We start from the raw sequence: 68,407 nt of genomic DNA, 5'->3' as shown, positions 1-68,407 counted from the left end.
AAGGGATGGCTCAGTGCTGGGATGGCTGGGGACCAGGAATGTCACCTCAGAGCCCTGGGCTCACACATGAAGGCACACAAGGTCACATTAAGTCTGCCCACACTGGTCCTGATCCACATGCATCTAGTCTGTTCCTAGAAACTTCCAACAATGAATAAATTCCCTTTTCGTCACCAAGGTGTCTCTGTACTTACCTCTCCCTGCTTCTGGGAGGGCTTTCTTTGGTGTACAGCCTCAGTCCCTCTACCTCCTCTTTCCCTCTGTCCCCTCAGGCACTGAGAAGGATGTGTTCCTAGGGTCACAGGATAATTCAAGTTGGAAGGGAGCTCAGGAGGTCTCTAAGTCTAACCTCTTGCCCAAAGCAGGATCACCTCTGAGGTCAGATCAGGTTGTTCAGGGCTTTGTCCACTCAGATCTTAAAATCCTCCAAGGACAGAGACTGCACAGCCCTCTGGGCACCTGTCCCACTGCTTGACTGTCCTTACGGGAAAAACTTGTGCCATATAAGGAGGATATATATAACCAGTGCGAACCTCTCTTGTTCCAGATGATGTCCATTGCTGCTCATTCTCCCACTATGCTCCACTGTGAAGAGCCTGACTTTGACTTCTCCACAACTTCCTTGCAAAAGCCTCCTGAGCACGTTCATAGCTGTCCGCACCGCCCACACAGCCCTCCCTTCCTCTCTGGCAGGCGATGGGCCCATCTGCTCGACACCCTCAAGACCAGCTGTTTTTTTCCATGGTTTCTTCAGATGCTGTTTCTCAGCCCATTTCTGCTCAGGAGGGAGAAAAAGATCACAGAGAAGTTGGTGGCATTACTTTTATGATGTTCCCCTCCCCAGCTGACCCAGCTGAGCAGGGAAAACTCTCTGGGAGACAGCCTGGCAATTAGCTCCAATAGGCCTCTGCACATCTGATTGATTTCCCTTTGCTTTCATGCCTGACACTTCGAACACCAGGGATGGCAAGGCAGGGGGAGGATTTGGCTAATGGAATGAAACAAAGACTCCAAAAAAATATATAGCTGCCTCATCTGGAAAGCAGAGCGTGTCTCAGCCTCCCCGCTGCACTCAGCCTCCAGGTTATCGCCTGCACACCCAGGCTTAACAGAACAGACAGTAATCATTCGTAAATAATTAATTGTGAGAGTGGCAGAGGCAGCACCCATGTTGCTCGCTGAAAGCCAGCATAGGATGTGACCTCAGAAGGTGAAATCCACTCTTGGAGGCTCCTGTTGTGTGTGGAGAGGGACCTGACACCTCTGCCACTGACCCCAGGCAGGTCCTTCGACTGGTTTGTGCCTCAGTTTCCCCACCTGTCCCTCTTATCCTACCCATGTTTCGACTGGGAATGGCTCCCACTATGTAGAAGGACAGTATCCAGCACAACACCCCCTTGATCTCACCCAGCTACCCAAATAAAATAGGCCTGGTTCTGGTCACTGGCAGGTGGCCAGTGTCTAGCCAAAAGCTCTTCTCCTCAGAGCCAGGTGGCTTGATCCATATTGCCATATGGGAAAAGGTCCTGGCCTGCCTGTCCCCACAGCTATGCCCAGTCACTGGCCAGAAGGGTATTAACTCGCATGGACAAAAGCAGTGCTAGGGAGCATGCTAACAATGACAGAGGATGAACCAGTGTGGGACAGTGCCCTGGCTCTCTTAGGTACTAGTGTAGACATGGCCACCTTGGCCTCTCTAGGGCAATCTCTACCCTGTGGAGATACAAGCAGACCCACACAACCCGTTCCTTTCTGTCCACGCTCTTTCACTGTAGCGCAGGTTGCAGGTGTCCAACTTGTGTTTAGGAAGAGCTGAGTTGAAGGCACCTCCCAGGGAACTGGTTTCAGCAGCCCTATGTTCAGCCTTCCCCAAACCACCTGCAGAGCTCGCTGGTCATCTCTGTGGAGTGGTGGCTGCTCTCTGTGGGGTGGTGACTGCTCTCTGAGGGAATTCCTGCTCTCACAGGGTATAGGTTTCTGCCTACAAGAAGACAGCTGCTGCTAGGGCAGAGCCATGCACACCCACATGCTGGCTGAATAATGAAAACAAAAATGCCTCACTCCCTCTGGATGCTGTTTTATTGCCTGGCTTGTGGTTGCTGCCACGTGACTCGCTTCCAGGGGAGGCCACCTAGCACTTCTGTTGCAAAAAGGAGAAATGATTGCAGAGCCTGAGCTGCTGTGCAGTTGGTAAAGCAGATCAATACATGTTCAGCAGATCAATCACTGTCTTGGGCAAGGGAATTCTAGCTGGAAAAAGTCTCCTGCATCTGTTGGGTCATTAGTAGAGCCCCCTATTCTAAATCAGGGCCTCCATCTAACAACGGTGCTGTACTTGATTAATGCTGATTAGCCCTGCTTTGCTTGGTACGTTGATTAAAAAGCAAGGTTCATTTCCCAGGTTTCCTTCCCAATCATATTCCCTAATTTCTTTTGGCACCTCCACAGCCTCTTAATTCTTCAGTCCTCCAAGAAGCTCATCAGACAAGGACAATGCTGAGGCACTAACAAACATCGGTCAGATGTGAATTATATTCAAAGGGATGCTCTCTCCTGTGCTGTGTTACTCTATATGGTAGACTGGCTAGTGGTGTCTTCACCTTAAAAAGTTGCTCATGGACAACTTCAAGATAAAAACTCATCATCACTCACAATTTCCCTACATATCAGCAGAGCTCTGGGCCTTCTCAGTTACATCTGCTTTATTCTCATCAATTGTAGACCCGTATTGCCTCTTCTCTAAATTATTGGCTAAATTGCCATAGGAATGGCTTGATGGCTTTAGGCCAATGGCCCACACAGCTTGTTCAGTGGCTGTAGCAGATGCATACAAATCAACGGAAACAGGGCACGTACAAAGTGGCCTTGACTCAGTCTTCCCACCTTTGGTGATCTGTGGTTCAAGGGTCTTCATCAGCTAAAAGCCATACTCGGCCCACAGGATTTAATATCCACCACACTTTGTTGAATCCCTCCCTGAACTCATGCCAGCCTCCACAACACCCTGTGACAAACAGGATGGGCAGTGCAGTTGCACTTCATGTGAAAAAGGACTTGCTTGTGTCTGTATCAAGTCTACTGCTCGCTTGCTTTCAGAAACACCTAGTTATGAGGAAAAGGCAGCAATCCTTCCCTTCCAGCTCTGTACTGTCCATGATATGATAGGTCTCTGTCATTGCCCCTTTACATGCCTCTTGTTCTAGCCAGGGAGTCCTACCTTCAAATAGAAACATTTTTGCAGCTTATTGGAAGTTGTTTCAATAAAACAACCAGGGCTCAAGAAAACGAAGATCCCATTACTGCCTCTGTTTCACAATAAGAAAGTGGAAATTCAGAGTATCTTTAAAACACAGCCAAGTAAATAACAATTTGGCACCATGAACAATGAGTTAATCTGACATCTGAATATTCACTGCTATTAAATAAGATGAAGACTTGCCTCCTTCAGCTCTTATGTAAATAGAACTCATCTGCGATGCAGATTTTATTAATTAACTAGCAAATCGAGAAAACCCCAATAGGCTGTAATTGAACTTCACGTTGATGATAGATGAGGAGACACTTACAGGCCATCCGCTGTGTCTGCACAGTCACTCCTGGAGCTGCTATCATCCCCACCCATCCTCATGGCAGAGAGACTGCCCCATCCTGAGCAAAATCAAGAAGATCTGAGGGCAGACGCCCGGAGCTGACGGGATACCTGGCACATTTGCCTCCTGAAGCACCCTCTGGCTGGTCACGCTGCTTTGCAGGGCATCGCCTGTCTGCAGCTCCCAGACTGTCACAGGAGCCAGGCACTTGCTGCTGAACCTTTAACAGAAGTGAGGATGCTCATAGCTTTGAGGGGACTTTCTACCTAATTACCTCTAACATGGAGAAGGGACACTTGTTAGCACCGTGGAGGGCTGGGTGGCTCAGATGTGCATGGGGGTCCTGGGTAACCTCAGAAATGTAAGATTTCCAGATAACTGGGGATGGTATACCCTGGTGATGCTATACCCTATGGAAACACACCCAAAACCAAGACCTAAGGCAAAGCACAGACTGGTCAGATTTATCTGGGTCCCAGCAGTGACTCCCTGCTGAGCGACACAGACGGTGACAGGGCAGCCCACGTGGGGAGAAGACAGCCCTAAAGCCCCACGGCAGCACCATGCTGCCCTTCTCCAGCAAGGCGGCACGTGGCAGAGCCCAGTGGGAAGCAGATTAAGGCATTATTGATGTAGGGGAAGAAGGGATGAACAAAACAACCCCCTGCATGGATGCTTTGCAGTTCTTGGTGGGGAACTAATTTTGCTTTTATTTTGCTAGAGAAACAGCAAGACAGCAGCAAGGCGCCTGCCCTTGGAGCTGCTGAAGCCTGGGTTCGTCTCAGCACAGGAAGAGGAAATGGCATTTGAAACTCTGAGACGTGAAAAGAGTTTCATTATTGCTGTGGATGGCCCCTTCATTAGAGGAAAACACAGTATTTAATGAAGGGGAAAGAAAACAGGAGCTCCCTGCTGCATACAGAAAGGTGTCTCTTTTCAGCTTTGCTTCATTCCCCTTATTTATGGGAGGGAGGGAGGCTGGACCTATGCATCCCTGTAGCACCACATCCCTGTGTCTCATGAGGGGTGCTCCAAGGCCACCCCAAACCAATATCTCCCTGCAGACAGCAACCACTTGACCCCTCAGCTTTGGGATACCTCCCTGTGACCATACTCAGGTGGCCAGAGACTGGCCTGGTGTGCAGGCATGGGGGGGTACCAAGGTCTACACCCTCTCCAACCACACACACCCCAGGTGCTACACACCCAGCAATCCGGTGCTATTCCATTGTTAGCAAGGAGCACGAGAGATGTGTTATCCACACTTGGCATCAAGTGTGAAGAACATGTTTGATTAAAGGGCACAGGGAACATTCTCCCCATGGCTTCCTTGCAAAGTGCCCTCAGATTACCAGGGAAGGACTTGGTTTCTCATGACTGGCTTAACAAACCCAACACAGGATTCACACATCAAGCTAATCCTTCCCAGCTGGCACCAATTATTTGCCAAGGTAGATTTGCTCTCTCAGTTACACCCCACAAAGTTTTTGGCATGGAAAGGCAGAATCTCTTTTTTTTCCCTTCCTCTTCTCCTAATAATTGGGGGTTTTTTTAGCAACATGTCAACAGACTTCAGGAGTAGAACCAGCTCACATTCCCTTTGCTGGGACAACTCTAGCTCTGCTAGGAATTGAGATGAAAGGAAACTTGCTTTCATCCCAGCATAAGCAGGCAAGAAGTGGAGCACGAACAGAGAGAAGACAAGCAGAGAAGCAAGCACTATGATTTTATTCTGGGTCCCTGCACCTAAAGCTGTCCTTAATCACCACTCATGACTCATAGCCATTTCTTTCACTGGGAGCTCCAGACAGGGTAATTTAGTTTCAGAGACTCACAGGCATGTTGCCTGGAAGGGACCTCTGGATGTCTCCAGTCCAGCCACTCATAATTTTCTCCCAGAATTTGCTCAGGATGCCTTGTGACCTGTCCTGTTCCCAATGTGAGGGACTTTGAAATCTTCCTGAGGTGAGAGAGCATCCTGCAGTGGAGAACATGTTGGAGGAAGAAGAGTAGTTTCAACGGTTGCCTACTCTCTTTGCTGCTCTGAAAAACTCCCCAGCCCACCTTCAGTAAGCCAGCTGTACCAGGACATGAACTCTGGGACCTGCGTGGGCCAGGGTTTGAGGAGAACAGCAGGAGGACAGGATCCACAGGATCTCAGGAGACTGATTAAAACGAAAGGACAGGGGACATTGCTTGCAGAAAGCAGTGAGGTTCAAGCTAAGGTCAGGAGCTGGAGAAGAGCTGTGTGTGTGAAGCGTGGATAACCACAGACTCAGACCATCAAACCCAGCCATCATCTGACTTTAATTTTTTCCTGCTTGATTCTCAGCTGCAGCCAGAAGCTGGACTGAGTTTTGCCAGGAGCCAGGATCTGAATCTGCTGTGAGACCCTTTGCGTGTTCTGGCTGCTCCACTCTGAGAGCCAAGTGCCTTCATCCTGAGCCTTCATGCATTATTTACAAGACTGCAGAGACCACAGCCCCTTCTCAACCCCATCGCTAGGACTTTCCAGTGACTTCCAAGCGAAGGAGCAGGTTTCCTGTAAATTACATTTCCGGCAAGCATCTCTGCTAATTAAAGATTAAGAAATGAATTTACTGCTGCTTCAATTAAAATCCATTCACAGCTAATACCTTTCTCTTTTCCAAAGTTATTTATTTATTGAGGGTGGGGAGGGAAGGAGCTGCACTTGAAGCCTCCAGAAGTTCTCTGGATTTGGAATAGACTCAGCTCTGCCTCATTACATGGAATAGGTCCCTGGAGAATGCAGGCTGATTGCAATCTAATTTATGGCATTCATCAACATATGAATTAATGCTGGGGTCTCAGATATGAGATCTCTCTGTTTCCCCCTCCCTCCTCGCACAGGCTCAGCAGCTTGGCTCCACTGCCACACTTCCTTCCCTCCCAGTACTGCTTCTTTCCTTCATTAAAGAAACAGCCTTGTTTTTGGTTAAGAAAGCTTGTTTATGGTGAATGAACTGGGCATCTCACCTGGCTTTCTGTGACTTAAAGTCAATTGAAACCAAGGGGGATCTAGTTACTGTTTTGAATAAGTCTGGGATCTGGTGCTCAGCGGCTGGGTGCCTCAGCTTCCCCGGCTGTGGCACAGGGATGCTGTTCCCAGCTTCCCTCTGAAAGCCACAGGGAGAATAAAAATACACTTGTGCTTTGGAGCCCTGCGGGGAAGTTTGCAGAGGGCTTTTATGTGTTTTAGTATTGCTCCTCCGTATTTCTCTCGGCTTTGACCTTGGACTGAGTTGGCCAAAAGAACAATCAAACAAAGCCACTTATATTTCTGGTGCATGTTGGACACTTGTTAAAGAAAGCCTAAAACCGCAAAGTCTTCTGGTAGCAGCCGTTAACCCATACGGTGACAAGGTTATAAATCATCAGCAGTGGTGGCTGAAGGGCTGCTTGTCTGCTGTCTGCCTAGAGGCTGGCGTGAGCAAAACACGACAGCAAAACAAATCTAAGGCCAGAAAGTCGGTGTGCAGCATGCCTCGGGGCAGGGAAGGCAGGTCTGGGAACGGGATGAGATGCGCAGAAGAGCAGAGGGCATTCGGCTATTTAAAGGGGAGACTTTTGCTTTGTTGACATGAAGAGGCAATCGTTGCATAGGGTAACAGTGAAGACATGTATAACCTAGGACAGGAACTATAGACCAGCGATGTCTGACTGCTAGGGTCAGGCTTCCTTTCCTTGGGCGTAGCTCCACAGCCAGAACTGGTTTTGAGACAGAAATCTCAGTGTCTGTGCTCTCTCACTGGTCGCCTTCAGCAGGGACCCATTCTGGAGAAAAGGTCTGTGTGCAGTTTCATTGAAGCTCCACCACAAATGGAGGGGCTGCTGCTCCCTGTCTCACCTGTTCTTCTGTGGTTAACAGCCTATGCATCAAAATCATGCCCTGCTCATTATGAATTTCATCTTTAGTCTTAATTCAGCCTTCACCTGGGATTTCAGCTCCTAGAAGGGAACATTTCCCTGGCTGAATTACTCTTTGGCAGCATCAGGCAGGCAGATTGGACAATGCAACATGCAGCACTTTCATCACAAAATAAAAAGATGGAAGGGGTGCAATCACACCTCTGGTTGCAGGTGGGTTAAAAATTGTTTCCATACTTGTTAAATACTTATTTTTGACTTTTGCTGGTTCTGCTGCTGAGTTTATCCTATCCCAAAGCAATCAAGCGTTTTGCTGCCACTGCCAATCACAACTATCTGCTGCTGACAAGAGAAGCATTGCCACTAGAGGAGGAGCACCACAGGGTGCTCGAGGCAAAGTCCCTGCTGAGATGCAACAGAGCTCAGTCCGGGCTGGAGCTTCTTCATGCCGCTGTCACTCAGTCCGGGGCTGCTGCAGTTCACGAGGAGTTAGCTGATCTTGCCTGACCTGAATGGGGAAATGGGGTGCTACCATCCAATTTCACTCTTCAGTCCAGAAGGGTTGTGCCCACATCTTCCTCCATTCCAGCACCCACGTACCTATAGCAGCTGGATGTTCTCGTCCATGATCCACCATTTGCACACATTGCTTTGGAGCACAAGAAAGGGAGCTCCTTTAATGTGAGCATGTCTGGCATGGCAGAACCGGCCAGGACATGGCCCCAGGGGGTGTGTTCCCACCTGTGAGTACCAGAGCAGTCTGCAGCCACAGGTACAACCCAAGCAGGCAATGCATGGATCAGGCATGCAATGCACTGTGTGATGCTGAGCTGAACAGGTGCCTGGGAAATAGCAGGTAAGGGTTATGAGAGGTGGTGGGGAAAGGGCACGGCTGGAGCACAATCTGCAATGCAGAACAGAGCACAGCATCGCTTCTCGGATGCAGTGGCAGATTAATCAGGAGTCACAGAGTGGATTTGTAACCTGCCTGGCAACCCAGCTGCATTTCACACACTCAACCCTAGTCAGCTCTTCCTCCACACCTGAAATACCAGCATGACTTTACAGTTCCCATGTTAGGAGCAGGTCCTGCTCTGGGAGAAGAAAGCACAGGAGCAAAGACTTTGCAAGGGACAGACAGCAGAGCTACATAGTCCTATGTGTGTGTCTGTAGGGGACTGAGACCCAGCAGCTGGGGAGGTCTCTATTTCTGTACCTCTAGCTGCCATGGGGGAAGTATTTCAGGGAAGCAGGTAAGTTTTCCTATTTGCCTTGCTAAATTTCTGCATCTCTACCTTACCTGCTCCTATTGTTGACATTTAAAGTCTCCTCCTGGAGCTCACATGTTAGCAGGTGGATGGACACCTCAGTCCTGCCCTTTCAAACTCTCTGAAGACTCAAACAGGGTTTGCATCCCTGTAGTTTCTGCTGCATTTTGCTTGAAAGAAACAGCTGGTGACTTTTTTCTTTTAGCTCTACATATCCAGCTTAGACGGTGAAGACAGAAAATGTAGAGACTTCCAGCATCTCCCTCCAGATCCCTTTGAGAGGCTTTGGGAGGTGTTGGATACCAACAGCCTGGCTCACCTTCTCGCTGGGTTTCAAGATAGTGAAGCTGTGAGTGGAGAGGGACGTGGAAAAAACAGTACTTTCCCGCCTGTTGTGATGAAGCCCTACTGTTCTGTTTGGCCCATAGGTATCAGATTTACCCATAGATAAGCCCTGCAAATAATTTTCAGCTATTTTTACCTGTTCTGTGGCCAAGCAGTGCTTTCTAGGATGGAAAGAGAACACATAATTCACTCTTCCCACCTTGCTTCCACTGCAACTACTCCCGTTGGCCTGGGCTTGTTTACTGGGGAAATGCTCTCCTTTCTTTCACAAAGCAAGCTTTTCATGCTGGATGTTTTTGTGCCTGCCTTCAGCCTCTCAAATCCACTGACATTTTTTAAGGTGGGGAAGTGAAGTTGAATAAGCCAAGCTGTCCGTGAGATGGTGCCACACGCAGAATTAAAACCCCACTTTGTTTACCAGAGACAGCAGATAGGGAAGAGTCCTCCTAGGTATTGCACTTAATATGGCATGTTCTTGATGTCATTTATTATTACAATCTAGATTTGTTCAGCTTTGGGAGCATGAATAATACAGCATTAAAAAAAAAACATATTCTTTTAAAAGGTGTTTTTATATACAGATAAAAATAGCTCATTCTGATTCATCTGCTAAAAACTGCTGCTGTTCCTTGTTTGTTTGTCTTTTTCGAGCAGAAATCGCTGGGCAAGAGGAATGTCAGGAGTGGAAATCCAGGATAAGCCTATATTTCACAACTTCTTGTCACACAGGAAGGTTGCTGACAAAACTTTGAAACAGGTCTGAAATCTGCTTGAAAATGAAGTTGCTGCTCCATGGTGTAGTGCAGCAGCCGTGCACAGCCACGGCAGGGAGGCAGGGAAGAGCATCCGACCCATCCAGGGGTAGATGAAGGTCAACATGCCTCATCCGTGCGAAGGCTGCAGAGACTGGGACACAAGCTGCTCAGCCCCCATGGGCTAGCGTCTGGGTATGAATGTGGATGTCACCCTGCATAGCTAACACTGGAATGGTTTGAAGAAGTCCTGTGAAGACTGTTTTTACCTTGTGCCAAATGAGGGTGTAAATCTTTGTGCTTCTTATTCTGCGGAAGAGGCGCGGTGGCATTTTGGTGGGGATCGGGATATGTTGTTGGCAGCCAGCGCAGAAGAGAGACACAAAAAGACCTTAAGACTGAAAAATTATCCTTGGGTAGATGAATGTCTCTCTCAAAAGTACGGATGGACATATTGCTGCTGGAGCTGCGCCTCCTGATTATATTCTCAGCCAACTTCTCTCAGCCAGGGCAAGACACAAAACCTTCCTATATCATGACACACTTCGTGGCAATGAAGTCCTACACTGCTCTCCACCCCTACAGCTCACTTTGCACCTGACTGTTGTCACCACATCCACAGCCTGTTGCCTCCACATCCCTTAGGTGCTGTAAAGGAGGCCAGGCAGCCGGCAGCGGAGATGGGAGCAGAGGCAGATCTCCGGCCATGGTGTAGCGCCCAGGCTGTAGGACTACCTTAGGCTTCACCTTCTGTAGAAACCCTGGGATCTGGTCCCAGTCACAGACAAGAAACCAGACTGTCAGCTCAGGGCATCACTCACAACCTGTCAGAGTGGTATTTTTCAGCTCTGCGTGGACACCAGCATTACCAAAGACATGTCCCAGTAGTCAGTTTGATCCTGCCTGTATGGAAATAAAACACCAGTGCTGTGACTGGAGTTACATAGAGAGTAAGCCATAAAATAAAAATACTAAGGAAGTCACTGAAACAAACACTAAACATCCATCATGAGGGACAAGATCTTTCTTGACCTGCTAAAACATTAGTTGTTCTTGTTCCCAAGGGCCAAAATGCTGCTCTTCTACATGATATGTGTGTGATTGGGTATGTGTGTATCCCTAAATTTAATTTGTCCAATTGCTTTAGAACAAGCAGCTAATTCTGAAATTCATTTTGCTCCCATAATCAACCCCCCTGCCAAATGGCATTTGGGTGGAATTGTGGAGATTCTGATTTTTGTTTAAAGTGATTTATCAAAATCATTAGCAATGTTCCCTAAGTGGAATCCATGGCAATCCTTTTAATCTTCCCCTCATCACAGCAAATGCAAACATTTTTTAATAGCAGAGAGTTTGAAATATAAGGTTATTAAAATCCACACTCTTATATTTCTCCATGCTCTCTCCCTCTGTAATGGGATAGAAACCATAATCGTGGAAATAAAACCTCCCTTTCAGACGAGAGATGCAGAGGGTGTATAATAAACAATTAAGCATCTTTTTAGTCACTTTGAATTTATATGGGTGTTAATGAAAATAAAAGAGGTCAACTTCACTTTCACTGCAGGGAAATGCAAAAGGTGGAGGAGGGTTGTTTTTCTGGTATTACCCTAAGCCCCTGTAATGAATTCAGCGCCTGGAGCAGACCTCAGAGCTCCCCCAAGCGCTTTTCCGGCCCCTTCCCAGAAGTGCTCAGTGGAGCTCTAGGAAACCGAGGGGGCTGCCCTGGGTCCCGCTGGAGCGAGGTCCGGGCTGCTGTCACCAGTTGTCCGCAGGCAAGCAGAGAGCCACCAGCTGATGGTTTACTTCATCCTCTGACGTGCTGATTCACAGCCACGCGTTTCCCAGAGAGCCTGGTGTGAGGCGTGGGAGATGGGGCTGTGCCAGCTGTGCCAGCTGTGCCAGCTGTGCTGTGAACCCCCGGCCATGGGGAGCAGGACAGTGACCACCAGCATCCACGCTGCCGAGTCACTGGGCAGTCCGGTCAGGCTGTGTGAGGGGTCTCCGTGAGTCCCAGCTTTCAAGGGTGCCCAAAGGCAGTGAACCCCTGACAGCTCCAGCTCAGCGGGGTGCACAGGCTCAGAGATGGCCAAGCACCGCAGCTCCTCCGGCCAGCACTTGCAAAGCAGTGGGGAAGGCAAGGTGTCGGCCAGGTCTCAGTACGTTCTCCCTTTGGTTTTAAATGAGAAAAAAACAGCTGGCTGATGGTACAGCAGGAAGGAAAGGGCTGTTTTCATCCCAGGTTGACCCATATCACACAGGGCAGAGACCCTGACCCAGCTCCCCAGGGACTCCAACCCAGGTCTGATTAAAGCACTTGAAGGTGGTGAGGACCTGAAGACCTCCAGAGCCAGAGCATCCCCTTTTGCCCTCAGTTCCTCTGATTAATCCTCCCCATGCACACACACTTTTGCAAATACTTTGCCCCAAATAGCTCAGCTCCATCCCCTCCTGGGAATAAAGGGACACAGTGTGGTGGGAGCCTGCCTGGGATGGTCAGACCCAGAGCCGGCCACAGGGATGGCTCAGCCTGGACCAGACGCTTTCCCTTTCCGTCTGGTTGAGGCACTGGTGCCATGGCAACTGCTAACACCAAACAGCTGCAGTGAAAATCCAGCTTCAGAGCAGCTTCAGTCCCCAAGGACCAGTGGGCATGTCCCAGGGGTTGTCCTCTCCTCCTGGGGACCCCAGCCAAAGGACATGCCTCCACAGTGGGACAAAGCCAGACTGCACTGTGGTATCCCTGCATGGACCCCAAAACTCATCATGCATTGAAAAGTTCTTATCAAAAAATAATCTTGCCACATTTCCCCTCTTGGAAGGATAAAATCTGGCGTGGCAGGACTCAGAGTCTGAGAGCGGAGCCGTTTGCCCTTAGCTCCTGACTCCTGCCCTAGCCCCTGAAGCATCCCCACAGCTTCATGCTCTGGAGATAGAGGAGCAGCTCTGACCCCTGGCATCACGATGCTGGGGCAGAGGGACATCAGGACGTGCCCCATTGCAGGACATGTTGCCACACAGCTGCCCATCACCTACCAGATGTGTTTCTGTAACCAGTCACAGCTCTCGCTTGTGAGAAGAAATTTTAGGAGGCTGTAAAATAGTCCTGGGGACAGACATCATTGTGACCTGGTCCATGCACACTCCAAGGGGGACAGAAAAGCTTTTTCCTCCACATTTTCTTTGCTCCTGGCCTGTACAATCTGTCCCTCACCTACCTGAGCCCTGGTGATTTTCTTGCAAGGGAGAGATGTTGCCATTTTATTCTATACCCTTCCAACCCCCAGGCAACTGGCACACATAAAAAAAGTTAATCGTTTGCTATTATTTCTCAGAAGCTCCATTTGGCTGCATTCAGGCCTGATGTGGTGATTTCCTTGCCCTTGTGACAGCTATTTCTTACATGGGGAAGCTGCACCAAAAAAAACAGTAGATGTGAAAAATGGAGCTGTGATTTATTTTCACCTCCAAATATAGAAAGACAATTTCCCCCTCTCTAAGATTTCCTCTTCCTCCTCTTTAAATAAGTCCCAGTGCCTTCAAACCAAGCCAGCACCCCAGTGAAATCCCATTGCCAAGGTGGATGCAGAGATGTGTTTGTAGGGAACCTGGACCAGTTTAAATCCATCATCAAGGTGACCAGGGACAGGCTGGCTCTTACCACTTCACACAGACAGCTAACCAGGGAGGTGAGATGGCGAGGAGCTCAGCCCCAAATCCTCTGGGCTTTCTGCAAATCAGGCATCCCGCTGATGCCAAAACTTCGCTGGGCGGAGGCTGGGGGGGAGCGGGGCTGCGGGGAGCATCCTTCCCTTGGGGTGCCGGCGGTGGGATTGAGGATGTCCGCCCTCCTCCCGGCAGCGCCCGCGATTCAATTTCTCTCTGCCGGCGGCACAGCTCCCAGACAAAGGCTGTGCTTAGCGATCGCAGCCGGGCTGGAGCTGGGGGATTGTCCCCGAGGGGACACCAGACCTGTCCCCCGTGCTGCCTGAGCCCGGGCTGCTGCTGGGACACGCCAGCCGTGCACACGCGTGTACCCACCCGCACCCGCACGCACGCTCCGGCTGCTCCCCACCTTTCCCTCCACCTCTCCGGGAAGATCCAGCGCAGCCAGATCAAGGCACGTCTTTTGGCACCGAAAGGATTAACTCCCGGGGAGCAGCGGCGGAGGCTGAGCCTACGCTCCCACCGCGCACCGCCGGCTTCGCAGCACGCCGAGGAGTTGGGGAGCCAACCTCGGGGCAGCTCCTGCCCCTCGCCGCGGGCAGGGGGCGGCTGGGCAGGGCGAGCGGGGCTGTGGGGTGAAGGGACGGGAGGGGGGAGGACGAGGAGGGGTGTACACACACACGCACACCCCGCAGCCGGCGGGCAGCCGCTCCGGATCGGTTTGCGTTTGCGGGGAGGTCTGTGGCGAGCCGAGCGCTGAGTAAAACCAGCCGGAGCATCAGGCGAGCAGGTCTGTTCCCTTGCAAAAGTCCTGAAGGTAAAACCCCAGCGCGGCCGCTGCTCGGCTCGGCTGCCCTCCGGAGCCCGGGCGCTGGGCTCGCTGCTGTCGCGGCCATCGTCTGACTATGGTTTTGTTTTTAAAGGAATCGATCGGGAGATGCTGGCAAGAGAAGTTGCCAAAAGCCAGGCTGGCGCGGCCAGGAGCTGCGTGCCGCCGGCTCCATCGCACACCGGGAGCAGCTGAACTTTGTGGGGTTTGAATATACATTTCTCCTCTGCGGACGCTTCAGGCACCGTTACGGGGAGAGTCACGGCACCGCACACCTTGTGCCTGCTGCGACCCAGACTGAGACCGGGGGACAGCAAAGGGGGATTTCTGTCTCTCCAAGACCGTCACCTGTGAAAAGAAGCTGGAGAAAGGCAGTTTATCTTTCTTTCCCAGATGACTGAAAATACCTACAGGATCCCGTCTCTCCAGCTTTCGCCAGTGAGTAGCATCAGGGAGAGACGGCTGAGGAACAAAAATTATATCAGTCAAAATCATTCCAGCACCTACTTTTTCCCAAGGAACTTCATGTCTTTAGGGGTTTGCTGCGGGCATTTCCAGGAGTGAGGACCGATATACCATAGATGCGTCCTTACCAGATCACGTAAGGATTTGCAAATGAGAATCTTACCCCAGCAAGACCTTCCCTGCCCAGTTTGCAGTACATGGTTTGGTGTAAGTACGGCAATGCTTGTCTCTTTCTCTCCCGTTTAAATCTCGTGGGCTTGAAGATCTCTTTCCTCATTGCAATTATGATTATTTGCAACATCAGTGCCATCAAAGACTGGAGCACTTTCCTCTCCCAGATCCTCCCCAGTGTTAACAAGACTCTGAACTTGGTACAGCAAGTGGAAGCCACCACCAGCTCGGTGGTAAGTGTTCTCCAGGACCCCGAGCAGGACAACTACCTGTCCAACAGCCAGTCCATGAACTCCAGCAACTTCACAGCTGGCCTGGACCACTTGTTCCAGTACTCGTACTCGGACAATGACCAGCTTTACAAGGAGTACAAACCCCCTCCTCGAGACGCTATTCCCCTGCCCAAGGCTGTCCTCTACCTTCTCATGGCAGCCCTGGTGGTGGTGGCAGTGGCGTACGCCATCGTTGGGCATCTCATCAAGGACCTCATTCATGACTTTATAGGTGAGTGTGGGCATCACGCGTTGTGTGCATGCGGTCAAAAAGAGCCTGGCTCAAAGCCTGGGGATGCTGGCTGGTGTCTCTCCTTTGATTTGGGTGTGTTTTAGACCAAGCCTTGACCCTTTCACATTTACAAGAGTGTTAGTTTATCTGATGTGCTCAGTTCTCCAAACTGAGCTGTCTGTTAACCAGCTTCCCAGAGAAAATCCTTGGGTTTAGCCCCCTTCCTAAAGAAATGAAGCTCGTGCATGTCTGCGGGTGCATACAAATGTGTACGTGTGTACGTCTGTGCTGCCGAATGATTGTAAAATCCTTTGGCCCGTTTCAACTGAGCTTGGATTAGAGGTCTCCAAAATGAAAAGTTTTGTGGCAACAGTTTCATACCTGAGTGCAGGATAACAACCCACCAGTGCATTGTGAAAGAAAAGCTTAACCCCTTATGAGACACCAGTGAATCCACAAACTCCTAGGAAACACAGGTAGGCAGTCTGCCTCCCTGTACAGCACCTAGCACAGCTGTCACAGCCTCTGAGGCTGCTGCAAGATGACAGCCCAAAGAGTGTGCATTTTTATGAGAGTTGGCTTCCCAGCACTTTCATTTCACCCTGTTGCTGATGAGTGAGGTCCCTCGTCGTTGAGGACGAGAGCTCAAACACTCTGCTGGCTTCGGCCGCCGTGGGCAGGCAGAGGGGCAGGCAGAGGTGCTTGGCTGCTTACAGCAAGCCCTCAGCGGTCCTCGTGCTGTTTGCCCCATAGTTTATAAGGCTGGTGGTGCTGGGGAGTGCAAATGTGCCCAGTTCCCTTGTGAATCCCTGGTACTTTTGGCCCCCACACCCCAACAGCCAGCTTGCCATGTCCTTTTGGGGGACAGGGCCCTGATGCAGGGAGCTGGCGGCAGTTTTCCGGCTCAGATCGGGGGGCAGGAGGGATCCACAGAGGGATTTAAGCTCCTGGCTCCTGCAGATGTGCATACCCCTCCTGAAAGCTCTGGGGAGCAGTGTCCTCTGCAGGGGAGTGGGGCTGAAATCCCTTTGCACACCCCTTGCTCCGAGCCTGCCTCCCAGCCAGGGATGAAGCCCTGAAGGCTCTGTCTCTGTGGTGGGAGGGAGATCACACTCATCTGGAGCAAAATCCACATGTTCATTCACAATTCCCCTTTATTTCCTTGCTCCTGGGACACAGGAGATGATAGATGCACAACAGCCAAAACTCTGACCGGTGCCTGTGGGGTGGGCAGCACCCGTGGCTTGCTGACGGGAGGGCAAGCCAAGTCTGTCAGGCAGGGGGTCCCAACCAGGCAGGGCTGGCAGATCTAGGACACGGGTATCTGGGGAGGAGGTATTTGAGACAAGAAGGGTCGAACCTCCTGGCAGGGAGCAGTGCTCGGGGTCTCACACGAGGCTCAGCCATGTGAACAGCCTGGAGCTGCTGCGGAGGAGTCTTTCCTCGCCCCAGCTGGAAGGGAACAGATACTGTCTTAAAGTGTTAAATATAACACTTAATCAGCAGCTTGCTGGGGCTGTAACACCTCCCGGCTCAAAGGAGCAGTTCAGGCCAGGTTAGAAATGCCCCCGAGGCAGGAGCTGGTCCAGTGGCAGTGACCCCGTGGAGCAGACACCCCTGCCTCGATTACTGGGGTCCCTGACGCAGGGAAGCACTGATATGGGTGCTCAAAACCACCCCCTGAGTGGATACTGCAAAGCAGGGCCAAAATCCACATAAATGTCATGCCCCCCTGGGCAGGGAGAGCGGCTGAAGCCGTGGCCAGAGGCACCCGTGCCCTGGCCGTGCTATTTCCAGCTCAGCATCAACTCTCCCTGCTGATCTTGGGCACCTTTTGCTTTTGTCCTGGTATGGGAGGGGGTCAGCGGGGTGCCCCTTCCCTCACAGAGCCCTTTGCAAAGGGACTTCCACAGCCTTTCACAGCACTGTGGCCATCCCAGGGCTGGACAGGCACAGGGACAGCCCTGGGGTCTGCCCGCTTTCTGCTCCTTTGGAAGAAGCCCTTTCCAACCTGAACGCCCTCCCTGAGGGCAGAGCATCCTCCCTGCCCTGGCTGGAGGTGACATCTCTCTGAGTTAGTATCAGAAATCCAGACATGAGCTTCTGCCCCATCCAGACAGAGAGGGGAAGGCATTACCCAAACTCCAGCAGCACCCCTTGGTGCCAAAGGCTGCCTCCAGCTCGTCCTATTTAGCACACCAAGCCCATCTTCACACCATTTATACGCTTAAAATGAGCCAGTCCTCGGTGGAGAATGGACGAGACTATGTTTGTTAACACTGCCAAGCAGCAGCCTTTAAAGAGGTTTCATTTGAATGAGTTTGCATAAAATGACTTCGGGGACAGGACAGAGGGACCGAGGCATAGTAAATAAGAAGCTGCTCTGTTAGCTGCTTTAACACAACGCCTGGATCTGTATACTTGGCAGCAGCTCCAGCCTCCGCTACCAGCGTTTCTTTGCTAATCATATTTAGGAGGATACAGAGAGAGATGGAAATAAGATGCCAAAGGGCTGAAGCCTGTTTCAGGGAGATTAAAGTGCGAATAGTTAATCGCTACTTTAAACAGTTACTCGGGGACGTAAAGGATGATTTGGACTCCTCAATAACAGCTTGTAGGATGTGGCTGGGGGAGTCAAAGCGTCACCCAGCCCCATGCACTCACGGGGACCACAAGAAGCGGGCGCTGGGCTTGGTGCGGGATGGCGGAGGGGCCCTTGGGATGCTGCCGAGCTCTTCCCCTGCGAAATCTGAATGGGTATTTGAGACAATGACACCTCTCTCACAGCCACTTCTTAAAAATTCAATTAGGGCTTGTCCAGGCATCCCTGGGGGCAGATGAATGCTGCTGCGATGCCCAGTGGGGTGGGGGGAGCAGAAAATGAAAGGCTGCATCGGAGGAGAGGGAAAAACTTATTGCTGGAGAGGGGGAAGGCAGAGTTCCCCTTGGCCAGGGTGGGGATCCTGTCTGTCCTCATCCCCCAGAGCACCTGGATATGGATATGGATATGGATATTGATATGGAAAGGGCTCTGAAAGAGCTCTTCCTGGAGACACGTGGCCAAGGAAAGCCCAAAACACGTTAATTTCTCTCCAGTCCCTCCCCGCTTGCTCTGAGCTGACAAAGTCTCACATTTGCGACTTTCCCAAAACTCATCAGGCAACTCTGCTCAGGGAAGACTGAGGCAGGGGGACGGCTCCTGTGTGAGCACAGCTACCAGTTAAGACAAATTGAGTTGAAGCATTTGGAAAGCGGCTTAACTCGGGAGCGCTGGAGAGCTGCCGGAGACGGCGCTGCGGCGAGGTGACGCCTCGGCAAATGACAAGCCTGTCGCCAACGTACGAAGCGCCTAATTACTGCAATCCTCGGGAATCAGCCCGCCCTCCCTCCTCCGTCCCCAGCAGTTCACTGAATGTCGCCCTTATTTAAACACACAAAAAAAAAAAAAGGAGAAAAAAGGGAAAAAAAAAAGTTTGACGGGAAACAAAGCTGTTGCCATGGAGACCATGGCACGTGTGGTCCCTGGGAAAGCGTCTTGCTGCCTGCACGGGAACCGCAGGGGAAGGGTGTCTTGGTCTGCGTGGGAGCTGATGCTTTGCGGGGAGACCTTTGCCGGTGCCACCCAGTTCAGCCGAGGTCTCCTCTGAGCAGCTAGGCTCCAGAGGAGACCCTGAGGAAACTTTTCCTTTGGGAATGGGTCCAAGGCAGATGCCCAGCTGGGGTAAGGCAGGGCAGGCTCACCGACGCTGGTGGGGCTGTGCTGGTCGATGGCTTTGGGACTGCTCAAAACCCTGAGCCAGTCTCCAAGCTGGGCCTTTCTTTTCTTTCCCCTTTTGACCCACCAGCTGTGTTTTTATTTTTCAGCCTTATCTCCCCACACCACATTTCAGGCTTCTTTAGGAAAGTGTGTCCTTGAACAAAGAAACTGTGCATGAATGTAGCGTTGCTGAAAATAGCTGCTGGGTGATCCTGCGGGGACTCGGGATCCACTTTTAATTGCACCCACGCAGAACTGCAGGGCTCTTAGGATAATTCAGCCCATGGCAGTGATTGCAGATGGCATCTCAGGCCCATCAGAGAGGACTTACGTCTTCTTTTCGGGCTCTGTTTTGAGAATGATTCATTTGCCTCCCAAAGTTATGGGAAAAGAAGAGATTGTGTCAGGTTCCCTTCTATTTCCCCACCTCGGTGCTAACCCACCTCTGACACTAACCCCCCTGCCTCAGTTTCCCTTGTGGTGCATGGGGGTGCCTTAGGGGTTCCTTAGCAGCTGTTTTAGGGGTGCTGATGTCTAGCAGCGGGTTAATTCCCACTCCCAGCTACCGTAATGACAGGCAGATGCCACATCCCTGCATCTGCCCAGGCATCACCATGGCTGTGGGCTGCGGCTGTCAGCCAGACAAGTGGCCACAGTGGTCTGGCCCTGAGAAAAGCAGGCAGAGGTGGCCCTGCTCTAGGATGGCTGCTTTCACTGCCAAACCTTGGAAGCACAAAGCCCAGGCAGTGAGATGGCTGCCGGCACACGCTGCCGGGGATTAACCAAGGCTCGCCTCAAGGATGCACCATCCCACAGCAGCATTTCCATTTCTGCTGTCGTGTGGTCTGGCGACGGGCTGCGTCTGGTCCCTGGGGCGAGGACCATGCCTTTTGACTCCTCTGCAAGTTCTGGTCTTCCTTGAGCTGAGACCGAGCAGGGCTCCTCACCCTCTGGCCATCTTCACTCTGCCTCCATGGTGAATGCCTAAGTCTGGAAGAGGTGGAGAGCAGCTACCCAGCCCCAGGAGCATCCCTGCCTCCCCGTACCACACCTGAGCCATCACCTCTCGGAGACCCGCTCTCCAGAGCAGCAACGCTGCACTGCGGATGGGACTGGGATCAAATGCAGGCTTGGTCCAGGGTTATACTGATGCAGAGAAGCTGTTTTTAAGAGAATATCGTGATTAATTGAACACCTTTTCCTTGTCACCCCCTTTCCCCACCAGACCCTTCATGCCGGTGACAGCTCTGCAGAGGGACTGTGTCCTTACCTGTCCATCGGCAAAGCAGCGTGCTTGTGTTGCTCGGGGTGCAGGACAGTTTTGACTCACCCAGCACAGCTAACCCAAGAAATTTCTGCATAACGGGAGGAATAACAGGCTCTGACAGCAAGTTAATTTTGAAAGACATGAATCTGGGGGAAAGGGGGGACTTCTTGCTAACAAATTACTACTGCCAGAGGCAGAGACTTTCCAGCAGAACAAACCTGGGAGATATCTGCTGATTTTGCTAATGAATAAGCAGAGTCTGTCCTGCAAATGAGACAGAGACAGTGTGCTGCTGGTGTCCAGCTGTGACTGCTGCATTGTGTCAAACACGTGAGGGATACCCTTGAACTCGTGTCCGTCGGGAATGCTTTGGCCAGAGCTGGTCCTGCCTTGCTGCAGAGTACGAGGCGATCGCTGGGTCAGGACCTGTTTCAGACAAAGAGGTCTTCTGCTCCTGCTGCTGGGAAAAGGGCTTTTTTAGCTGCTGTTTTCACACCCAACTCCATTTAAAGCAAGTAAAACTAGAGCACGAGTTTAATTGTTCATCTAACATATTTCCCCTTCCGTTGCTTGTTTCCATCCCTGCAGGGAGTGTGAACGTCTCACTCACCGGGCTGCATCTAAATTTCAGCCCTTTCTCCCACCTCCCTCTGCTCCCCTGTCAGGGACATCTCTTTTCCAGTGGCTGAAGGGCCTCATGGACATCCTGCCCTGTCACTGATGAATGCAGGGGACCTGGCCACCCCACCGGGATGAGACTGGGTGTAGAGCATCTCTGTGCCCCTGTGCACACTGGCAGCAGGAGGCTGCTCCCCACTGCCTGCACTGTAAAGGGTTTCCAAGCGAGGATGGTCCCTCATGCTGCTGGTCTGAGGAGGAGTAAAACACACTCTGAAAGCTGGGCAGCCCAGAACAGTGTTTTTCTGCCCCATCCCAAGGGTCTTGCTTTCAGGGATGCTGTTGAAGGCTCAGGCAGAGCCAGGGAGGTGCAGGGGCACTTCGTGCCACATCACTCTGCTATTTAGGGAGAGAAGCTATTCCACAGCTCCTGATTTACCCAGGCTACCCTATCTCTTCTCCCCAGCTGCTTTGGATCAATCACTCCGTATCGATCTCACCCCATCTCAGCACTTTCCACCTCACCTTTCACCCTGCAAGACCTCAGCAGGCACGCTGAGCCTCGGCAGCACCAGGCACACAGGGAGAGGTGCCTCTGGGTTAGATGCTGCTCCCCCAGCCTGGCTGGGAAAGTCACTTTGTCCCTCTCTTTTATCTGAGGCATTCACATACGTGCCCGTGTGCATGCCCTGATTTTGCAGTGTGTGTTACCAGCTCCTTCCAGGGGCTGGGTAGGGGCAGGCAATGCTTTTCCTTACCTCCAAAGCGTGACCGTCCTGGGTCCAGGGGTGCCACTGCCCCAGGAGTGCAGCATGGGACCTCTTCTCACCCCAGCTCTGCCCTTGGGTGCCCCAGGTCTGCCCTTGGGTGCCCATCGGGTGTCCCTGTTCAGCCTGACATCTCTTGCCTTCTAGCTAGAGCATGTGTGAACCTTGAACGTGGACTTTGCTCCAAAAGAGGATTTCATTTTCCTCTCGGTGGCAGTTGTGTCCATTTTCTGTTGCTCGTGCAGACCCTCTGCCAGATGTAAGGGATGGAGAGAGAAATGCCTGTCGTGATGCTAAGGGCTTCAGCTACCTGCGATCGGTCACCACTGCCCCTCAGCTCCTGGCCCCTCACCACCCTCCACCACCCGATTACAACCCCCCACAGAGTTCATTATCTAAGGTTTCTAGTGCATGCTTGTGCTTGACATGAGGTTGTGCATCCCATCCCCTGCAAAGGTCCTTCTGCATCAGAACAAGGTTTCATCACATCAGGATCAAAGTTGTGCAGGTCCCCTCTCTCCTCCCCCTCGTCCCTCCCCAGACATCCCATGGGGGACCCCAAGGGACCCCAGTTTCTCACCCACAGGCTGAGCAAACTGGAGAGGAGCTGGAAGGAGAAACTGGGGAGGAGCGTGCACAGCTGGGACAGAGCTGGTCGGCAGTGGCTGGCGGGGGAGACAACAGTGCTGACATTTTTATGGTTGTTTCTCCAGGGTCCTGCTGGCAGGAGATCCTCCGCCTGCTCCATGGGGCCTCGCTCCCCTCTTCCGCACATGGCAACATGCTGAAGTTACAGGCCATAAATGGCCACAAATAACATGTAATTGTGTAATTACTTCACTCCTTACTTACACAGTCAAATCATAAAGGCATCGCAGTAAATACCCTCTAATGACAGCCTAATTACATCTTCCTGCAGATTACCGGGTAATTAGATCTAGCAGGCTCCAGAAATAATTCCCAGGGAAGCAGCGGTTCGGATTATCGTGTACAATCCAGCCCGCACTTACCTGGGCATTAGACCGCGACAGCCTCACACAGCCACCTTCCCCAGGTGCCCCAGCCAGCCACGTCCCCTTTGGTGACGGCGCACCGTGACCCTTTTCCCATGGAGATGGCTTTTGCTGAGCCCCCAGCACTCTCCTGAAATCCATCCTCTGTGTTTCTGCCTTTGTCACGGTGCTGTGCCCAGCTTTTGCTTCTGCAGCCTGCAAATGTCCCCAAGGGTTCATTGCTTGGCCACCAAATGCCACCTCCCCTTGCGCACAGGCATGCAAAGCCACAGTCTTTGCTTCCCGTTGCAACCTTCATCCAACGGCTCCCAGGAGATTTGGGGACCTGTCACCTCTTTTTCTACAGGTTATTCCTCTTCTTCACTGCCGGACCAGCCCCTGCTCCCACCAGAGTTTTACCACTGACGTCAAGGAAAACAAGCTGAGACCTTTAATAGTATTTGTAGGAGGCAATCTTGTTATTGCCTTCCGGATCCTCCTCACGCCAAGCGGCTGTGTGGGGGCTGGCACAAGCCTGGGAGGTTTTGGAGGCAGGAGGGAGGGCTCCAGCCGGCGTGGACCGAGCCCAGGTCGAGAAGCAGCCGTTGAAGTGTTTGGCTTTAGTCTAAATCCAGTAAATCCAAGCAAAATGGAGGCTATAAAGGAAAAAACCCCTAAATGAGCCTCCTGAGCTTGACTGATTTCCTCAGGGAAGGGTTGTGATGGGGAGCCCAGGATCTGGTGGGGGCTGTGGACCATGCAAGTGAAAGCTAAATGCCCCTGTTGGGGCTCGGGGCAGACCTGGGGCTCCCCAAAAGCCTTTGGACCATGTCTTTGCTGAGTTCCCCAATCACTCTTGCCAGCACTGCGGTAGTTGTGGGGACTCTGGTGGTTCTTCTCCTGCCTTTCCCATTGCACAACCACAGACCCCACTGGCACAGTGTTGGAGGTGAACAAAAAAGGAAAAAGAAGCAAAACCAGTCACTCTCTGGACACACCGCCTGTGCCCAGCGTGGTGGGAGCTCTCTCCTCCTCGGAGCCTGCACCCACGTCCAGCCAGCCCACGCCGGGCAGTGGGGCACAAGACCCTCTGCTCCCTACCCAGTCCCCATGGCAGGGTGGATACCCACCCTGGCTCCACAGCATGAGCATCACGCCAAAAGCCGTGCCCCATGCCCTTGGGGATGGTGCACCCAAATGGCTTTAGGCTGGAGAAGAAAGTCAAATATTGCATTGCAAAAATGACAAAACTTCTCTGTTTTCTTCAAAAATAGAAGGAAAAGCTTTGGGGCTTTCAAAAAAGACCAAAAATTTGACCTACGGTGCACACACTGAGCACAGGGAGAACCAGAGGTCTTTCCCATCTCTCCTCCTCACCACCGGTGACTCAAGAAATGAGACCTTCATCTCCTTTCATCCCTGGGGTCCCACCCTGGCATTTGCCATCATTTGCCTCAGTTTTGCTGCAAAACTTTTTTGTGTGGCCCATGAAGAAGGCAACATCTCACCGTGATGGTGTTTCTCTGTCCCTGCCCCGCCAGGCAGCCTGCCTCCTCCACCGAAGAGCTGCAACTAAAATTCTCCACAGGGACAGAACAGGCTCTGAAATACCCACAGAGGAGAGAAATGTTATTTCTCAAGAGCAATCCATTGGTGAACAAGCAGAGTCCCTCAGAAAAAAACTAAACCAGGCTGGTCCTTTTGTCTGCCTCCCAACAGCCGTCTCCGCTTTATTTTGGGAGCAGGCTGAAGCAGAGGGGTCCTGGTGCTCCACTGCCCACCGCTGCCAGGTCCTGCTTGGCCCCAAGGGCTCCTCTCCCCTCACCTGGGTTTCCCCAGCTTTGGTTTCCCTGTTGCTGGTGCCTCCCCATCACAGCTGAGCATGGCCTCTCACCACACCAACAGCCAAATTTAAAAAAAAAAATACATGTTTGGGAGGTGTCAGCACCTGCCTCCCCTGAGCTGCAGCCCCTCGTGCCGCAGGGGACATCTCGGTCACACCGCCATCCAGCAGCAGCGGATGGATCAGTCACTCCCAGGGTTTTGAGAGTGGCTGGATCAGCTCAGAGCCACGTCCTGGAGCTCCAGTGGCCAGCCAGAAGGGCAGCCCCAAGCTGCCCACGGAGGGTTTGAAGCCCTGGCGTGGCTTTGACGCACTGCTGTGGCAGATAAGCCGTGTCCTTGGCCATACCTCCAGCCCCATTTAGATGTCACACAGTTAATTATCCCTGCCGTATCCTACAGCAAAAAACCCGCTGTAGGAAATCCATCGCTTCCCTGTCCCGGGGAGCCCAGCTGCGCACTGTGCTTCAGAGACACTTCATTGTCATTTTGGGGGTTAGCAGGGTGATTCCATTTGCCTAAGCCAGGAGGGCTTCCAGAAACCAGCAGCCTGAAAACCAGCCCAGGGCTGGGAAGAGCACAGACCCCAGTACCAGAGGAGTGAAGGGGGCCAGAGGGGCAGGGGTGGGAGAGGCACCCTCCTGAGGGGTGAACACGTGGAGGGAGGGGTAAGATGTAGCAGGGGCCAACGATTTCCCAGCCAGCTTTGACTCTGGGGCCAGCCGGAGGTAACCAGGGGCTCATGTGTTTTTCCTTCCTCCAGACTGGATCTTCGGCCCCAGCCCAGATGACAACAGCAACAAGAGCAACATCAACTGCATCAGCAACAGCGTCAATGAGATGAGCGAGATGCCCGAGGCTCCGCGGCACCGGGACTGCCAGCCCCAGGACGTGGTCATTACCATCGGCGAGACCTGCCACCTGCCACAGCAGACGTGACCGGCGGGGTGGCCCGGCCAGGCGGGATGGAGCGGAGAGATGGAGCAGCGCGATGCTGCAGCAAGATGGTGCAGCAGCCACCTTGCAGGACCGGGTGGCAAGAGGAAGGGCTGGTCAGAGCCGGCACCATGGAGCAAAGCCCTCCTCGCCCCGGGTTTTATGCACCTCTAAGGACCTTGCTGGGGCAGGCAGCATCACCCCTTCTCCTGGGCTCATCAGTCCTGCCCTGACATCTGCCCATGCATTCGTGACCTCCCTTTCTGCCCTGTGAATAGCAAAAAAAAGCAAATGCAAAATACACCCACCAAACAAAGCTTGCAAGAGAAACGAGCCAGAGAGGAGCCGGGCGGTCCTTTGGCGTGCAGCTGTCCCAGGGGTGGAGTGGTGAAAAGGGCGAAGGAGATGAGGAGGCTGCGTGAGAAATGGGGGTCTCCGTGTTTCTGGGGACAGACCCAGGATTCAGCAGGGAGCTGGGGCTGCAGCCAGGGGCTGCACAAAGGCAGTGGAAGGTCAGCAGGGGCCAAATCCAGCCTGGTACCTCGATGACCTGTCTGGGCCATCACTCCTCCCGTCAGTTTTGCAGCTCCAGCTCGCAGCCTGTTTCACTGGGTGTGTCCTGTGGCTGTGGGGCAAAGGGGTGGCAGTCCCAGGACCAGCCCACGGCCAACTCCCCAAGGACCCTTCCTCCCCTGTGCCCAGGGCCAGGCCAGGGCCACCACCAGCTCTGGTTGAGCCCAGCATCCCCTGACCAGGAGCAGTCTTGTCAAGACCTGGCAAACCCCCATTCTCCGAGGAAGGCGGCTGGAGGGGAGGGCAGGGACCCCAGCTCTTCATGGGAAAAAACAGCCCCTATAGGGCTGCATCCCTTGGACTCACCCAGCATGTCTGTCCCCCTCATCACCCCCAAACTAGCTGCCACAACAAGGGGTGCTGGCTCTGCAGTGGGGTCAGCCACATGTGCACACGCTGACGGAGGGGGCAGACCTCCCTTGTCTTCCTGAGTGCCTTCCTCTTCCCTGCCAGGGCATGGCCACCCAGAACTTCCTTTTTCTCTTCCTGCCACTTCTCTCTGCCCAAAGCCATCCTTTCCCATTGCTAACCCCAAGCAGATTCCCACTCCAACCCTTTTTAAGGGGCTCAGGGGAAGCCAGCAGCAGCCAAGGTGGGGAGTGAGCTCCCAAACCAAGTGGGAAAAGGAGCATCCTCATGGTTCCAGTGGTATTTTAAGGCCAGCTCTTACCCCGCCCAGGGTTTTAAACCAGGATCCATCATTTCTCTGTATAGCAGGGCAGAGGCACCGGGACCAAGGAATGAGCTTGGTCCCGGTGCCTCTTCCTTATGAAGATCCCTTTGATCTCCACATCTTTCCTGAACTTAAAAAAATAAGGCTGTAGCGATGGCCCTGAGAGCGGATCCTGGGAAAAGGCAAGTGGTCAGGACTTCTGCCTCTGCGTTCAGGGAGACAAACCCTGCCTTTCCCAGCCTGGGGTACCCAGCGCACCCCTAACAGCAGGGGCCAGAGCATCATCTTCCCCTTCTGCAAGCGGTTAGGGAAAATGGATGTGGCTTCAACCTCCCGCTCTGATGGCTTTTAATGAGAGCCATTACCAGCAGTCCCACACTGGGGCTTTGTCAGCTTCGCAGGAGGCAAAGGCAGTAGAAAGAGTATCTCAAACCTCCCCCCAGTAATTAACCATTTCCAATCAGATACACCATTGCTGCCACCATCATTTTTCTCCCATTTTTTTGGCCCTGGGTTTGTAACACGGCTGCTCTGGCAGCTGCCAGCCAGTTCCTGCGCTGGGGCTGTCGAGGGGAGCCGGGCAGCGATGCTACGGCAGCGCAGGGGGATGCAGGGGGGTGATCCTGGGTCTGTCAGCCCCTGGGAGCAGGGCTGCAGTGTGGGAGCTGGCTGTGGGCTGGGGGAATTGGGAAGGTCCAGATTCCTGGGGGACAGGAGATTGGGGGGGCAGTTTCCTTGCTCCCCTGCCCTTTCAACATCTAAAGGCTGGGCATCAGGGTCACCCAGGTCCCCCAGCCACCAATGCAGAGGGATGGTGAGACCACGTGTCCGGCACAGACACTGCTCTCAAAGTCACCGGTCCCTGCCATGGGGACATGCCACTCACTGGGCACAACTGGCCCCTCCGCAGCTTCAGGCAACAGCTCCGGCAGCTCTTCTGCATCGGGGACCCATTGCCCACTAGCTGCTGGAAATAAAGTGGGGGCTTCCCCGAGGATGGAGGCAGCCACCTCCGCTCCAGCCGGATTCTTGCTCCCTTCCCAAGACATCTTGGGTGCTGCATGCCGGGGTTTGACCATGGGGAGCTGCTCCTGCTCCAAGCAGCAGCTCGCACCCAGGGCCAGCGTGGCTGTCACCCACCCCAGGCCACTGTCCTCCGGGCAGGAGGAGAAGGAAGGAGCCCAGCTCCCTCCTGTGGCCGCCGGCACCGGGTCCCACCGGGCTGCTCAAGGCTGGGAAGGGGCCGGCGAGGCAGCGCCCTTGACCCGCTCCCCTCCCCGGCCTCCTGGAGCCAGGAGCCCCCTTTGAAGCCCCTTTTTTTGCAAGGATGCCAGGAGGGACCCTGGTGCTGTGTCCAGCCCCGGGACCGACCGAGCCCCGGGTACCACTACAGCAGTGTGCGTGCGGGGGGGACCAGGCAGCTCCAACTGCTCCAGAACCTGCACCTCTTCAGTGCAGCAGGTCACTCTTTAAGTCCCTCTTTCCTCCCCTAAGCACCTTAGGGAGCAGGGGTGAAAGATGCTGGTGCTTTTTATAGCTGGTGTAAACCCTGCTGCTCACACCGCCTGCCCCAAGACCCAGGGCTGAGCCTCTGAAATGGGGGCAGCTGCCCAAAAACTGCCCTGAACCCCTTCGGTTCCCAGCATCACCTCTCTCCCAGGGCACAGATCCCAGCTGGGGCTGGTTCGGGACTCAAAGTCCCTTTGCAGAAGGCATTGGAGGGCCACGAGCATTGCACCCCCCTCCCCGTCACAGCACTCTGCAGGGGATGGACAGGCAGACAGACAGACAGAGATGCAGGGATGAGCCCCAGAGCAGCTGCCCGGCCTCTCTGCTCTGCTCTGAGACTCGTAGAGCCGGACCCAGCCCCACGGCACAGCCACAAGAAAGCCCGCGAGAGCGGCAGGAGCTGGGGGAGGCTGGGGGTGTCTTTCCTTTCTAATCCCCACTGCCTTTATCAAGAGGGAAACTGAGGCAGGGAGGGAGTGAGGAAGGGGCAGAGCGCTCCTGGCCGCGCAGCACAGGACCAGAGCCCTTTACAGGGCAGCCAGTGAGCTTTAATGGCTGACAAAGCTCCATGCCGGGATGTAACCCCTGAGCCCTAAGCTTTGGCGTTTTATCGGGGGGGGGGTTGGTGCTGGGGTGGCTGGTTTCTCTCACCCGGGCTGCACCCACAAAGCCAGGGATGGCATTTGGGCCATCCAGGCTTCATCCCTGGGGACAGAGGGGACTGCAGAGATGGGGCAGCAGCAGGTGTGGTGGGGTGGGAGTGGGTGCCTGGGAGGGGCATATTCCACCTCCCATCCCTGTCCCAATGACCAGTGCTGTCCCCCCACCCAGCCCCAGTCCCAGTGTCCCCCCAGGACCACGGCCATCCGTGGAGGACAGCGAGGGCTGAAGCTGCTTCGCTCCCATTTGGGGACACCCTCCTCTGGTCCTGCTCCCCATCCTTCCCCACTGGTGTCCCCAATGTTCCCCAACACCCCCCTGCAAGGTGGCCATGCAGCACCAGCCCGGGCCAGGCAGTGTCCCTGCCCTCCCCTGCCAGCCCCTGCTGCCCTCCCCACCGCTGTGCCATTTTTCCCTTAAGCAGCTCAGTTTTTACATCCCTCCAGCCAAAAGTCCCGTGACTCTGCACCCTGCCAGGGGGAACCCAACGTGTTGTTTAACCTTTTACTGTTTCTATTTTACTGCCCAGGGCAGATGCAGTTTTCTCCAGTCCCCGGCACCAGGCAGTCTCGCAGGAGAGGGCAGCATGGGAAATCCTGCCTAAAACCGCTCAGACCCTGCCTGCGCCGCTGTCCCTCTGCTGCAGGTCTGGCCCCTGTCTCCCACAGCCTCTTTGCAACACTTTTGCTGTAATTTTCCCTTTAAAAACCCCACAGGGGTAAAAAAAAAACCTCAGGGGGGTTCTTCTAGGTCAGGCTGCACTAAGATGGTGAAAGCAGATTAATTTCTCAGAAGAGCAATTCAGATTTTTCTTCCCCTTCGCATCGGGGACCGAAGCCGGGCTGGTGAGTGGGAGGTGGTGGCAGGAGCACACACAGCTTTTGGTGTCACCCCTGGGGTGACATTGAGCGGGAGCGTCCCCAGGTCCCAGCCCTGCGTGGGAAGCGGGGGGGACTCTTACCAAGTGATGGGTCACCCAGCTGGGAAGGAGAAGGTGGCACCTCTGGGACACTGTTGGGCTAGGGTGGGTGCCCACCACGCTGGGAGGAGGAAGGGGGGAGCTGTGCCACCGCTCCCTTTCGGCATCCAGCGTCCCCGAGCCCAAGCCTGTCCTTGTCACCCACCCACGCTCACGTGCCCATGAGGCCCGGAGCAGTCACGCTTGTTTTTCACTCTGAAGGAACACCAGGAAGCTCTAAAGCTGGAGGATCAGTCTCCAAAGCAAAGGCCTGGCCTGCTGCCAGCCTGGGCAGGGACCAGCCTGGGGACGCCTTTCCCAAAAGCTCAGCTTGCTCCTGGCTCGTGCTCCACCTTTGTCCCCACGTTCACCAGCTTCCCGGTCACTCAGCTGCTGACACCAAGGGCAGACTCAAGGGGGGACCTCAGGGGGCTCCCACGGGTGGGGAGAAGGCAGGAGGTGACTGTGAGACTCCCGGTTGGTGCATGGGCAGTCGGAGCATCCCCTGGCCAGTGTGGCTTCTCTGGCGTGTAATGAAGACAGGCACTGGGTGACATCTCCCCCTTCTCCTTGGCTGCCTCTGTGCACAAAATCTGTAGGAGGTTCCTGCCTTGGAGACCTGTAACCCTGGAGCAGTGGGAAGGAAAAGCTGGAAACCTGCTGGAAACCCAGGACACGAGAACCCTCCACTGGGCTGGTTTAACCCCATACTGGGAGGTCCTGGGCAGGGCGCGAGGAGCGGGCTGGGTGAGAGGGGCTGGCTGGAGGAGAGCTGGATGATGGGGCCAGGCTGGGTGCCAGGTCCCCCAGGACTGGGACTGAACGCCATCATGAACTGGAGGTGGCTTTGGCATCACGGGGGGATCACCACTTTGCTCCAACTGACACCAACACTTCAGCCTTGCCCAGGCGACCGTCCCTGCTGCCAGAACACAGTGGGGCTGAGAGCAGGGCTTGGGGGCATGACCAGCCCATCCTGCCCCATTTGTTGGCCTCTCCTGCCCCACGCTGCCTGCAATGCCTCAGGCAGTGCAAGCCCAGGGCTCTGCTTGCAGCGCTGCTCCTGGCAAGGCTTACAGGGAACCGTGGGGTGCTCGGGCTCAGTGGTCCCCAGGGGCTGGGGTGGCCTGGGGGAGATCCCCCACTGCCACTGGTGGGTGTCACTGGGTCACTTCATAGAATCACAGAATCATTTTGGTTGGAAAGGACCTTTAAGATCATCGAGTCCAATCATCAACCCAGCACTGCCAAGTCCACCACTAACCCATGTCCCTCAGCACCACATCTACATGTCTTTTAAATCCCTCCAGGGATGGTGACTCCACCACTGCCCTGGGCACTCCCCCTTCATCCCACTGCTCTGGCTGAAAACTTTCTCTCCAGGGGTGATTTTCAGGCAGGTCACCCTGCAGAGCAGCCCATGCTCAGCTCGGGGGAGCCGGTGGGCAGGACGCAGTCAGCCCCGGGTTACACTTGCTTCATCTGGACCTTTTCTTACCTTTTCATCTCAGCAGTGGGTGCCAGAGGCAGGATGGTAGCGGGGAGGTCCGAGACAAGCCTTGAGACAAGCTGGTGCTTGTGCGCAGCCCAAAGGGTGCATTTTAGAGCAGCCCCAAGCAGCCCTAACACAGAGTTTTCTTCCCAGCACCTGATCCCTGAGCAATGCACAGTACAAGGGACAACAGGGAGCATCCCCACCCCAGCCCCAGCGCCAGGAAGCAGGGGGGTGCCAGGATCTGTCCCCATAGGCTGCGCTTGCACCCGCATATCCCCTGCACCCGCTCCCTGGCTCACCCCACAGCGACGCACCCCACACCAGTGAGCCCACGGGGTTCTGTGGGGCCACGGGGCTGCCAGACCAAAGGCCGCGGCGGCTGGCAGAGGGGCTGGATGCCACCTCCCCTCCAGCCATGGGGACCAGGCTCTTCCCCTCCGGAAAAAGCTTATTTTCACGCTGCCTCCCCGCAGGAACTAACATAAATCACTGAAATGGCTGCAGAGCTCAGGGGACGGGCCCTTTCGGAGCCCAGATGCACGCAGGAAGGGGAAAGCCCAGGAGCCTTTTTAATAACTAGCAAGGGGAGCTATTAAAGTGTTTTACTGCCTCGTTAAGGCAGTCTAATCTCTGTGTATATCTTTAAAAAAAAAATTGGCTTGCTGGTGTTTTTATTGCAACAGAGGTGGGTGTTTTCTGGCACCGGCTGGGATCCTGCCTGCTTTATCTGCTTGTTTTCATACCTGATACGGGCGCCGAACAGCCCAAGAGCAGCCCAAGGGCGGCTGCAGGCAGGGCCAGGCAGCCCGCTCCTCCCGAGCAGCGGGGAGGTGAGAGGCTGCAGATCTGCCCTGCGGGCTGCCTCCCACCCACGGGTGCTCTGCACCCCATTGCTCCATTGTTCAGCAAGACGGTGGGTTTGGGACACGTTGGCTCTGCATGTGCCTGGGCAAAGCCCGGAGGTGGGTGACCCCCTCGTCCAGGCAGCCCAGAGACAGGGCAGGGGATGGCAGGAAAACTGTGAGGTCTCCTCCACCCCTCCAGCTCCAAGGGCTGAGATTTGGGGCATACCCAGATTTTGGGGCTATGGGTAACTTAGGCTCCTGTAAGCTGGGCTGAAGAGCCCATGGCCAGAGGAGCCCCAGCAAAGGCTCATCTGCAGCGATACAGAGCGCTCCGACCGCCGGGGTCTCGGTTTGGAAGAGGAATGGGCTGGGCACTTTGTTTCTAAGGTTTTCTTCGTTTTATTTGATTTTCTTTTTTACCTCAGCCCAGCAGAAATGGGGGAAATCCTGCTGAGTCCTGCTGGCTCCAGCACCCACCCCTCCACCTGCAAAAGCCCACGGTTTCAGAGCCAGGAGCTGGAGCGGATGCCGGGGCCGGGATGGCAGGGCTGGATAAAGCCGCTTGCGTTTGCTTTGGAAAGGCTGATGTTTGCATGAGCAGCGGCTCCAGTGGTTTTAAAGGGACCCACCCAGGAGCAAATCCCAACAGCCTGAAATCAGAGCTGTGGCTGCTCCCACCCCGCGCTGGGCTGGAGAAGTCTCTGTCCTACACGCAGGCCCCCCCTGCATGTCCTGGGTGGAGGAGGCCACAGGAGCCAGTGCTGAGGCTGCAGAACAAGGGAAGCAAATGGAGACCCCAGCACAGCTAAAACAGGCCTGGAAAACACCTAGAATGATCTTCCTTGGAAATTTGGGGCAGGAAGGGTGAAGCTGCTGTTTGTAGCTGGAGACATAGTTCAGCTGAGCTCAGTATGCCCCATCTCCAGGAGATCCAGTCTCACCGGCATCCTCGCTCCCAGCACACATGCTCTGGTACCCCGCATGATTTGAGGTGCCACCACCCTGGTGTGAGAAGGGACAGATCCCCAGACACATGGTCTGTGCCTGTTTCAGGACCGGGGGCTAAACTTGCCCTGCCTGCAGAGCTGCTGGTGGCTCCAGGGCGTTTCAGCCTGGAGCCTCTCCCCTTCCCCTAGAAACCCCCGTAAGCTCGGCAAAGCACCGACAGCATGGCCTGGGATAAACGCTACCATTTATTAAGCCAGCTATTTTTTGTTGAGAACAATTTTAATAGCACTGGAGGACTTACCCCATCTCCTCCCGGGACCCTCAGCTGATTCATGGCATGCAGGGCTAGAAGGAAAGCGGGGGACAGCCTCCTCGGGGTGACACGGGGGCTCAGCAGCAGCGGCAGAGCTACACAGGGAGCCACGAGCTGCTCGCAGGCGACAGCAAGCCAAGCACAGCTGCTCTGGGGCAGGCAGGTGGGATGCTCCCGCAGGGCAACCCAGTCCCGGTTTGCTGGGATTCCCCCAAGTCCTTGGCAAGTGCCATCTCTGGGAATTTTGGACATTGTCCTGCTCTCCACATCCATCCAGGGAAGCCTTGAGGATCTGCAGGGGAAGGGAGAGTGCTCGGGGGTCTCGGCACGGAGGGTAGTTTCCACTGAAGGTGCTGCTTCGGAGACACAAAGCTGAACCTGTCGTGCACCCAACCGCCTTCCTAACCGCAGGGAGCTCACATCTCGCATCTAAGAGTAGTCACAGCCAGGTCTTCCCTCTGTCTTGGCTTCCCATTGACTTCAGGACACATCTCCACTCCCACCACCCCAGCAAGGACAGAGCCAGGCTACGACCCACACAGGCAGGGGAACGACGGCAAAACCATGGCGAAAGCAAAGCTGTCACCGCACTCAGCTGGGGACAGATGCACCCGTGGGTTGTGAAGCCAGGACCCTCCAGGTTTGTCCACGTGCATGGAAGAGCCCCTCTCCTTGAAGCAGGGGGCTGCGGCATGCCCAGGTCCTTCCCTGCGTCGTCTGGTGAAGGGAACAGGTCCTGCCCAAGCTCGCACACAGCTCCAGCTGCAAGCCAAGCTCTACAAGCCAGCGAGGGGCGAGGGCTGTGCTGGGAGGCATGGGGGGCAGGCAGTAAAAGGCACAGGCAGAAGCCAAGGCTAAAAGGACAGAGATGTCTCCACATGGGCAGAGAAGCCTCATGTTTGTGGTTGCTGGTAGGGGGCAGAGACCTGGCACCACTCATCACACCGATGGAGAATCCCAGCCATGATCCCCATCACGCTGCTTCAGGGGAAAGCATGAGCCTTTTGGAGTCTGAGCCCCGCAGGCTCTACCAGGCTGCCTGTACGCTGCCATGTCCCGGGGTTTCTGAAGGACCTGGTCCCGAGCTGGGAGACAGTCCAGAAACAAACTGGGAGAACTGGATCTCCATCTCCCACCCAGGGCTTTGCCCTTCTCATGTAATCATACGGGGAAGGGAAGTCTGCACCGCCATCCTTCCTCCACAGGGCACGGATGAAGGCTCCCCAGCCCAACAGGAGCAGCGACAGAGACAGCCCGATCACGCTTCAGATCAGCTTCACAGAGGCGTTTAAACCAGGCAGGGCTTCACCCACCGGGAAGGGGGTTTTAGCATCCACCATGTGCTGTGGCCAAACCCCAGGTGCCCCAGGTCAACTCTGCCCTGGATGGACACTGGCCTTGAAGACGACAATGGAAATGAGCACATCCAACAGGGATGCCCAGCTGACGGTCCTGCCTCGCAGGTCACGCCGAGCGTGCTGGTGCCACTGAGCTGTGAACACGTGGGAGCATCTCCTGTCCTCTCTGGGCAGCCAGTTTGGGGGAAGGGTCCCCAGTTTTTGCAGGCAGGAGGCTGAGATTAGAGGAGAGAGGTCCCAGCAGTCCCAGTGTCCCAGGTTTCCCCACCAACCCTTCCCTGCCACCAACATCAAGGACAACTGAGGAGTGACCAGCCACCTGCACGCACCACCCCAGAGCAAAGAATTAAATTTACGGGGACCCACGGCATCCCACCTCTCCCACAAATTCACCGCAGGGCGGGCACCCCATCCCTCAGGGCTGCATCATCAAACACTGACAGGGGGGTCAGAGGAACAGTGCAACACCACCAAGCCAGCCCGTCACCCCTCCCCAGCCACCCCAACTCTCCCAAGCAGAGACAAGTGAAGCGAAGCAGGCAGTTGGGAGAGCCGGGCTGTGAAGGCGAAGCCACGGGCTACAAGAATGTCACGTCGTCCTGAGACTGCAGCCAGCGCCAGTGGGCATCATACTCCAGGTGCAGTTTGCTGTTGAGTTTGCAGTTCTCGAAGTCAGCCTCGGCTTTCCGAGCCTTCCCACCCAGGTTCCCCCTCCCCAGCCTCTCCCCCGTCCCCGACAGCAATTTGGTGTCTCTGCCTGGTTCCAGGAAGGAGGGCTGCTGGCCCAAATACCCGTTGGCCACCTGGGGCTCCTTAGCAAACCAGTGATCCTGGGGCAGCCCGGGTGGGGAGAGGTCCACGTGGGGCCACTCGTGCTCTGCTTTGCCCTGCTCTTGCTTTGCAAGACCCCTCTCGGGGTCAATCCTGACCCAATCCTGCTCCGCCCTGACCAGGGCTCTGCCCGGCACGGATGCGGCGGCAGTTTCGGCAGCGTTTTGGGAATACTCATCCATGTCATCAGCCAACGTGTCCAGGTAGCTCCCGACGGAGATGCTGTCGAGCCTGTCGTTGGGGTCCTGCAGGCTGTCCCAGCTGCCCCGCCGCGAGGCCGCCTGGCTCCCCACCAGGCTGTACTGGCTGCTGGCCAGGCTGCTGCAGCGGCTGGTCAGCGTGCTCCTCTCCTCCAGCAGCCACTTCACCGCCTCGATGCCCTCGTTCACCACCACCAGCTGCTGCAGGATCTTCACGTCGACCGCTCGCAGATAAGCCTGGCGGGGAGACAGAGAGCGTGGGGTTTTTGGGAGGACCAAGGTGACCCTGGTGACCGAGAGACCCAAATCCCAGCACACTCTGGCAGAGGTGTCACCGCAGTGGCCACAGGTCTCCCAAGCTGCTTGATGAACAGCATGGCATGGGGGAACACTCTGCAGGGAACCATCCCAGGGGAACCTGTCCAAGACCTGGGGACACAGCCATTGGGGACTGATGATTTATGATACCCACCGGCCACCAGCTCCCTTGGGGAAATAAATCCAGGGCACTTATGTCACTGTCTCCTATGGGGACAGGGGTAAGCAAGGAACTGGAGGCACTGGGTGCAGATCTGAGTCCAGAGCATCCCCCAAGCCCTGGGAGGCAGCTGTCAGGGCAGGAGGGACCAGGCAGGAACACACCGGGACATTGGTCAGATCTGGCTGGACCATCAGCACCTCCCTGGCCTGTTTCGGCCAGGCTCCTTCATGCATTTATTTACCTTCCTCCTTCTAGGGTCTGATCCAAGCCTGGTGACAACATGACACAGCAGGATTTGGAGCCTGAGACCCAAATCACTCCCAAAATGGGGGAGGACAGTGAAGGGGACGGGGGCTGCGGATCACACCGCTCGCCTCGCTCACTCCTGCGCCTCCGAGCCAGAGGAAGCTCTTTGCAAAACTTCAGTCTCTGCAGAAACATCTGTTTTCCTAACAGAGAGCCCCGCGTGCCAAGACATTCCTGTCTGTGTGATATTGGCTGCCGAAAGCCACTGGATTTCCCCTGCGCAGGACGCAAACATTTTGCCAGGAAAGGGAATAAGGCGGCAGCGTGGGGAGAGGGAGAGAAAGCCATGGCGGGACAGGTACAGGCAGGCTGGGAGCTGCAGATGCCCATGGGCTCGTTCACAAACACACCCCAGCCCCAGCACCAGCGAGCTGCGATGGGAATCCACCCAGCGCCCGGTCCCCAGCATCCAGCGCCCTCAGGGTCACCCACCCGCCCACGCATGACCCGCCAGTCCCTCGGGACCCCAGTCTCCGGTTCCACAGCGAGCACAGCAACAAAAGCATCCGAGGAAGAAGCCTGGGAAAGCTCCAGCCAGGGTCTCAGCACGTGACACCTCTCAGAGGACAACAAAAAAAAAAAGGGGCAAAGATTTGTAGAGACCGGACACCAACCCCCATCCCCTCCCCACGCTCCTCGAGCTGGATTTAAATAAAAAATAGCAGCGATGTGCCTGGATTGGGGCAGGAGCCAGCTTCGAAGTGCAGAAACTTCCTTTCTAGGCAAGTTATTTCAAAAATTGCCTACAATGGACTTTTCTGCACGCGCTGCTAAAGCATCTGGCCTTGGCAAGGGGAAGACGCGGGAGGAGGAAGGCTGGGAACCCCTCATGGGGGGGGGTGTCCCCGTTTTTCTCTGCCTTGTGCAACTGTGGCTGTCGGAGATGCCGGGGGAGCCACCCCGAGAGCAGAGGGTGGGGAAGCGCTCCCCGCTTTCCATATCGTTTGCTGGAAAGAGTTGGCCATCGATTTGCTGCTACTTCAGGCCAGCCTGACCCCCCCCGTTGCACCCCAAGAGACCCCCTCTCCAGCAAGGCAAGGTAAGAGTGGGAGGAGACCCAGGTCCAGCTGCTCTCTGTATTCCTCCAGATGCGGTGATGGGTACACCGCACCGACCCCATACCCATCCCAAAGCCCCCACGGTGCTCCCCGCACGGTGCCTGACGGCATCTGGACCCGGGGCAGCAGCAGCATCCAGAGGGGAGGAAGGTGACCATGGTCCTGAGTGCATGGCGGGGGGCGGAGGAGACCCACCTGGATCCCTGCTCCGGGATGTGACATGCTGCACTGCTCCATGCCTCAGTTTCCCCAATCACATCCCACAATGCTGTCCTCCCCCACATCCACTAATGTCTCCCCTTCTTTCAAAGGGGACCCCACAGGCCAGCAGAGCTGGGGGTCCATCATGCTCCTTCCCATGCTCTCTAGGGGAAGGCAGAGGAGGGAAGAGCATCCCCCTGGTGGGATACGGTCCTGCTCCCCTCCCCAGCGTGTGAGAAACCGCAGGCTCCATCTCCCTTCCAGACATCTAGCCCCAGGGATAAAACATCCTCCTCGGACCAGGAGGGGAGAGTGGGAACTGCTGTTTTCTCCTCCTACCGCCCTCTCCCAGGCCAGCTTCTCCTCTGAGCACTGGGTTTGCTGGTCTCCGCTACCGGGAGGGGAATTTCAGGTCCTGTTCATGGGGACAGGGAGACAGGGGGAGCGCCGTGCTGGGTTTTGGGCACCCGGGTGCCATTCCCAGGCTGCTGACCTGGGTGCGAGGTGTCCCAGCTTCTTCACCGGCCAGCGAGAAGAGCCAGGGCAGAGAAAGGAAAAGCCTTTCTGAGCCGAGGTTAATAACGCGCAGCCAAAGCCAGGCCTTGCTGGGCTGACCCTGCCTGCACCTGGGCAGGGCAAACACCACGGCAGCTTCCTCTTCCTCCTCCTCCTCTGAGCAGCCCAGGGCCCGCAGACCTTTCTCCTGGGGTCAGAGTGCAGCCTGGAAGGTGGCACGGAGGGAGGATGAAAGCTTTCACACCCATGGGGAATATCGAACCGGGCAACACGCGGGTGCAGAGGGCTCGGGCTGGGGGGGTCCCCAGCCCCCCGGGTGGCACACAGGGACGCGGGCATATTTAGCCTGTTTCCCTATGGAAACGATGCTGGTTCCCGCATTCTGGGTGTGCGTGGGAGAGTCCCTTCCCCCAGCAGCACTTGGACCCATTGCCCAACCTCGCCACACTCCCCGCAGGCGCAGGCATCGCCGGGATTTGCTCCCTCCACGACAAGAGGGAGGCGAGAAAGCTGCCACCCACGCTCCCACGGTCCCGGGGAAAGGCTGTCACCGGAGCCCAGCCCTTTACTAGCCACTGGAGAAGCCCCTGCAGGAAGCGAGCCCCAGGAAAAGCTCCCGGTGGTGCTTGTGCCTTGTCACCCAGGGGGTGACACCTGGGGAAAGGGGGATGGACGTGAAGGGCCGGACCCACCACCGTGCCCTTGGCGAAGGTCCCTGCCCTAAATCCTGATCCGTGGGACACCCCGGTCCCTGCAGGAGCCAGGGCCTGGGGGCGTGCAGGGGGCTGGACAGAGACGGGCAGAGGGGTCCGTGGGACCTCGCGGGGGGGATGCTGCGTGGGCCGGGGGGCAGAGAAAGGCCGGGGCGGGGGGGGTATGAGCAGGGGGCTGTTAACCCACACAGGAGAGAGCAAAAGGAGGCGGGACCCCAAAATGCAAGGAGAGCACGGGGGCACTATTGGGGGCTGTTACCGGCGGGGGGGGGGGGCAATTACCCCGGGGGGGATGCAGTTATCCCGGGGGGGGGGCGGTTACCCCAGGGGAGACAGTTATTCCTGGGGGGGGAGTTACCCCGAGGAGGGGCAGTTATCCCCGGGAGGGGAGGAGTTACCCCGAGGAGAGGCAACAGGTACCCCGGGGAGGGCAGTTACCCCAGGGGGGAGCAGTTACCGGCGGGGACAGGCGGTGCCCCCGGTGCCACGGGACTCACCAGGTCGAGGCGGAGCGCCCGGAGGCGGTCGGCGAGTGGCGGGCGAGCGCCGCGGGCCGGCGCGGGCGGCGCGGGCGGCGCGGGCGGTGCGGGGGCGGCCTCGGCCCGCAGCCCCCGCAGCAGCCCGGCGGGCGGCCGCCGTCCCACCTTGCTGGCCAGCTCCCGCAGGTCGGCGGGCAGCGCCTCCCCGCCGCCCTCCATGCGGGTGGGGCGGCGGCGGCCGCGCTGTCACCCCGGCCCCGGCCCCGGCCCCGCCCCGCCCGACGGCCCCGCCCCTCGCCACGCCCCCGCCTCCACCTGCCCGCACCCGGCTGCCGGGGGCGGGGGGAGCAGTCGAGCACCAGCGCGGTCCGCCGGGGGGCGCAGAGCGGCGCTGGGGGGGCGGAGCTGGCGCTGGCCCCGCCCCCGCGGCGTCTCTGCGGCGCCGGAAGCGGCGCGGCCCCGCTGGCACTGAGCGGTCGCGGGGCGGGGGCGGCGGCGGCGGCAGCGCCCAGGCGGGCCCGGCCCGGCCCAACTCGGCCCCGCCCGGACCGTGAGTAGCGCGGCCGGCGCTCACCCTCCGGGCCGCACCGCCCGGCTCCCGGCCCCCTGCGGTCCCGAAGCGCCTGCCCCGCCCGGCTCCGGGAGGGCCGCCGCTCCTTGCCGCCTCTGGCCTTGGGCGCCCGGCTTTTCCCTCCCCGAGCGCCTGGGTCCCCTTCGCGACCCCTCCCCGCGGCCCTGGGCCCCCACACCCCCCAGGTGCCTGGCTCCCTCTGCGATACCCGCCCCCGCTCCTCCCTCCGGTGTCACCGGGGTCCCGCTGCCCTTCCCCGGATGGCCCTGGGCCCCCTGCTCCTCCTCTCCCACAACTGGTGCTCCTCACCCTGCCTGGCCCGGCTGGGGGAGGCCTGTGCTCCAGCCAGGCCTCTGGCTCTGCCGGGTGTCCATGTCCTGCCCCAGCCCATTGGGTTGTGTGGGGACCCTGGGGTTGTGGGGGAGCCTGGCCCCACCTGGGGACAGCCCCTCTGCCCCAGGAACTCCAGGAGGGCTATGGCCCGGCTCTGGTCTCCATATCTAGGCTAGCTGTGTCCCTCTTAGTGGGGATGGTGCTGCTTCACAGCCTCGCTGCTGCAAGTGGGGAGGGTGCTTCACCCCACCAGCGACTCCACAGGCTGATATGGCCAGTTATAGCACCTCCATAATGCCTGCTGGTCCAGGGCCTGTCACCGGCTCGTACCTCTTGGGTGCTTTTCCAGAGGGTGGGAGTGGGCCCACTGCACTGCAGCAGCCTTGCTAAGGGGTTGGCCTGGAGCAGAGGTCCTCACTGGCCCATGAGTTCAAGGGCTTCCCATTGCCCTGCTTCCAGTCCTCCAGCAAAGCCTGACCTTGTGGATCGCTCCCTGCGGGTGCTGGCAGGAGGGGAGGCTGCACGGGGCTTCTGCTTGTGGTACTTGAGTGCTATTCATGGCCACTCCTTGTGCCAGGCCCTGTCTTTGCTGGGGAGAGGGTTTGAAGGCGCTCGCCTCCCTCACCCTGTGCCCATCCTGTCCTGGCAGGGAGCCCCGATGGACATGAGAGCGGAGCAGAGCCCGTCCTGAACCCTGCCTCACGCGGCTGCCCCCATTCTGGCTCCCATGACTATGGATGAGTGGAAACCCAACCCTGCCGTCAAGCCCCACAAGAAGCGGAGCTGGTACCTCGCCTGGAAGTACAAGCTGATGAACCAGCGTGCACTGCGGAAGCTGTGCCAGGTGAGTCACCCGCAGGCCCGTGGTGGATTAGGAAGGATAATCTATAGGGTTTATGAGCTTATGGAGCAGCTGTGTGGGCGGAGGTGGGTCTGCTAGCAGTCCTGGATGACCTAACATGCTGGGGAAGCATAACTTGCCCCTAAAAAAGCTACATCCATTGGCTTTATGCCCGTGTGTGGAAGGGTCTGCCATATCTAGCAGCTCCTTCCAGCTGCAAATTGGCCTGTTCGGTGGCTATGGCAGGAGATAAAATTATCCAGGCGTCCTTGGAAGGCTTTCAGCTAGAAACCTGACCAATTCCTCCTGGTTCCGGACCTGCGCTGAGTGCAGCAGGGCTCAGCCGCAGTGGGAAGCCACCCCTGCCCTGTTTGGTTTGCAAATCAAACCTGGTATAAGGCGCATCAGGTGGACAGAGAAAATAGGGCTGAGTAATGGGATCTCGTGCCCCAGAAGCAGCTGGGGAAAGCCTGTCTGGGAAAGCCACAGGCTTGGTCACCTGTGCTATGAATGGCTAACCATGGTGGAGCCAGTGTCCTGGGGGGTGTCTGCAGGAACAAGGACAGGAAGGGTTTGGCCTCATGGCAGTGAGCTGCACAAAAGGGGGCCATTCCTGAGATGAGCAGAGCTCAGTGAAATCTGGCAGTTGGTTTCTGTGGGAGGGAGCAGGGGAGGGTTTTGTGTGTACCTGGGAGGACGAAGGCTCGTGATGGCTGCCTGGGGAAGGAGACTGCTCAGTCCTGCGTCCCCTGAGGTGCTCAGGGCTTGGGAACAGGCCTGGTCGTTCAGGCAGGCATTGCTTATCAATCTGGGGACAGTGGAGTAGATTCTGTCTGCTGTCATCTGTCTCTTTCATGGCACTGCTGTGGCTTAAAACACAGATGAAAATTGAACTTAAAATATGTAAACTAGAGCTGCAGCTATGGAATAGCCAGGTGTACAGCGGCTGGGCCTCTGTCAGCAGCTCTGACTGAGCCAGCCTTGCTAGACTCAGCTGCTGGTCCTGCTTGGTGCTGCCTCATTCACTCTGGTCACCTGGGCTGTGGGGCTCCTTACCTGCTTCTCCAGTACTGACCAGGGTGGAAGGTCTGGGCCAGTTGGTAAGGTGGCCTTGCTGCTGGCCAGCAGGCACAGCTGGCTCCTCGCTGTGAGCCCAAGGCTCTGTTCTCACCTAATTAAAAGCTTTCTGTGCACAGATCTCAAAAGGTGCTCATAGTTTTAAGTCAATGGCAAATCAACAAGCCAAAATGCTGTAGTGATGCTTATATTATCACATTTTCTAACTGTCCATCTCTTGTCTTACTGCTGTTTTTTCATCATCTTCCTCAGTTACTTCTTGAACCCATTTGGCTGCTTGGCAGAGGTAGCAGCAACATGTAGATTTGAGGCAATAACTGGCCAGGTAGAGGGGCGATCCTGTTAGTGCTTCTCAACAAGAGCAGGCCTGTGTGCCTTCTCAACCCCATACCAGACCTCAGAGAATCAAGGGTCCTAGAGCTGAAAAGGGCACAGATTTTTAGGAAGCAAGCTGTTGGGGGGTTGAGGGGTAGGGGAAGAGTCTCAAAACCACACAAGACCTGTCTCAACATGCCCTCGTGGGGGCACCAGGCTATGAGCAGCCTCCACCAGCCTCTCCCTTGGTTGCTGTGACGCCTCCACGCTGAGTCTTAGGATGCTCCGGGAGGTTAGCAGGACCCTTAGCTTGCGTGGCTGGGGGAAACCACCTGGTATGTCCATAGCACGGCCGGGCCAAAGGGCCTCAGCTTTTGGGCCATGGGATGAATCTGTCAGCAGCACTGAGCGATCAGATTTAGGCCTCCATGGTGACTCTGTGGTGAGCTGGGTGGTCCCTCCTGGCATGAAGGCTGGTAGGGGAGCCCTGGAGCTGGGTTAGCTTTGAGGGTAATGGCTGCTTAGGGCTTTGTGTCTTAAATCCAACAGCAAAGCCTTTCCTTGCTGTGTGACTGTCCAGGGCAGTTTTTGGGCTCTCTACCAGAGCTGTTCCTCAGCCCCCCTGGGCAGGGACTTTGTCCTTGTGCAGAGCCCTGCAGCCACCATATGCTGCTATCCTTCCCACCATGAAGAGACACCTGGGCCCCGGGTTACAAAGCTCCCTGGGTCAAGTAAAGAGAAATTGCTTCAGCTGAGGCCTTGTCTTTCAACCCAGGCCATCCTGCATCCCTAGCCAGCACTGCAGCTCTAAGACCATCCGCTTGGCCATGGCCAGATGTGCTCTTGCAGCTTCCACCTGGAGGCGCATCGTCTCCCAACATGGGATGTTGGTGGTCCAGTTTTTCCTGTGTGGCTCTGTCTCAGAAGAGATCCTTTTAGCATGGAGTAGTTTCTGCTTTATGCTGGGTCCGAATACAGGAAAGAGACTGAAATCCAGGAACAGAAGAACAAGATGCATTTTAATAAACAGAGGGGCTTGTAGAAATGTTGTAGTCTTTTCTCCCTCCACTTGGTCTGGGAGCACCAGGGCCATGGGAAATGGTGATGCTCACATCGGGGGTTCCTGTGGACTGCTCCGTAGCCCCTGAACCCTCCCATAACCCAACATGGGTTGCCTTGGTTTGCTGCGGACAGCAAGGCTGTGGGCTGTTCTCTGCAGCCTGTGGCACAGTGCAGTTTCCTGAAATCAGACCTCAACTTCTTGCCTTTGCCTTGCTTCAGGCACACAGCATCTCCCCTCCCTCTGGATACCCTGGGTACATCTTCTGGTTGCAGAGGGAGAGAGAACAGCAGTGATGCTGCAGGAGAGGCAGAGGTTAAGTTTACTGTGGGAGCTGTAACTGAATTACCAAACTCTTTGCGTGCAGAGACCCTCAACCTTGACGCAATATTTTAGCAGCAATCTGCTTGACAACCTGGAAGCAGGGACACATTGGAAGCGGGTTAATTCTCATCTATCAAGAGTTCGATGCTCTCCAGCTGGTGAAAGCATTACACCCTAAAACTCAGTCACCTGCATTTCTTTCTCTTTGCCTTTTCCCAGAAGCAAACAGGGGAAATGACAGATGCTTATGATCCCGTGCAAGATCTCCTTGGGGTGCCCTGCAGCCTCTGTCAAGGAGGTGGCCTGATCTTGGGGTTATTTCTTACAAGTTGGTAACACAAAGCATCCTGCATTGCAGGCAGGTGCTGTCCTCTTCCTGCTTGTGACTGTCATTGTGAACATCAAGCTGATCTTGGACACCAGGAGAGCTGCTTATGAGGAGGAAGAGGAGTCTGCACAGGACTACGGTGAGGGGCAGCATCTTGCTTTTCTTTGAAAGCAAGGAAACCAGAGGGAGGGAAGGAATTTCTTTAAGTCAGGGCAAACTTGTGACCAGCCACAGCATGAAAGACAGGTCTGTGCATGTGAGTTTAATAAAAATGAATAGAAAAGGCTGTTCCCATTCCTGGTCTGTCTACTCAAGGCTTCAGCATGTTTGGCTGCAGAGGTCTGTGTGGGGCTAGCTGGGGCCAGACCTGTTGGATTTTGGATTTCCCTTGCCTGCTGTCCCCATAGATTCTGACCCATGGCTTGCTGGGCTGTGGTACCTGATGGGGCATGACCTCCCAGAGGCTTGGCTGGGCTAGCGCCAAGCAAGGACAAGCCAGAGGTGCCTTGGCTGGTTGAGACTGGGCATTTCTCCCCTGTAGATGATGAGACGCTGAATGTGGAGGTCCCTAGGCACCCTGTCAGCAACAAGAAGGTCTTGGATGTCGAGGTGTACTCCAGCCGGTCGAAGGTCTACGTGGCTGTGGATGGGACAACAGTAAGTGATGGGTGCTGACTGTCTGGGCGAGCAGAGGATGGGTGGAGCTGGATGGGTGAAGGCTCAAGCAAGCGGGTGGTGAGAGCACTTCTGTGGCTGGCAAGAAGGTCAGGAATGGTTCCCCCTTCCGCCTGCAGGACTGAGGAGGTGGTGTCACACGTTGTCTTCTACTCTTCTATCCATCACTGCCATGAGCAAAGCCAAAATGTCACAGGAGAGAGACTTGCCCCTTGTTTGGGGGCTCTGCTGTGCTGAGTGGGCAGGGAATAAGAGGTCTTGGCCTATGGTTCTTATCGCTTCTCCACTTGCAGGTCCTGGAAGATGAGGCTCGGGAGCAGGGCAGAGGGATCCACGTCATCGTCTTAAATCAGGCTACGGTAAAGCATCCCCACATGTCTGCATTTGTCTTTCTTACTGGACAGTGTTTGTCCTTACTCTTTAACTGTTGAGTGCATGAGGCAAAGGGCAGGCAGGAGAGAAGTCCCCGAATGCTTGTTTGCCTGTAGCTTCCAGAGCACGACATGGTAAGCCAGAGGGTCCCTGCAGCGTTTCTCTTGTGCTTGCCTAGCTGTCCTTGGGGAGCAGGCAGGAGAGGAGTTGTGGGGTTGGGTAATGCTGTCCCATGGACCTCAGTGCACTTCCATGTGTGTGTGAAGACCCAAGGGCTGAATTTGCCTGGGGACTAACTCCCTGGCATACCAGAAAAGTAACTCATCGTGTTGCTCAGGGCCTGAGGCTTCCAGGACAGATTTCCATAATTCTGTGTGTCCTGGCTGTATAGTATTTAAGATACATCTGACGTTTGCATACCAACAGGGTCACGTGATGGCCAAGAGGGTCTTTGACACCTATTCTCCCCATGAAGATGAAGCCATGGTACTTTTCCTCAACATGGTTGCTCGGGGCCGGATCCTGATCTTCACCATTAAGGTATGTGACCTTAGTGTCAAAAGAAAAAGACACCCTGAGTCAAGATGCCCTAAAGCTCATCTGGGCAGTTGCCTCTTGAATGTCATCAGGCATTCCTAGGGCTAAACATCACCTCCCACTGGGCTATGCCTCCCTGGCTGGATACCTCCCTTGTCCTCTCACTCCCCCTTGTTACTGCGGGTACTGCTGTGTGCCCAGCAAGGGAGGAGAGCAAAAAGCAGATGTGTCAGAGCCTGCAGCAATAAACGAGGTTAGATGGAGAATGGACATGAGGAAATATAAGGATGTGGTGTGACCCTTCTGGGTCCCAGTTCCAGGCTTTGCAGGGGCACTGTGGACTGTGCTGGCTCTGGGCTGCTGTGCAAGCAGCACTGTGCTTCAAGGTTTCGGGTTTAGTTGTGTGAAGTGTTGCTAAACAAATGGCCCTGCTTGAGAACAATTTTGTCTCGAGGAAACAGGAGTCTGTGACTCCTTTGACCTCCCTGTGGGTCATGATAAAGCCACCGGCAGGTTTAGTGGCACAGAGACCTTAGAAACCTGCTCTGGAAGGTTTCTGGCTCAGCTGGTTCAAGGGTAGCAGTGGGCCCTGTACCTTTTTTGTATTGATGGGGGACATTCCTTGTCTGCATCAGGAGACAGACCTCAGCTACAGGGTTGTGTTTTGGTCCAGGATGAAGGCTCCTTTCACCTCAAGGACACAGCCAAGAATGTCCTGAAAAGCCTGGGGAGCCAAGTTGCACCGTTCCTGAGCTGGAGAGACATGTGGACATTTGTGGGGAAGAAGGGAGGTGAGTCTAGCACAGGCCGGGAGAGGGCTCATTGCTCCTTTTTTGGGGAGAAGCCACGTGAAGACAAACCCAGCCCATCCCCAACACACTGTATAAGCAGGGAACAAGTCACAGAGAGTGGCAGCTCTGTTCCTGGGGGTGAGGGAGGGGACGGAGGCAAAGCATGTCCCATCAGCTCATCAGAGACCAATGGGAAAAGGTGCCAAGCTGCCACCCTAAGCCACAGCCCCTGGTCATGCCTTGACACAATGGGGATGGGCCCTTCCAGATAGTCCTGACCCTGTATCCCTGCTCCAGGGGAAGTATACGGGGAGAAGCACGCCAAGTCGCCCGCCCTCTCAACATGGGGTGACCCCGTACTGCTGAAGACAGAAGTTCATCTGACATCCGTGGAAGGTAGGAAGTAAGATCTGCTCTGCAGTGCCAGGTATCTCCGGGAGATGTCTGCCTGCTACTCTTGGTGGTTTTGAGACAAAGCCATGAGTCTCTTAGCAATATCCCAGGGTGGATTTAAGGCTGAGATGGTAACTTTTAAAATGGGGCCAGCTTCTTTTCTTCCTGCTTCCATGGCAATTCCAGGCATGGTTGTTGAGAAAGTTGAGAATGGGGAAGCGGGGACATGGTCTGGCCATTTGTCACCTCTCTAAACGAGGCCTGGTCCAGTCTTTTCTGACTGTTGGCCTTCAACATGGCCCATTGCTACTCAGAGAGGCCATATGATGAGCATGGCTTCTGAAAGGCTCCTGTAGTTATGTTCTGCATCCAGAAGTGTTGCTTGTTCATAGTAATAAGGACTGGCTTGGTGATGGCTGAGCCCAGGGAGAGCTGTCTGTGTGGCGGTGCAGCCTGGAGCACACAAGGTGAGGCCATGGGGATGAGCAGTCTGCTTTTTCTCCTTGGTGCCTCCAGATGCTGAGTGCCATTGGCCTGACACAGAGCTGAACCGCCGCCGGAAGAGGTTCTGCAGCAAAGTAGAAGGTTACGGTAGTGTCTGCAGCTGCAAAGACCCCACACCCATCGAGTTCAACCCTGATCCCGTGAGTGCAGGGGCAGAGTATTCAGGGAAGGCTCCAGGAGGGAGGGCTGGGCTGGACCAGGTGTGTTTGTAGCTCACATGCAGAGTCCTGTCCTTAAGCACCAGCTGAGTGGTGAAAACTGCCCCTGGGCAAGCTCTTAAGCCCAGCAAAGGTGAGGTGGATACATGCAGTCAGGTCGTGCTGGGGAAGGGGAGTTCCCTTGCCCTACGTCTGCCCTGAGCTGTCAGGTTACCATGGCTCTAGGGACCTCAGTGTGAGCAGCCTGTACATTTGGAAACAGAGCAGCTGTGATGGCCTCTAGGCTGCCCTTGGCACAGTGCTGAAGGGTTTGGACAAAGATCTCCAGGTGGATGCAAGCTGGGATTTGGGAACTGGGTCTGAGGTGGGATAAAGGGGGGAAGCTGGCAGGGTCTCCAGCAGTGCTGAGTTGGAGTCCTGGTTGGTTGGTGTGGTCCTGAGCCAAGGGGTAGGACTCTGCAGCTCTGCTGTTTAACAGCGGGGCCAATCCTTACCCCTTGGGTCCTGCTCTCAGTGGCATGGCCTCCCCCAGCCCCACTCACACACATTTTTCTCTTCCAGCTCAAAGACAATAAAGTCTTTGATGTGCCTGTAGCTGTTATTGCAGGGAACCGCCCCAACTACCTGTACAGGTAAGCACTTCTAGGAGACATGGCTTCTCTGCTCTGTGCCACGAGACCAGGCATGGCCCAAGCCCTCCCCTTCATCCTGCTGGCAGGATCCAGCCTCCTCCTGGGGCTGCACGAGCAATGTGGGCAGACCTGCTTGGACAGATCCCAAGGTCCTTGGCCATGGGAAAGGGAAGAGCCCAGGGGTAGTAGGTCCTGTGCCCTTACCGTGCACCCTTTCTGCCACCTGAAGGGATCCATACCCCTCTGCTGAATGGCCGGGGCCCACTGGGGCTGTGCTGTGCTCAAGCCCCTCAATCTCTCCCCAGGATGCTGCGCTCCTTGCTGTCAGCTCAGGGCGTCAATCCACAGATGATCACAGTCTTCATCGATGGGTACTACGAGGTGAGAGCACTCCCAGAAATCCCTGTAACCAGATCCTTGGTCCCCCAGCCGAGAGGATGTAGTGCTGGCCCAGTCCTTGGTGGGTGGCAGGCTATGAGCCTCTTCGCCCTTCTTCCTGCTGTGGGTCATGCTGCTCCTCCCCACTCCTACACAAAGTCAGCTTTCAGCTTAGCCAAGCCATGGGTGTGGATAAAGCTGCCTTGGCCTTTCCCAAAGCCCATATTTTACATCACATCAGAAAGAGGCTGGTGTGCAGGAGTGAGGTGGTCATGCTGGGCTCTGCCCATCCCCTTTTCTCCCTTGATGAGTATCACCAGCCCTTTGAGCAGGGTCTGGGTGTAACATAGCCTGTCCAGCTCCCTCACGTGAAGCAGAACAAACCAGTCCAGCTGTGCCTGTCCAGCTCCACTGTCAGTAAGAGGTGAAGAGACCCAAAATGGTCTGTTTTCACAAGGCTCATGAAAGCTGAGGCCAAGTAGAGGAGAACTGGCCCTTTAGAGGGCAAAGATCTTCCTATCAGCTCAACCTTACAAAGCCCTGGAGGATCGCACTGCAAGCCCTGGCTCTGGCAGCGGGATGTGCTCTGGGACAGGCATGTGGGATCTTAGTAGGTGTCAGGAGCTTGCTAGCTCTCATCTGCAGCAGCCCATGAGGTCTGGTTGCCTTGTGATGATGGAGCCAGGGAAGGGAACAGGCTTATTCCCTTGCAGGTCTCTCCCACCACTGCCAGGTTGTGGGGCTGGGGGAACTGGTTTGTTTATGCAGGCTCTTACTGCAGCACATCAGAGTGGTTAAAGATAGCAGCATCCATTGCCATGGCAACTGCAGCAGCATCCCTCAGCTACCAGGGGGCAGCCTGGATGCTCATGCTGCCAGGGTAGATACAAGGAAAAGGGGGAACAGTTGGTGCAGTGGGAGCTCCTTCACTCTTCTGTGGCTAGGAGGTGGGATGGACAGTAAGGGGATGGAGAAGGCCTTGGTGGGGCCTTCTTGGGGCAGGGATATGTCAGCCCAAATATGGATTACTTCTGACCCCAATGCAGATGTGCTTGGTCAGAGAGGTCCCTTTCTTGGCAACTGAGAGAAAATGAAGTTGATTTTGGTCTCAACATTAAGCAGCTAGTAGGTGTTCCTGGCTAAACCTGTTTTCTTTCTGCACTGTCCATGGGGGACTGGGAATTCTGGGCCTCCAGATATTCTTGGATACAACTTTGGGTCTGCAAACCAGCAGGGCTAACAGAAACTTATGGCGTTACTTGAGGGCTGAAGGGCTGGGAGGGTTTGGTGAGTTCCTTGCTGTGGGGACTACAACACAGCACCATTTTGAGCCTCACTTGCCCCCAAGAGGACAGCCACATGCAGGGGATCCCACAGGCATGTTCTTGTTGTCCCAGGGAGCTGACACGGGCAGAGGGCGGGGAGAATGTATCCTGACCCACACATTTGATGACCTTTGTACCTTTCCATTGCAGGAGCCGATGGATGTCGTGGAGCTGTTTGGCCTCTCAGGAATCCAGCACACTCCCATCAGCATTAAAAATGCAAGAGTTTCCCAGGTGAGAGACCTTTCCCAAATCCTGGGAGAGTTATTTCCTGGGACCTGGGATGGCATTTGAGGGAGGCAGGCTTAGCCCTGCATCTGTGCCAGGCTACCCCTCCGTGTGGTCCAGGGGATGATGCTGACACAGGCAATGATCTGTCTTGTCTTGTAGCACTACAAAGCCAGTTTGACTGCAACCTTCAACCTGTTCCCGGTGAGTGAGACCTCTGCCCGCGACCTGCCTAGCTGCTCGCCTGTGGGAGCAAGACAGCACAGGGTTTCCCTGGGAGGGTGGCATCTGTGACCCCATCTCATGGGAGCTGGAATTGGTTCTGTGGGGCAGGGAGCAGCACAGGCAGGAGACGCTGCTTGGTGTCTCTGCTCTGTCCTGGTCCTATCCTTCTGACATCTCTCCTTGCCCTACAGGATGCTAAATTTGCTGTGGTTCTGGAGGAAGACCTTGACATTTCTGTGGACTTCTTCAGGTAAAGCTGTGGGTCCCTGAGCTGCTGTGCAGGTGGGACATTTCCTAGAAGCTCTCTCGCTGCTCAGGAGAGGCCAGATCCCTGCTGTGCTGTAGCTCACCTATCCTGAGGCTGAGCAGTCCCCAGGCAACAGCCATAACTGAGCTGTGCCTGCAGACAGTTTTGAGTCCACTGTCCTGGCACTCAGTGCAAGGTGACTTCAAGGTCTGGGATCTCTTCCTGGTTTGCTTTTTTGGGGACACTGATCCATTCTGTACACACACAGTTAGGATTGTCCTGTGACAGGAGTACAGGGACAGCATCTACCGGGGCTCCAGTTCTTTCATAAGGAAGAGGGACTCTGAGGGAGCAGGAGACAATATTGTCCCCTCCCCATGGTGAGATGCAGCTTTGTTTGAGTGCTCCTCCTGATCTCACACCAGCATCAGCCATCTCAGCCCAAGAAATGAGTTAGACAGTGCCAGCAGTTGGGGGTGGCTTGTCCCTTTGTGGAGAATTTGACTTGGTTTGCCTGGATGAAGGATGTTTGACCAGGGACCTGGCAACTCTTTCCTCAGCTTTCTGAGCCAGTCAATACACCTTTTGGAGGAGGACGAGAGCCTGTACTGCATCTCTGCTTGGAATGACCAGGTGGGTGAGGGAGGATGGTGGAGCAGGGACACCTCTGCCCCGTGTTGTTCCTATGTCAGGCTGGGATCCAAGTTCTGTCTGTAGAGCGGGGTGTCCCCCCACCATCACCCTAGGTGGGTCTGTCTCCCCAGCCCTGAACTGTTCAGAAGTGCCCCTGCAAATCACCATCCTGTTCCTGCCATGTGTGTCCCAGTGGCTGTCCCCTGCTCCCTGTGCTGAGAGTCTCCATGGAGCAAGATGCCTCCTATTTTGGCAGGATAGGGGTGCATTCAGGATGCTGAACGCTCCCCTTAACATCGCAGGGCTATGAGCACACGGCTGAGGACCCCTCGCTCCTGTACCGCGTGGAGACCATGCCAGGCCTGGGCTGGGTGCTGCGGAAGAGCCTGTACAAGGATGAGCTGGAGCCAAAGTGGCCAACCCCTGAGAAGGTGAGTACCCTAGAGGGACCCTGTCTTCTGTATCCCCATCTCTGCCCGTTAGCAGTCCCTGATTGTCACCCAGTCCCTGCGGGTACAGCTCTTGGGAAGGGGCCCTGGCTCTCCCTGAGCTTCCACTGGGAAGGATCTCCAAGCAGAATGGATTTGGTACAGACAGTAACTTGAGGATCACATAACCAGCCACAGAGCTGGCTGGAACAGCCCAGGCAGGCTGGGACCATAGGGGCTAGAGCTGGTGTGGGCAGCCAGAAAGGTCCCTGGATGGCCACAGTACCAAATCATGTCCCCAGACTGGAGTGTGAGTGACAGTTTCCCCTCCCCAGCTCTGGGACTGGGACATGTGGATGCGGATGCCCGAGCAGCGGAAAGGCCGGGAGTGCATCATCCCTGACATCTCGCGCTCCTACCACTTCGGCATCGTGGGGCTCAACATGAACGGCTACTTCCACGTGAGTGACCTCCCTCAGCCCCCAAACCCCGTCCTGGTGCTGAGCTCTGCTCAGCCACCTTTCCGCGTAGTGGGGATGCTTGAGGTGATCTCCAAGTACTGCTGACTCCTAGCTGAGCCCTGTTTTCCTTCCCTCCTCTCTCTTTTCCTCCCAGGAAGCCTATTTCAAGAAGCACAAGTTCAACACAGTTCCAAATGTGCAGCTTAAAAATGTGGAGAGGTGAGTGCTGGTCAGAATGAGATCTGGATGAAACAGTTGCCTGACCTGACCCTTGTCCCCTTGTGCTGGGGACGTCTCCCTTCCCTCTGGAACAGCCGTAACCTCCAGCCCCACCACACTGGCCTGCACTGAGGAATCCTTGCAGTGGTTTTTGTGAGGTTGGGTTCAGCTACCCTGTGCCCCTGGTGGACATGTTGAAGGGTCGTGTTTTTGCTGCCACATCCTTCAGGGTCTGTGGCAGTCCCTGCTCTCTGTTCATTGGCTCCAGCCGCCTCTTTGTATTACACTGGGGCAGTCTTAAGTTTGGATCATCTTGGGATGATCCCTGCTTATCAAACTGACTGGCTCTGCCCTGATCTCTGTGCTCTCTCCTCCTCCAACAGCTTGAGGAAGGATGCCTACGAGACTGAAATTCATCGGCTCCTGGGGTAAGTGCCTGCAGGGAGGTTGGGAGACCACGGGGCACACTGGGTGAACCAGCCAGGACAGAAGAAAGGGTGGAGGTGGCCCTGGCAGCCCCAGCCACTGCCTGTCTGTCTGAAGGACCCTGCAGTGGGAGCAGGGAGGAGGTGAGGTCCCCTCTCACTCCCTATTCTGTTTCCACAGTGAGGCTGAGATTTTGGATCACAGCAAGAACCCCTGTGAGGACTCCTTTGTGCCCGACACTGAGGGCAGGGTCTACGTCATGTTCATCAGGATGGAGCAGGAAGCAGATTTCACCACCTGGACTCAGCTTGCCAAGGTGAGGCTCCTGACATGGCCTGTCCTCACCCCTCCACCTATCTCTGCATCACTGGGAAACATCTGGCTGTGGTTCTTGGGTTTGTCCGTGGCCTTGGATGCAGCTCAGCAAATGGGTTCTTGCTGCCCTTGGGAGGTGTTTAAGCTTTTGGTGTTGACGGAAGGCATTGGGTCATCCAGGGCAGATGTTTGGCTGAGTTGACATAAGTCTTATGGTCTCCCTGAGTGGGACCCCAGGGTCTGAGCTTGTCTGGATGATTCCATCGCTTGCATAGAGGTGATGGTCAAACCCTCTGTCCTGAGGCAGGGATGGGAATGGGTTCCCCCTCTTCTCTCACTGATGGTGGCTGCAGGGGTGCTGCCCTGCACTGCCCCAATCAAGGTGCTGTCCCCTCTCTGCATCTCAGTGAGGGGCAGGGGCGGTGGCTTTTCCCTTGCCCGGGGACACCTGGCCCTGGTGTCTGTCACCAGGCTCTGATGCCTCTTCCTTCCTCCCCACCATCCTAGTGCCTCCACATCTGGGACCTGGACGTCCGCGGGAACCACAAGGGTCTGTGGCGGCTCTTCCGCAAGAAGAACCACTTCCTGGTGGTGGGGGTCCCTGCCTCCCCCTACTCGTGAGTATTGGGGGCACAGCAACCTGGGTAATGCCCCCCAATCCTCATGGCACTGTCCCCTGCCCAGGGCACTGCATCGTCCGCTTCTGTCCCAGCCCAGTCCTGGGGCATACCACCCCCGTTCTGAATCACTGTGGTGGGAGCGGGGGGACAGGATATGTGCCCAGGGCTGGAGGATGTCCCAGGGGGAAGGAGGTCACGACAGGGAGGCAGGCAGTGCTGTTGGGAGTTGGGGTCCTGGAGGAGACCACCACCCCTGCCTGCTCCCATCCAGCCTCCTCACCTGCAGGTCCAAGAAGCCCTCATCGGTGACACCGATCTACATGGAGCCCCCCGCCAAGGAGGAGGGGGCAGTGGCAGTGCCAGCAGTTGCTGCAGCAGAGCAGACGTGAGACTGGCAGCTGGGAAGCGAGGGGGACCGGGAGAAGATGGAGACCTCCATGGTGCAGAGACAGAGCTGGCAGCAGCTCTCGGAGGCTGGTGACTGGACATGGACTCCCATTTCAGGCTGCAAAATGAGACCTCGGGCTCCCTCCAGCCCCCTGTTGTGGTCTCCCTCTCTCCCTCGCACGGGACAGGGTCCTTCCCATCCCAGGAACTTTTTTTTAACACAGACTCTTTACTAACGCTGCTCCCGTTGGCCCCTGGCTGGGCAAGGCTGGAGGAAGGAGGTGCTCAGTTGGGGGCTAGAAGGGACCCCGAGAAACACCTCTGCTTCCCTTTTTGGTCCCCAAGTCCTGAGAAGGCAGCATGCTCACGTGCCAGTGCTGCAGCCTACCAGCTGGGTGTTATTTATTAGCTCTTGCCTGGCTGGCTCCGTGCCCAGGGGTGAACACGGGGGTGAAGAGGGGATCTTCCAGCATCTTCTATCTCCTGCACAGTGGATGCACCTTGAAGACTGTATGCTGGGTTGGACATCTCCCTGCATGCCAGCTTTGCTTCTTGGGCTGTAGCGACTGGTGCAGCCCAGCTCACAGGCAAAAGGGAATGCTGAGGAGGAGGAGGAGCTGAACTTGCTGCGGACACGTAGGGGACACCCTATACCCAGCACGAGGGTGGTCAGGTGCCCCTTTCCCTGCCCTTCTGGGAGCTGGAGATGACTATAGATGGAAGTGGACCGGGCTGTGTGCTGCGGCTCAGACCATCCTCACCCACCTTCTCTGTGGGGAGTGGCCCTGCCCCCGAGTCGGGGGAGAGGGGATGAAAGTGCCTTGCAGAGCGAGATGGGAGCAGCCAGCGAGCATCCCCCCAGCTGCAGGGGCAGGATGGACCAGGGTCCTCTGGAGCAAGAGATGCTGGGCTCTGGTGTGGTCCTTCCGTGTGGTACTGTACCCTCTCTCTCCCTGCTCCCTGGCCAGGTACCCCCAGCTCTCACTGAAGGCAGAGGGAGTTTGTTCTCCTGCATCCCCACCCTTACCGTGGTACGTTGCTAGGAGGGGAGCTGTGAGCTGAGCCAGGATGGGCACCCTGGCTGACCTGCTGTGGTACACACTTCATGCAGAGGGAGAAGGAGGGGGTCCCTATCCCCCCTCCTGTGCCTTAGGAAGGACCCCAGGGCACCCTCCCACCCCCAGCCACTTGGTACTAATGTCCCCCCTGCTCGGGGCAGTCCTGGTCCCCTTGCTCAGCACACCTCCCTGTCTCATCTGTGCAGCAAGAGATCTGTTCTCTGCCCAGGTCCCCCAGCCTCGGGCAGGGATGCTATGCTCTGACTTGCCCTTGGAAGGAGGATTTGCTGCTCAGCCCTTTCCCTGTGGTTGCAGGGGCTCTTCATTTTCTCACTGTGAACTGAGCATCAGGGTCTACACAACACTAACTTATTTATTTATTGCTTGTGGGAAGGGGAGGCTGGCAGGAATGCAGGGTGGAGAGCTGGCAGCCCCCAGCCTGTGCAGGGGCAGTTGTGGGAGGTTTGTCTCTTGTTCCCCTGCCTCCATCCTCTGTTCCCCTCCTTCCTCCCTTGCCCAGTGTAGGAATGAATAGTTGTGAACCCAGGAACTCTGCTCCTCTGTGGTCAAAAGGAGCCCTGTGTGGACACAGTGGAGCTCTAGCGTGACCACAGGGACTCTGACCCTCGTGGTCCCTTGCATGCCTGTCCCCACAGCAGGGATGGGACTGATGCAGGAGGGGAGCAAGAGGGTGCAGGGTGGCACCCTTGAGACTGTGGTACTGGGCCTGGGTTCAGCCCTGCCCTCCTCTGCCACTCCCAGTGCTGCCCTTCACTGGGACCCTGCTCTGGCAGCTAGGGAGCATGTGGTGCTGGCCCTGGGGGGGATAAAGCAGGTCCTTTCAGCACGATGGGAAAGGGACTCCGTTTCTTCCCAGGGAAAGCAGCTCGCTCCCCATACCCTGCTTTGGAAAAACTTCCACAGCTCTCCACCATGATGCCCTTTCCTTGGCATCTCTTTTCCCAAGGCCCCGTTTCCCCTCTCCCTGACACTAAATATACCCCCTTTCCCTTCTTCTCTGGCAGGGCTCAGGCTGGGCTTCCTCCTGGGGCTGGGGAAGGTGGTCCTACAGCTAGGGAACAGCTAAACCCCAGTTCCCCTCTCTGCTGCCTGCCATGCAGCCCCCACAGGGCCATGGCTCCCTGCTCTCAGCAACAGCGGGGCTGGACCGGTGGGCTTCAAGTTCCCCCCTCTGCACACTGCAATGGGCCCGCTGGATGCTGTTCTCCGTCCCTCCCCGTTCCTCCAGCGAGGCTCCGGTGTAGCGGCCGTGGCAGGGCTGGGTGCACAGGCATCCCCGGGGCTTGCTGCTTTCTGAATCGAATTATTTTTTCAAGAGTAAACATTGCAAAGCTGTTGAGCCTCCTGCGTTTCATGGCCAGCCTCGTGCCTGGCCCAGGGCTGTGGGGTCCCCGGCTGTGGCCACCTGCCTCGAAAGGACAGACCCCTGTCCTCTGCGGCATCTCTGCCCTGTGCACTGCAGGGCTAGCTGTGGGCTAGCGGTGGCCCTGGGCCCCTGCCCTGCGGCTCCCGTGCCAGCAGAGGTCCGCCATGCCATGCCGTGCGGTGCCAGAGTGGCTGACGCAGGTTTGCGAGCTGTTTCCTCCTCAAGCTTTATCACTTTTATCTTCAGTAACTGACGGAAGCTCTGACCAGCTGCCCGGGGACTCTTACTTGCCGTAACCAGCTCCTGTGCTCCCCCAGTCACTCCAGCTACTGTCCCCTGAGAAATACAGACCCGTGGCCTCGGCTCCTGGCTTGGTGTCCCCTTGGGGGTCATCCGGGTGAGGCGGCTGCTCATCCTGGGGTGGAGGGCAGCGAGCTGCCAGCCCCAGTGCTTGCATCCCCCCATCCAGCAGTCTGAGCCCTGTGGGGCTGGGCTGTACTTCTGGCCTCTCTGGTAGATTTGGATTTCTTTCCTTTGAGGGAAATGAGGTCTTGGAATAAGGACCCACTGCCCAAGGTCACAGCCAAAGGAAGGGATGTCATAGCTGGAGGGATCAGAGCCCCTGCCATCATCAACTGGAGCTGAGACCTGACCATTCATGTCGTGCCATGCCAGGGGCAGCCCCCTCCCTGCTCCTGAGCTGTTCAGCCTCGTTGTGGCTGGGGATGGCAAAGCAAAAGCAGGGGCTGCAGGAGGGACCTCCAGCAAAGCCACCTCTGCAGCTCAGCAGCCTTCACTCCTCCCGACGGGGGTGGCTGCGGGCAGGGGTGAAGCGAAGCCAAGTGAGGAGCCAGCTTGGTCCTGCCGTTAATAAAAATAGCTGAAAATCCTTGGGGCCAGCCCCGTGGGGGTGCCTTTTGCAGGAGGCCCACGAGACCTCTCCAAATTTCTGCCCCCATGGGGCAGGGAGCCCTGGGGAGGTGGGGGTGCACCCATGTCTAGGGCAGAGACAACAGGGCCCAAATAGAACTGCAGCAGGAGGAAGCTGACCACCAGCACGGACTGGCCGTGACCTGCATCCCGTACTGGTCCTGCTCCCCTGCCCGCTCCCTGCAGCCTGGCTGGGCTTCTTCCTAGGCGGCTGCCACCCCCTCCCTGGGGCCAGGCACAGCTTTCGGGGGGACGCCCCAGTGCCAGAGGCTTTTCCCCCAGCTCCACATCCCTGGGGCTTTGCTTGGCGGCGCTGGAGCAGGCTCTCACCTCCTGGCAGCCTCCCTGTCCACATCCACCTCCCACCAAGGCCAGACCCCGCGGCACCGAGCCCCTGACAGGGCGCCGAGGGCCAGGGGAGTATCCAGCCGCTGGGACTGATGCCCATGGGCAGAGCCCTGCAGGCTGATGTGGGCTCACCTTTGAGACCCACCACATCTTGCCTGCCTCAAGGAGCTGGTGTTTGCAAACTGCTGCTTTTAAGGGGGCATTCCCCCCCCAAACAGAGGGGTGATGCTGAAAGCAGGTTAACGCCCTCAAAGGGGAGTGCCTGTGCCCGGCTGCTGTAGGGCTTTGGCTCCTTGTCCCTGCGTGATGGTGATGTGGAGGCTCATTACCTGAAGGAGCTCAGTCCCAGGGAGCTTGTTAGGGCAGCCGGATCGCTCCCCTTCCCGCTCACCTCCTGGCTCAGCCCAGAGGTGTTGGAGCATCCCTGGGTGTCCAGGAGCCGGCTGGGCAAGTGGCCCATCACCTGCCCTCCGTGGGAAGCCCGACCCACCAGCTGCCATGGCTCGGCCCCGTGTGGCACCAGCTTCAGCGTGTGCTGCCCAAGCTGTGTGTTCCCAGGTCTCACCCGGCCCCACACAGCCCCCCCGCAGCCCGACCTCCCTGGCTTTGTGCGGCCGTACAAAGGAGAACCTGTCCTGGCTGCTCCGTGTCCCACGAGCTGGCTGATAATTAAACAAAAGCAAAATACCCTTGGCATGAAACTTGACCTTTCCGCAGCGTGGGGGGGAGGGCATTTTGCATCATTTCATGTGGTGGTTATTTTTATGCGTTATGCTTGTATGGCAGGGATCTCTGTGCCGGGGGAGTGGGGAGTCCCTGTGCTCCGACGACGGGCTGGGATGTGGCTGACCCTTCCTGTGGCACATAGGTCCCTCTGCACCCCACAGACTGGGGGGAGCACCCTCCAGCTGGTGTCCTCCGGGGTAACAGACAAGGTCCTCTCAGATGGAGGGATCTCAGCGCGGGAGGGATGCCAGCGCCTGGGGCACGCTGGCCCTGTCCCCATCTCGGCGTGGGAGGGAGGTGGTGACGCTGTGCCTGAGCCACCTGTGACCCAGCTCAGGGAGCTGATCCCCAATTTTCAGCACCTTCTGCTTTACAAAGAGCCCTGCAAGCCAAGGTGCCCCAACCACTCCCAGGAAAGGGCTCTGCTTGGCTTGTCCCTGTGGTCCTGGCTGCGGGGGGTCCTTCCCCTGCGCCCAGCCCATCCCTGTTCCCATCCCCTGCTGTGGGGAGGCGTGGGGCTGCCCTCTCCTCTGCCCAGACTAACCAAGCCTGGTGGCAAATTAATCTTCAACTGGATACCCAGGATTGCTGCCGTGATGGTTATTACGCCGTGTCCTGCCTGGCGCAGCGTTAATGATTAACGTGCCAACTCCTGCCTGCTGCCTTTTGAATGGCCCTTCCATCACCTCCTCTGATAGCCCAACAAACAACCGGGGTGCGGAGCTGCCCAGAAAACACCCTGGGGCTGCGTGGGCGCACAGGATGATTTATCTCTGGGGCAGGGAGGAAGAGGAGGAGAAGGGGAGCCAGGGAGGAAGGCTGTGCCGGGGAAAGGGTGTTTTGCCTCACTTCTTCCCCTGCGCCAGCCTGTGCCCTTTGTGGACGTCCTCTCCTCCTCCTCGGTCTGGGAACATCCTGGCCAGGCTGTCACTGCGGGCGGGGGGAACCCCCTGCAGTGGGCACTCCTTGGGCAGCTGATGCCAGATGAGTTTGCTTTTGCTCCCCTTTCCACTCCCTTTTCCAGCACACACCCAAAGAGCTGCAATTCCTCCTCGTGCTCATGATGACCCCATCCCCACCAAGGCTAATGCCCAGGAGGGCAGGGGCAGCTCTGTCCCTGAAGCTCTGAGCGCTGCCCGCTCCCTGCCAGCGCACACCCTGCTGCCACACAGGGTTTTACCCGTTGTGCCCCGGGGCAGGTGATGCTGGTGGTGAACGTGCCCTGCGAACCTCCTGGTTCTTCGGCCCGTGCACACGTCGTGGTGGGGCAACACGTGAGCCTGCACCCCATGGGGCTGTCGGGGGTGAGAGGCAGCTCTTCAGGTATCTGCCTTCCCCACATGGCCGGGGGCTCCAGCCCCGCCTTTTCCCCACCCTGTGCCCACGGGGTTGCCAAACACACCCCGCGGCAGGAGGCTGCCGGGGGCCGGATCCACCGCAGCCAGCCCAGCCTCCAGCCCACGCACCAGCCCCTTCCTTATTGCCTCCGAGGGAGCAGCTCAGCCCTGAGCCATCCCGCTCCCCGGGCAGGGGGAAATTCCCCGCGTGGGCTCCGAAAGCGGCTGTTTCACACAGGGAGAAAGTCCGAGGCTGCTGCAGGAGGGGGAAATACAGTGACACCGTCCCGGTCCCCATCACATCAGGGCTTGGGGGGCCGCAGCAGAGATGAGGCCACACTGCTCCCGGGGGCTCCAGGCGGGTGGGGGGCTGCGTGCACCCCTGTTTCCCTGTACAGAGCAAACCCCGGAGCACAGAGACTAAACACTGCCCGTTTGCTGAGCCTGGCCCTGAGGGTGACCCCAGCTCTGCTGCCCAGCGTTCACCCCGCACGGCCGGGGTCTCTCCCTTTGCCATCCTCATCACCTCCCCAGCCAGGAGAGGGACAAACCCAACCCAGGAGAAAAGCAAAGGCTGCCCGGAGCCCAGCCGCCCTGCCCTTCGCTCCCACCAGCTCTGCCCATCCCTGAGGGCTTCTGCTCACGCTGATGCAGGCTGGTGGGCACCCACACAGGGCTCATTGCCCGCGGTGGGTGGCACAGCCCATGGCCAGGAGAACCAAAGGGTGCGTGGCTGGAGGCAGCAGAGACCCAGGCTCGGGCAGGCAGCAGGGTGCTGCCAGGGAGACTTTACCCTCCCGCTCGCCCCCACCCTGTGTCATGGGTGGGAAAGAGGAACCCCGACACACCCTCCCCGTCAGCTGCTTGGGCACCTCAAGCCCAAGGACGCCTTCCCGGGGGCAATAAGGAAGTTTCTGTTTCCTACCACGTGCCCCCTGGGACTTTTTGGCCTCGCGCTGGGGTGCTGCCAGGCTGGGGGAGTCGGGCAAGCCTAAGGGTTACAAGGTGCAGAGATGCCTGGTGGCACCCACGCGGGTTGGTGGGGATGGCACGGTGGGTTGGGGTGCGTCTGGGGGCTGATGGGGCCCAGCTGGGGTGGGGTCTCCTCCGGGAGCCCAGAAGCTCTGGCGGTGCCTGGGCAGGCGGAAGTGGAGGGCAGGAGCACCAGGGGGGCTGCCCCAGCCTGGCTTAACCCCCGCTGCTGCCCTTGGGCTGCTGGGGGATCAGAGCCGGGAAGGGCGATGGGGAGGAATCGTATCCGGGAGGAGAAACTGGTCCTTCGAGTTTCCCAGGCAGGTGGAGGGCAGGAACCAAGCGGGTGGTTGCAGGGTTGTTGCCAAAACTCAACGCCACCGAAACTGCCTGCCCTGTCCCGGGGAAACCGTGCGGCAGGGAAGAGGTGCGAAGCCGGGAGCCTCCGGCTGGGAACGGCCACCGACCCTGCTCCACCCCGCGGGGATGAGGGCAAAAGGAGACGGCTTCGCAAGGCAGCCCCAAAAAGAGGGGGCAGAGGGGGTGCCCAGTGGTGCCCGGCTCGGTGCCACTAGGCACTGGCGTGGCTCCTGGGCACGACAACACCTCCGGGAAGGGCTTTGGGCAGTGCCGGTGTCCAGGCGGCTCCCGTGTGCTCCGAGAGGGAAAAGCAGAACAAAAGCCCTGACGTCAGTGATGAGGTCACCAGTTCGTGGTGGAACTGAGACCTTCACCTGTCCAGCAAGGAGGAGGAAGAGGAGACCATTTTCTGGCAGCTTCCCCCCACACCTTGCCATAGGGCACAGCTAGAACCCATGTCCCCAGGGCTGAGTCACCCGGGGTGGGGAGCGGGTCCCCACACCCGTCCCGTTGCCACCCGGCTGCCCCTGCCAGCGTGCTGGGTGCTGGGTGGCACCAGGGAGATGCCGGACCCTGCAGGGCCATGGTGGTGCCCTGGCGCAGCCCTGTACCCAGTGCAGGAGCTGATAAGGGGGTGCCACGGCGGGCATGGAGCAAGGTGACACACAGGGAGGCTGTTTGCACACTGGCCTTCTGCCCCGCTTCTAATCGCCCCGTCCTTCACCACCACCACCACCCCACAGCTGGGGAGGTAGGGAGCCTCATGTCAAAATGGGGTGAAGCAGCCCTTGACAACCCCCCGCCCCCAAACCACCCACTTCTGCCTCGCTTTTGAAATGGGGAAACTGAGGCACAGCGAGTGGATGCTCAAGGTGGGAAAAGTGGCTGGCACTGAAGCCGGGGAGGGAGCGAAGGCTGGAAACCCTCCCAGCTGCTCGGAGATAGGACTGGCAGGAGCCCCTTGCCCCCCCATTTGAGGTCCCCAGCACTGATGGGGACACCAGTACAACCCCCTCAGAGCCAGCCCTGCCTTCGCAGCTGAGCACGGAGGGCAGGGCAGGTTCACAAGGTTGTGGTGGCCCTTGCCGCTCCCCGGCTGTTGTGCAAACACGGGGCTGCTTGTTTGCAAGCACTGGTGCAGGTGAGAGCAGAGGGAGGGCAGGCAGGGTGCAGGCAGGGCTGTGCTGCCTGCATGGAGCTCATGGGGAAGGCAAGGAAGCCCCCCGACCCCACTGCACCCCCCCCCCCCAGAGGCTGTTTATTGAGGGCAGCGCTGAGATCAACTCCAGACAACAGTTCGTATCCAAGATGAAAAATTTATTCATTTTTCTTTACAGCATGGAGAGGGGCTCGGCCATGAAATGACAAGGGGTACAGGGCCACCCCAGGGCCAGGGACCGACAGGACTGTGCTTCATACCAGGGCAGAGACCAGCCAGTGCTTCTGGTAACAGGGTCAGGGCTGGCAGAAAATGGGTGTAGGGGTAGATACATCGCCCTTCGAGGGTGTAGTTCCCACCTACAACACCTTGGCTGGGCACTAGCCCCAGTTCAGTGGGGCAATGCAGGGGGGTATAGACCAGCCCCCACCTAGGGACACCCTGGGGACAGCGTGGGAAGGGTACAGTACATGCCTGCAAGGGTTTGATCAAGACATCGCAGTGGTGCTGCCGGATCAGCAGCCCCGATCAGCCCCTGTGCTGCTTCATCTCCCACACAGACTGAGCAGCTTCACCCCCCTCCTTCACCCTCCCCCCAAATCTCTATGTACAGACTCAGTGTGCCATATCAGTACAAAAATATACACATAAACTCTACAGATCCCAGCTCAGTAGGTCAGAACTCAGCTACAAATCACAGTGTACAGGACAGCATCAGGCCCAGGGAGTGATGGGGTGTCCCCCAAAAGCACAGCACGCCACAGGCGCACCCCGGCATGGTGGGGGATCAGGTCATCCTCCTGCCTCGTGGGGTCATTTCTGGTCCAGCTGGCAGTACAGGTACATGGAAACCACCATGGCTGCGATCTGGGGGCGGCAAGAGGCAAGTCAGCTCCCTGAGGGTCCCCCCCCAGCACGGGTTTGGGTCACAGCCCACAGCACCCATCCCCAGCACACACGAGGAAGAAGAGCTGGGTGTGGTCAGGGAGGAAGGCTCAGTAGCCACCCTGGGGCAGATGGTGGTCCATGGGGGCTGTGACAGTCCCCTGCAGCCCCTCGGCCACCAAGGCTGGTCCCAGCCCCAGCGCTCACCTCCAGGTACAAGGAGGAGGCAGCAGCAGCACAGTGATGCTCAGGCACTCACCTCCAAGGCAGCGATGCCGGCTGCCACACCACCCACCACACCTGAGTTAGTCTTGATTTCTTCCAGGATCTGATCGAAACAACCCTGCAGGAGGCAACCACACGGGTGAGGGGTAGTGAGGGGCAGCAACGCCCTAACCACTGGGGAACAGCATCCCCAGAAAGGGAGGTACGGTTCTCCAGCCCAGAGCTGCACAGCCATGGAGAAGGTCTGGGGGCTTCAGGGGGGCAACTCTTGTCAGCCACTTGTCAGGCCAAAGCACAGTATGGGGGGCAGGAGGGAGGAGAGGAACAGGCAAGGAAATCACCCAAAAGGGCAGAGTGGTGCCTGGGTTCATGCTCAGCTCCAGGCATGCCACCGTGCTGCAGAGCTCCCATAGGACCAGAGCAATGGTCACAGCTTTGCTCGTCTCCACCAGGGAGAAGCCAAGGCCACCACAGCATCCCCCAGCACTTACAGCCCATGCGACCACCATGTCCAGAGCTGGGGCTGGACTTAAAGGACAGGTCTCCCTCCCCATGCCAGGGCACACCCCAAAGCAGGCTCTGCCAGAAGGCGAGAGCCACTGGTGCATCCGTACCGGGACATCGCTTTGTGCGGCGAGCGTGATGTTGCAGGGCTGCAGGTCCTTACAGCAGGGCTCCGGGTAGGTTTTCTGCTCCTTATACCAGGGGGAGTCGGTGAAGTCTGTGTAGTTATTCAGGCCACAGCAATGGACCTAAGGGGAAGAGAGGAAGGATGGGGGGAGCATCCTGCAGGTCTCCCTCCTGTGTCAGACATGGTCTGGACCCCACTGCCCCATGGAGGGGGTCACCCAGCTCAACCCAGCTCTGGGGCAGTGCTCAAGGGCCTTCTTGGGACCAGAATTTTGTCCCAGCATGAACAGCTCTCACCCCAGCAACAGGACCACTAGATCTCAAGCAGGTAGGTCCCAGGCACCTGGGAAGCTGCTGGGGTGGTGATTGCTCTGCACATCCAGGGCTGCGATGATGTCCCTGTCCCCATCCTGCTGGCCCACCCAGGTGTGCACCACCAGGCCTGTATTGGGAGCATCCTGACCCACAGATGGGGGCCCCAGGGCTCAGCATACCTCCCTCATGGTGACGTTCCAGATGTGCGTGAGACTCATATCCTCCCCGTACTTCTCCTTCAGGAGAGGGGTCACCACAGCCGTCAGCAGCATCTCTGCCTGAAAGAAGCGGCAGAGAAATACCATCAGAGAAGGTCCTGGGGAGCACCACACAGCCAAGAGCCCCCATACTGGTCTCAGCCCATGGGAAGGAGGCCAACCAGATCCAGCATGGCCAGGAGCACATCACACCACATCCCTTTGGCCTGAGGACAGCTTGGCCCCTTCCCCACTGACCAATGCTGTGTGGCACAGAGGCCGCTTATGACCAGTGAGTCATCTGACAAGCAGCATCACCAAGGGAGCCAGGAATGACGCTTGCCCTGCAGCTGACCTCCTGTGCCTAATGAGGCAAAGTCCACAAGGGTGGGAGCAGTCACTTTTCTTCCCAGGTGGTTTCTCAGGTGCCTAATAAGGGGGTGAGTTTGCTCAGCATGAAGCATTAAGGGACTTCCTCTCGCATATGGCTCCTACCATCAGAGGTGGAGCAGTGTCAAGCTTCAGCTGGTACTGGACTAAGGGGTTTGAAAGAAAGAAGTGGGTAAAACTTGTACCAAACCCTCATTTATTTAGGGCCATGGGGATTTCTGCTCCCTCCACCCTCACCCCAAACAGGCCGCCCCAGCCTGCCCACGTAGCTGGTGCCAGCAGGGACCCACATCCCTTCCTCCTGCAGCAGTGCCAACCTCTCAGCTCCCCCATCCATGCGCAGCACTGCCAGCACCCCAAAGTCTCCTGTTTTCCCAAGGGGTAGGACAGGTCCCAGATTAGCCCAACCCAAGACTCAGATATGCCACTCACAAGACCTGTGTAGACCAGAGCCACCACAGCAGCAGCAATTTCGGCAATGAAGATGATCAGTACCACTGAGAAGAACTAGGATACAGCAAGGGGAGGGGAGGTCAGAGCAACAGTCAGAGTCCACAGGGCTCCCAGGAACCCATCTGCTTCCCAAGGGCCACAGGACCCTACTCAGGGCTCAAGCCCTGTCTCATTGCCTTCAGCTCTGCTCCAAGGCAGAAGCAGCACAACCATGGGGTCCTCCAACCCTCCATCTGCGTGGGGCTGACCTCTCTGGACATGATCCAAGAGAGATCACTGCTCAGCACCAGCTTATGCTTCCTTTCACCCTTGCCCAGGGCAGGCTTTGGGTCCAGCACTGCCTTTCCAAGGTCCACCCATGGGAACATCCAAGGAGCACATCTCCACAGAAGTCTGTCTCTCAGGTCTCCCCCACCAGAGACCCAGCTCAAAAGAGACTTGATAAGGAGATAAGTCAGGTCCATACCATCATCAGGAGACACTTGCTCTCCTTCTGGGCACCGCAGCACCCGAGGAAGCCGATCACCAGCAGGATGGCACCAATGACGATGAGGAAGTAGCTCACATTCACAACCTGCAGGACGCTAGATGAGACCGCCCCAAATATATCCAGGAATGATTGTCCATCCACTGAGACCCATATGCCAACTCCCAGGAGGGTCCCGCCACCGAGCTGGGAGGAGAAAGACAACGTCAGCTCCCAGGCAGTCGGAGATCTGGGATTTGGGGAAGGTTCTGGCACAGGTATTTCTCCCCTCTGCAAGTTTTGGCTGTACCAAAGCAAGACTTTGTGGCCACTGAGGGCAGCTCAGGGCGTTGCCACTGCACGCTTGGGGTGGCTGGATGGGTCACTACCCCGAAACACAGCCCACCACCAGCACATCCCTGGCTGCAGTGTCGCAGCTGCCTCCTTCCCCAGCCCAAGGGGTTTTGGTGCCAGCAGCAAGGCAGAAGCCCCCACGCAGGGCAGCCAAGCCAGCAGTACCACCAGCCACCCCCTGACGCCCACATGGCCAGCTCAGACACTGGCCACCATCACACTGCCACAAGTTTCTCCATCTGGGAAAGCTGCCCACTCACCCAGGGGAACGGCTGGGCAGCCCCCAGATGGACACTCACATGGTCCCAGCAAGGTCAGCTCAGGGCTGCCTCGAGCCTGCCCCAGCCCTGCCCTCCACTCGCTCCACCTTCCCCACCAGCCCCAGCTCCTGGCAGGAGCTTTGAGGGAGTGTTTCACCAGGGCAAACCTGGAGGCTCTGCACCCCCCTTCTCAAGGCTATATGGTGTCCCTGCCCATGGCAGGGCCAGTGGAACTAGATGATCTTTAAGATCCCCTCCAACCCAAACCATTCTATGATTCTATATCCCTCCGCACCCCCTTCCAGGTGCCTCCAGTGCTCCTGCAGAGCCAGTGTAGCCTTCAGGAGCTCCACTACCCTCTGCTCGGGGTGGGAGCAGAGGCTGCATGTGCTCTGGAGACCCCCAACATCCAAGACCCCCAACACCACAGGCTGCTGTCACACACATTGGCTGCTCCCCTACACAAACAGAGACCCAGCAAACCCCCCTGCTCTGGGGCACACAGCACTCCTCACCACAGCTTCAGCACAGGGAGGGACACAGGTGGCTGATGCAACAGTCACTGTCCCCAGAGCCCATCACGGTCCCCCAGGCTTTGGCCAGAGCTGGGCACGCCACTGGAGCGAGAGACCCCCCCCAAGCCCAGGGCTTCAGTCCTCAGCTTGGGGCCAGAAAGCAGATCTCACACCCCACGGGGGTCCCAGGAGCACAAGTCCCACCTACACCCACCTGCCCACATCGCCCGCTCTGTCCCCCACAGAAGGGGACACGGAGGGGCAGGAGAGCCCACACGGGCCAGTTTCACCCACCCCCCGCCCGGCTCAGAGTGCTCCCCAGGAGCTGCTCTCGCAGACCCCAGCCCCTCACCCCAGCTCCCCGGGGCAGACAAGGGGGCTGCCAGGCTCGAACCCCCCTCCCCGGGCAGTCACAGCAGCTGGGGAGCACTTACAAATATGGCCAGGTTGAAGAGGATCATCATGACCTTGATAAAGGTGAAGCACCCCATCTTTGCACCTGGGGAGAGCAGAGACGGGTTACAGGGGAGCCCCCACCCTGGCACAGCCGCTGCCCTGCGGGGCTCAGCCCCCCTCCGGGGGGGTCTGGGGGCTCCCCACGGGCTGTGGGGGGGGAACCCACCGAGCCCAGCCTACCTGAGCGGAGAGTAGGTCCCAAAGCCCCGTCCCAGCCCGCCCCGGCCGCTGCCGCCCCCGCCCTGCCGCCGCCGCCGCCCTTTAAGCGGGCTCGGCCCCGGGGCCGCCCCCGGACCCCCCCGCCCCGTCCGGCCCGGCCCGGCCCCCGCCGCGGCCACCCCCGGGGGGGTGGAGAAGCCACGCGTGTCCCCGGGTGCCTGGTGGCCTGCTGCCCTCTGCCGCCGGAG

At 56.8% G+C, this 68,407-nt stretch overlaps 3 protein-coding genes across 4 annotated transcripts; 1 reads left to right on the top strand and 2 right to left on the bottom strand.

Annotated features, from left to right (window-relative positions):
• Positions 1–33,544: 33,544 nt before the first annotated feature.
• Positions 33,545–40,036, bottom strand: LURAP1 (leucine rich adaptor protein 1). The gene is made up of 2 exons (XM_068406518.1): positions 39,793–40,036; positions 33,545–36,257 (listed from the first exon to the last, which is right to left on the bottom strand). Exons 1-2 carry the CDS (start codon positions 39,991–39,993, stop codon positions 35,568–35,570), a joined length of 891 nt encoding a protein of 296 aa, XP_068262619.1. The 5' UTR covers positions 39,994–40,036; the 3' UTR covers positions 33,545–35,567.
• Positions 40,037–40,248: 212 nt separating this feature from the next.
• Positions 40,249–56,995, top strand: POMGNT1 (protein O-linked mannose N-acetylglucosaminyltransferase 1 (beta 1,2-)). Of its 2 annotated transcripts, none has more exons than XM_068406257.1 (22): positions 40,249–40,324; positions 41,328–41,522; positions 44,654–44,762; positions 45,165–45,280; positions 45,592–45,657; positions 46,097–46,210; positions 46,881–46,998; positions 47,296–47,394; positions 47,908–48,035; positions 48,615–48,685; positions 48,991–49,066; positions 50,539–50,622; positions 50,779–50,820; positions 51,033–51,091; positions 51,649–51,721; positions 52,024–52,152; positions 52,485–52,610; positions 52,765–52,829; positions 53,213–53,257; positions 53,436–53,571; positions 54,078–54,187; positions 54,477–56,995. In XM_068406257.1, the coding sequence occupies exons 2-22, from the start codon at positions 41,406–41,408 to the stop codon at positions 54,577–54,579; spliced, it is 1,986 nt and encodes a 661-aa protein (XP_068262358.1). In that variant the 5' UTR covers positions 40,249–40,324; positions 41,328–41,405; the 3' UTR covers positions 54,580–56,995. The 2 variants fall into 2 exon arrangements, with proteins under 2 accessions (XP_068262358.1, XP_068262357.1); XM_068406256.1 differs by lacking the exon at positions 40,249–40,324 and adding an exon at positions 40,338–40,530.
• A 6,550-nt stretch (positions 56,996–63,545) lies between these two features.
• On the bottom strand, positions 63,546–68,035 carry TSPAN1 (tetraspanin 1). The gene is made up of 7 exons (XM_068406971.1): positions 67,979–68,035; positions 66,416–66,622; positions 65,929–66,003; positions 65,089–65,187; positions 64,579–64,716; positions 63,999–64,082; positions 63,546–63,721 (listed from the first exon to the last, which is right to left on the bottom strand). The coding sequence occupies exons 1-7, from the start codon at positions 68,033–68,035 to the stop codon at positions 63,668–63,670; spliced, it is 714 nt and encodes a 237-aa protein (XP_068263072.1). The 3' UTR covers positions 63,546–63,667.
• Between the last annotated feature and the right edge of the window lie 372 nt (positions 68,036–68,407).

The sequence above is a fragment of the Nyctibius grandis genome, chromosome 8, assembly GCF_013368605.1.
Source record: "Nyctibius grandis isolate bNycGra1 chromosome 8, bNycGra1.pri, whole genome shotgun sequence".
In the NCBI taxonomy this organism is placed as follows: domain Eukaryota; kingdom Metazoa; phylum Chordata; class Aves; order Nyctibiiformes; family Nyctibiidae; genus Nyctibius; species Nyctibius grandis.
This window is presented reverse-complemented; position numbering and strand designations above follow the sequence as displayed.

Coding starts and splice junctions, on each gene's coding strand:
- LURAP1 (XM_068406518.1), bottom strand. CDS start 39,993: ATGGAGGGCGGCGGGGAGGCGCTGCCCGCCGACCTGCGGGAGCTGGCC. Junction 36,258..39,792: donor GGGCGCTCCGCCTCGACCTG/GTGAGTCCCGTG, acceptor TCTCCCCGCCAG/GCTTATCTGCGAGCGGTCGA.
- POMGNT1 (XM_068406257.1), top strand. CDS start 41,406: ATGACTATGGATGAGTGGAAACCCAACCCTGCCGTCAAGCCCCACAAG. Junction 41,523..44,653: donor CACTGCGGAAGCTGTGCCAG/GTGAGTCACCCG, acceptor CCTGCATTGCAG/GCAGGTGCTGTCCTCTTCCT. Junction 53,572..54,077: donor CCTGGACTCAGCTTGCCAAG/GTGAGGCTCCTG, acceptor CCACCATCCTAG/TGCCTCCACATCTGGGACCT.
- TSPAN1 (XM_068406971.1), bottom strand. CDS start 68,035: ATGGGGTGCTTCACCTTTATCAAGGTCATGATGATCCTCTTCAACCTG. Junction 65,188..65,928: donor CTCTGGTCTACACAGGTCTT/GTGAGTGGCATA, acceptor CGCTTCTTTCAG/GCAGAGATGCTGCTGACGGC. Junction 64,717..65,088: donor GGAACGTCACCATGAGGGAG/GTATGCTGAGCC, acceptor TCTTCCCCTTAG/GTCCATTGCTGTGGCCTGAA.